Here is a 72,089-nt window from a genome sequence, read left to right on the forward strand (position 1 = left end):
CGAAATTTATATAGGATATACGTATAAGGCTTGTAATACTACTTATAATTCTTCTCTAGTGATGATGTACACGACTTTAATTTTTTATTTAAATTTTATATTATATTTTAAATATTTTGAATTTACTTAAATTCTGTATAACTTTTTATTTGTCTTACACTGAATTACAAAATTAAAAATAGTATAAAAATTTAATTAAAAAATATAAAAATTTAATAATAAATTTAATAAAGTTATAAAAAATAACAAAATAATTAAACCAAATTTAAACTAACATAAAAAGTTACATATAATTTATACATACAAGATTTTTTTGGTCTACAGTATTATTTTCTAGTTCGATATACTAAAAACTAATCTATCGTGAATTTGAGCTATATTAAAAAGTTGATCGCTAGCCAATAACTTGTCTGCATACATAAAATGAAATTCGAATTTTCCAACACTTGTTTAAATGGACGAGTGTGTTGAGGCAGGTAAAAAAATCCAGGGTCATGGCTCATGGGCTGATTAAGAAAGTCCAAGAAATTAGTAAAAATTTATAACTAGTTGTGTATTGTGTGTATAATTCTTAATGAAAAGACTTTAACGGTTTTATCATTTTATATAAGTCTTTCAAGTAGAACGTAACTGTAGCATAGCAATATACTGCTAATTGATAAAAAAAATGCCTTTCAATGAATTATTAAGAATGAGTTTTGATATGCTACAATTAAGTACCACTTGAAAGACTTATATAAAATGGTAAAAGTCTTTTCATTACAAATTATACGCACAATACATAACTAGTTATCAGCTTTAACTAATTTCTTGGACTTTCTTAATCAGCCCATGACCTTAGACTTCTTTACATGTCTCAACAGAATGAGCTAACCACTTGACATACAATGATTCTGTTCATGTAATATCTAAGTTTAATTTGATCTCCACAATGGCATTTTCCGACGATACTACATTGGTGTTTGACATCTCAGGAGAGATATATAAAATATGATAATAAATTGGAAGAAAGTAAAATGATAATAATATGATGACGACGACTTTAAGGAAAGTCGTATAGTATGTTCTTAAAGCCTATCAGTTTGATGTTGAATGTATTGTATCTATGTTACCCTATATTGAAAATGGTGTCCCCTTATCAACCAAAGTCGCAGCACGCACCAATGCTTCAACCAGCAATGGAGTATGTATTTATTTATTTATTTATAAATATTTTACTCATTCAATTGCAATGATAGTCAGCGCATAAAATGTATGTCCACTTTATGAACCCTGCTTCTTTTCAAACATTATTCAATTAATTGAAATGCATGGCTGCTACTTATTTATTTTTAGGCTTTTAGCGTTAGACTTATGTTCATAATCAGCTTTAAATAGAACATACCTAATCAAAATTATTAATTAGTTTCGCCAAAATACTTTACCTTTCTAAAAATTAATTAAGCATTTAAAATGAGGCATATAGATACATTAGTTTCTCAATACATTAAAAAACAGTACAAGTAACAATTATTAGAAGAATTTAATTTTGGTATACAGAATATTCAATGTAAAAATTTTACACGATTATCTTTTGTTAGCGTCACAATACATATATAATTGGGTATCAGAATAAAATTCACCTTTTACACACTAATTGTGTGTATATAAAAATTAAATTTTTATTTTAAATTAAAAACATATACTTTAGAAGTAGTTTTGCTAACTATGTTAATATTCTAAGCAAATTTTTTAATTAATATAAAAATTTAAAAGTATAGTCTTTTGGACGTAATCATATATATTTTTTTACAATTTAAATGAAATTTTTTTTATAGAACTAAGGAGAATGATAAATAAAAGTATTGATATATTTACAGTTGATTTTGTGCCTTTTGGAGCTTGTACTTGCTCTCCAGATTATCGACATTATTCTTATACTGCTATCATGTAGAATATTCCGTTAATTATTTAATTCTGACCTCACATGAAACTATATTGAAGTTAAATAAAACCTTTTTTATTCAAATAAAATATTTCAAACCTTAAAGATCAAAACTGAATTACGTTTAAATATAGAAGACCAATTTAATACTTTATTCTAAATATTTTTAATTGTTAAGACATATACTGTATATGAAATAAACCTAAAAAGAATAATAACCTATTAGTGTAAACATTCTAAATGTAGTGTATATATACATTGAACTATTAGCATAAATAATTAATTAGTTATGGGATGAACCACACTAGCAGGCTATAGCACCATCATGTAAATAGAATATAGATATAGATAGAGAGAGATTAATAATGATGATGAAAGAGATTGGGTTGCAAGTCAATATAGTAGTGCATAAATTAGGTAATAAGGATCTTAGAAGAAGCAAGTATATATATGAGATAATAGTGCTTGGAAAGTAAAAAAGAAATGATGATTGAAATCCCTTGATGGGGTGCAGTGAATTGTAGCAATTATCCATGAAATGATAGGAGAATGATGACCACAAAGTTTATAAGCTTTTTCTCAAAGAGATATTTGATAAGTGGAGAGACCACTATATCTATCACACCGGGTTTTCTGATGATATGCTCTCCTCTGCATGCTGCCATGACCCATAATTAAACGTTTGAGACAATTTGAAACAAATAATAATTTTAAATTTTTTTCAAAATATTAAGGATAAAAATCATACTTTTTTGGGTAAACGTTATCTCACGATAATGTAATACTTTTTGGGGAAAAATATGAATAATGATAAACGTAAGCTACTGACGAAGAAGGACAAGAAAATTTAAATTAAATAATAATAATAATAAACGAGATAAGAGATGAGTATTTATTTTAATAAATATTTTTTTAATTATTTATATTATTTTAATAATTATTATATTTATTTGATTTATAAAAATAAAAAACCGCGCACAATAAAATTATCTTTGATTCTTTAAATTCAAATTGTGAGTTGATATATTTATAATATTTTAGTCAATACTTTATTCAATCTTTTTTTTTTCATACGGAACTATATATTTACATAGATTTGTTATTGTTTATTTATATGTAACAATACTATTCATAGGCATAAGTATATTCATATTTATAGACTTACACCATAATAAAATATATATAGTATCTTTGTAATGATTTTTTTTATTGTTTATTGTAGTTAATTTTTGTTGTAACAATTAAAAAAATATTATCAATTTGAGCGTCACCAACTAACACAACGATAATTTTAAACTGCTGTTGATAGAAAATATTACTAAATTATTTGTGACGATTTTTAAAGTATAAAATCATTATTAATTTATAACACTTAGTGTATTTTATGTTATATTTAGCAACGGTTTGATTATTAAATTCTGTGAACTTTTTTTAATCTTTTTAATCTCAAACGGAAGCAATAAGGGGTTTTGGTCTTTTGAAAGAATGGAAAATAAGAAAAAGAGAGATATATATTCATATAGATGATAAAACTAGCGGTTAAAAAGTTACATTAAAAAGTGTCACAATATTTTTGAATAAATACTCTTAAATTTAAGTGTCATAAAATAAATGTAGTTATTTATTTAATTTGGTGTAATGTTATTTTCAAATCCACATATTACATTATTCGGAGATTGCTATTCGTAATACTTTTACTAAGTTTATACATGGTATAAAGTGAATATAGATAAATTTAAATTATAATTTTGTATTGTTACATATTATGCGCATAATGCAACAAACTAAGTTTGAGAAATTTAATAACAAAGTATTATGCAAAATATGACCAAACTATTTTACTAAAATGAAGTTGATAGTTCGAAAAAAACAAGTATAGAGTTTGTGGCTTTATTATTCATGAATTACACCACAATCTATTTGCACATTAACCCTTTAAGGCTTTAATTAAAATAATTTTCACTGAATATATTAATATTTTTATTATCATATTTATTATGATATACATAATATTTATATTTTGACTATTCCAATGATCCTTAAAAAACCATAGAAATAGAGAATTTTATTTTATAAAAACTAATAACATTTTATATTGCTAAAAAGCTAATCATTTATCTTTATTGTATTATGTTAGCAAACAATAATCACAATTATTGAGTTTATTATCTTTTGAATTATCAAATGTTGTTAATATTTATTTTGTGACTATATTAATATTTTTGTTTTGTTCAAAAATTATAATAACCTATATTCTCTTTTAAAGTATATAATCATATGATATTAAAATAATTTTCATCCATAACACTAATTATTATACTTGTTCAATTCCTTTCTCTTTTTTTTTTGGGCATATCCTTTCTCTTCTATTACTACTACTAAATACTAATTAAATTGTTTTATATATTGGTGGGACAATAATAGTTTATTGTTTGGTTAGATTACAGGGCACTAGGCCCAGGACAATAATAAATTTAATTGGCAAGGTCCATTGATACGGCAACATGGACTATGTCTTTGTTTCTCCGTCATTTCTTAATGCTCCTGCATGCGCATTTTTTGTGAGTCGATTGAAACCAAATTAATATCTTCTTCTTCAACCAACTTGGCTTGGTCATCTATCGAGATGCGAAGGTGCGAATCTCACCTTATATATATAATAATTTATTAGTTAATAGTGAGTTCTTAAATAAAATTTTGATCTATGATAAATTAATTTATAATTTATCGAATTAAAAATATTGTAAAAAAACTAAAACAAATTCTTTTAATCATATCCAGAAGAAATATGTGTCGAATGTAACACCTTACGATACTAAATCTTATGCTTAAGTCATTAGACTGAAATAGTAAAGTATTACGACCTCTAAAAATAGAATTATATATATATATATATATATATATATATATATATATATATATATATATAGGAAAAGAGATACTTAACTAGGTGCCTTGAAAAACGGGCAAAACAAAATCGTAAAATAAAAAGCGCAACGCTCGGAAAATCAAATTACTTGCGTGCTAAGAAACCTAATAGAAAATGAAAAAGATAAACAAGAGAGTAAAGAAAAGCCAAGGAAACATCATAGCTAGCTCCTGACTTAGCCTGCGAAACCAAGGCTGGCCGGAGAATATATATATACATACATATACAGATATCCCAAAATACCCAAAATACTGAAGTAAAGTCCTAACTCTCCTGTAACCTCTATGAGGAACAAAATAACAAGTTTCTTAGAGAGCAAGCTAGTAACTAAGTACATAAATACATAAACTGATAAACCAAAACATCCCAGGGACTACTCCGCTTGAAGATCCAAACGCCTAGCGAGGAGCCTCTCGACCTGCATCTGAAAAATAACAACACAATATGGAATGAGAACCGGAGGTTCTCAGCATGGTAAAAGTGCCACGCGCATAATAAATAAGGTCCTGAGAATGTCATAGGCAATCCTAGAACTCCGTTATGCAATTATCCAACTTAATTACTAAACAGAAGCTATAACAGGAGTAGGTATTCTAAATCTACTTAACTTACTCAATTTCAATCCTAATCTAACACCAAACCATTTCTCATTTTCCTCCATCCCTCTATCATCCACAATGCAACAGAAACAAGCAACCAAACAAGTTCACGCACAAGTAATGAGCAGATAGTACAAATAGCAAGTACAGCAGGTAGTAGGTGATATAAATCAATTAGACAAACCCAGGAAATGCATAGCAATCAAAGCAAACAAATGCATATGATGCATGCCTGTCCTATAGCTGATGGGTCCCATCTGTCGATTATCCAACCAACCCGACAAGTCCAAAAACCTTAGACTGTCCCCTGTCGCGCATCCCCAAGAGTCTATACATAGAGTTCACATACATTCATCATATAATCACTCAATGGGAGTTATCCATACCCGAAAATTTATACGTGCCCGGTCACCCTTACGACGTAGGGTAGTTAACAGAGTATCGAGAATCAACCTGGAACACGTGGTGGCGAGTCACGGTTTTTACTCAGGGAAACTCGTATCTCAGATATCATCATTCATAAGCCATTTCATAATCACATCATTCATAAGCCATTTCATAATCATAATCATTATTTAATCATTCATCAAGCCATGGTAGGTTAACTCCCTTTATCAACAACTTTCCTTTCACATTTTTCATCATCATTCCCTTATAATTCATTACGTTTACCCTTTCTGGGTCCTGACCAAACCATTTACCAACCTCTTATCAACCTTTTTAATATCAATTAATCTTAAAATCAACACAATTTTAACATTAAATCATTTACATAACACGAAGATTAATCTTTGACTTCTCGGACCCATGACTATCACTAAGACATCTTCGACACTCTATTTTCTTTTCTGTTTCTAATATAGCAAATAAACTCGGAATTGCGCAAACTTTATGTCCAGGCGTTCATCTTAAAATAAGCTTTCTAACAAACTAAAGATAATAATTTTATAATTTCTCTAGCTTCAGGAATAAAGGATAAACCGTGACTGCTCTGTAGCGCGTAAAACCAGAAAAACAGTAGCAATATGTGATATTCAAAATTCAATATAAAATCCAAGTTAAATCCAATGACTTTAAAAATTAATGTAGTTCAACTTCACTCATCCAGGTTTCTTTCTCAATTAGTTCTGAGTTAATATCATTTTTAATGAAGAAGTTACATTATCTGGAAGTTAAGTAAAAATGAGTCAAAATCTGTTTTAGAAACCAACAAGCTTAGTACCTTTCAATTTGAATAACTTTTATTACAAAACTCCAATTAAGATAAATTTTGGTTTGAGAACTCCTAAATCGTGCAGAAACAAGTGTGTCTTAGTTGCAACCCAATTGCTATTCAATTCTAAGAGTTACAAGCAATGGAAGTTGATGCATAGCTTGCTGAAATCTGTTTCTTTTCAGCTTTGACTATCAACATTCAAAAATTCACAACTCCAAATCATTAACTCTTAAAATTCTGAAGTTTTAGAGAAATAAAGAAAGTTAATCAAATTTTATAACAAAATTGGTTTCGCTCCAAAACTCAACTCGTAGAATTCGCTCCAAAACTCAACTCGTAGAATTCGCAGCAAGACAAACAAGTTGCTGCCCTATCTAACCTTTTCTGCTGCAAGACAAATTTAACAACCTAACTTTAAAATTTGCTATAAATTGTATATTTAACAAAAAGGTCCCAAATTTTTTAGTTTAGTTCCTTATATTCCCAAGTTTAGCTCAAACTTAGTCTCATGCAATTTCGATCATTACATAATTAGTTACAGCATCTGCAATACCACCACAACACAACTCTACATCCTTATTAACAAACACCAATCCTAATCCATCATAAATAAATATAAGAGCATACCATTAATAACTTCCACATCTCATAATTCTAATATATACCCACCAACAAATCTATTCTAACAACATTACAAGGCTAATCATTAAATACAACAAACAATTCAACTTATCCTATGGTTTCTCTAACCTAAGTTTTCACAACATCGTAAATATTAAACGTGCGAAACTTAGACCATACCTTGGCCGATCACTTAGTTCACCAAAGGCAGCCTCACAACTCAAAATTACAGCCCCTCCAAGTTCAATCAAACAATCCCAAAACAAGCCTTGGTCACCAACAAACCTCCAAGTAATCCCAATTCAATTCCAATGCATAAACACCCACTTAACCTACACCTAATACATATATATATGTTCCAATTCAGTTCTCCATTACCAAAACAAGATTGAGCTAGGGTTAGGGTGTTCTTACCATACCCATATGCTCAATAGCTTGAGCCCACAAGTTTCGGAAGCTAACTTGAACCTAGAACACAAAAATTGGACAAGATTCACCATAGGTTTTCAAGTTTACCAAAGAAAGAGGGGTAGAGTTTCTGAACTTAATAGGAGGCTTACCAGTAAAATTGTTTGGATAGAAAGGTAGCGCTCGACGCGCTGAGCACGTGGCCGCGAACGGTGCGGCAATTGGAGCCTGGACGGAGGAGTTATGGTGGATCAAAAGTTGTGAGGGTTGAGAGCTCCTCCTCCCTTCCCCAATTCTGTTTGTGTTCGCTGCATGCAATGGAGAAGAAGGAGAGCTGCTGTTTTGTTTAAATGTTTGGGTCCGTGGTGCACGAAATTGCAATCACACTTTTGCAATTCTGCATAACTAACCAGCAAGTGCACTGGGTCGTCCAAGTAATACCTTACGTGAGTAAGGGTCGATCCCACGGAGATTGTCGGCTTGAAGCAAGCTATGGTATCTTGTAACTCTTAGTCAGGATATCAATAATTATCAGGTTTAATTGTGAAAAGTAAAAGAACATGAAATAAGTACTTGTTTTGCAGTAATAGAGAACAGGTTGAGGTTTTAGAGATGCTCTATCTTCTGAACCTCTGCTTTCCCACTGTCTTCTTCTTCAAGCACGCTAGTCTCCTTCCATGGCAAGCTGTATGTAGGGTTTCACCATTGTCAATGGCTACCTCCCATCCTCTCAGTGAAAATGTTCAACGCGCTCTGTCACAGCACGACTAATCATCTGTCGGTTCTCAATCAGGTTGGAATAGAATCCAGTGATCCTTTTGCGTCTGTCACTAACGCCCAGCCTTCAGGAGTTTGAAGCTCGTCACAGTCATTTAATCCCTGAATCCTACTCAGAATACCACAGACAAGGTTTAGACCTTCCGGATTCTCTTGAATGCCGCCATCAATTCTAGCTTATACCACGAAGATTCTGATTAAGGAATCCAAGAGATATCTACTCAATCTAAGGTAGAACGGAGGTGGTTGTCAGGCACACGTTCATAGTTGAGAATGATGATGGGTGTCACGGATCATCACATTCATCAGGTTTAGGAACAAGTGATATCTTAGAATAGAAGCAAGCATGATTGAATGAAAAACAGTAGTAATTGCATTAATCCATCAAGACACAGCAGAGCTCCTCACCCCCAACCATGGGGTTTAGAGACTCATGCTGTAGAAGATACAATGAGAAACGTGTAAAGTGTCATGAGGTACAGATACAATGTCAAAAGATCCTATTAATAGTGAACTAGTAACCTAGGGTATACAGAAATGAGTAAATGACTTAAAAATCCACTTCCGGGGTCCACTTGGTGTGTGCTTGGGCTGAGCATCGAAGCTTTGATGTGTAGAGACTTTTTCTGGAGTTAAACGCCAGCTTTCATGCCAGTTTGGGCGTTTAACTCCAATTCTTATGCCAGTTCCGGCGTTAAACGCCGGGAATTCTGAAGTTGATTTGCAACGCCGGTTTAGGACATCAAATCTCAGGCAAAGTATGGACTATTATATATTGCTGGAAAGCTCAGGATGTCTACTTTCCAACGCCGTTGAGAGCGCGCCAATTGGGCTTCTGTAGCTCCAGAAAATCCATTTTGAGTGCAGGGAGGTCAGAATCCAACAGCATCTGCAGTCCTTTTCAGTCTCTGAATCAGATTTTTGCTCAGGACCCTCAATTTCAGCCAGAAAATACCTGAAATCACAGAAAAACACACAAACTCATAGTAAAGCCCAGAAAAGTGAATTTTAACTAAAAACTAATAAAAATATAATAAAAACTAACTAAAATATACTAAAAACATACTAAAAACAATGCCAAAAAGCGTATAAATTATCCGCTCATCACAACACCAAACTTAAATTGTTGCTTGTCCCCAAACAACTGAAAATCAAATAGGATAAAAAGAAGAGAACATACTATAGACTCCAAAATATCAATGAAACTTAGCTCCAATTAGATGAGCGGGACTAGTAGCTTTTTGCTTCTGAACAGTTTTGGCATCTCACTTTATCCTTTGAAGTTTAGAATGATTGGCATCCATAGGAACTCAGAACTCGGATAGTGTTATTGATTCTCCTAGTTAAGTATGATGATTCTTGAACATAGCTACTTTATGAGTCTTGGCTGTGGCCCAAAGCACTCTGTCTTCCAGTATTACCACCGGATACATACATGTCACAGACACATACTTGGGTGAACCTTTTCAGATTGTGACTCAGCTTTGCTAGAGTCCCCAATTAGAGGTGTCCAGGGTTCTTAAGCACACTCTTTTTTCCTTGGATCACAACTTTTTTTTTTGGTATTCACTGCTTTTTCTTGCTTCAAGAATCAATTTGATGATTTTTCAGATCCTCAATAACAGTTCTCCTTTTCCATCATTCTTTCAAGAACCAACAATTTTAACATTCTTAAAACAACAAATTCAAAAGACATATGCACTGTTCAAGCATTCATTCAGAAAATAAAAAGTATTGTCACCACATCAAACTAATTCAACTAGTTTCAAAGATGAATTTGAAATCCTGTACTTCTTGTTCTTTTGTGATTAAAGCATTTTTCATTTAAGAGAGGTGATGGATTCATAGGACATTCATAGCTTTACGACATGAACTTTAAATTTTATTAATCATGAATTAAGAACAAGACTCCAAAAATAGATATAAGATAAGACTAATAGTAATAGAAAACAAAAATTCAAATAGGCTCCTAATGATAGAGGTTATCACAGAATTAGGACTCAACAACCTTGATTTTGAGAAGTGGATGCTCCCTCAACTTGAGGGGAGAACTTTTGGCGTTTCAACTCTTGAAGTTCACGCCCCTGCTTCTCTTGTTCCTTCAGCAATTTGCAGAGCATGCAGTTCTGATTCTGCTGTTCTTCCTTAAGTTGTTCCATAGTTTCTTGCAACTTGGTGATAGATGCTTCTAGGCTGACCCAGTAGTCAATTTCAGGAAATTCAGGGAGGAACTCCTGCGCCCTCTTTTTGATAGAGTTGTCTTGCATTTGTCCTTCCATTGACTTCTTGGTGATTAGATGTTCAATGGGTATGAATTCATCTATTCCCATCTTCACCCCAGCCTCTTTAGAGAGCAAGGAGATCAAGCTTGGGTAAGCCAGTTTGGCTTCAGTGGAATTCTTGTTTGCAATTGTGTAGATCTCACAAGCAATCAGATGATGAACCTCCACTTCTCTTCCAAGCATAATGCAATGAATCATCACTACTCTCTTGATAGTGACCTCAGAACGGTTGCTAGTGGGCAATATGGAACGCCCAATAAAGTCTAGCCAGCCTCTTGCAATTGGTTTGAGGTCTCCCCTCTTGAGTTAGTTTGGGACACCTTTTGAATTGGTTATCCACTTAGTTCCAGGGAGGCAAATGTCCTCTAGAACTTAATCCAACCCCTTATCTGCTCTCACCATTCTCCTATTAAAGGATTCAGGATCATCTTGCAGTTGAGGCAATTTGAAGACCTCTCTTATTTTGTCCAGATGGAAGTAAATAACTTTCCCTCTGACCATGGTTCTGTAAGTATGGAAAGCAGTTCCAGTCATTCTCTGCTTATCTGTCAGCCACAGATTTGAGTAGAATTCCTGAACCATATTTCTTCCAACCTTTATCTCAGGATTGGTTAGAACTTCCCATCCTATGTTTCGAATTTGCTCTTGGATCCCCGGATATTCATCTTCTTTTAGATCGAATTTGACTTTCAGGATCACTGACCACAGACCCATTATTTTGTGATAATGGTCTTCATGTTCTTTGGTTAAGAACTTCTCTTGATTCCAAAGACTCTTTAGATTATTCTCTTTCTTGCCTCTTAAATTGGTTTCTTTTCCCTTAGGAGCCATGATCTTGATAACTCTTGGCTTAGTGATCACGGAAAAGCACATCAAACTTAGAGGTTTGCTTGCCCTCAAGCAAAAGAAAGGAAAAAGGGGAGAGAGGAGGAGAGCAAATTCGAATGGTGGGGAGAAAGGGGTGGCCGAACATGTATTTATAAGGGAGGGGGAGAGATTTCGAAAATTGTGAAGGAGATTTGAGAAGATATGGAAAGAATTTGAGAAATATTTGAGTTTTTGAAGAAGATTTGGGAAGGATTTGAGAGAGATTTGAAGAATGATTTTAATTTTTGAAAATTTGAAGGTGAATGATGAAAGTTTGAAATGTGTTTATGTAGAATAGTATGGATCAAAAAAGGAAAGTTTGAAAAAATTTTAATCAGAAAGCAAAATCTCTGTCTCCCACCTTTCTGGCGGTTGATAAACCCCATTTTTAGGGTTTATCTTGTATTGAATTTAGAGTATTTTGATAACCTTTTCTCGCATTTAGCCTATGAATTGGCATGGTTTTGTAATCCCTCCCGTATTTGTGCTTAAGTGTAAAAACATGCTTTTAAGCCTTTAATTTGATAATTTTAATTCATCCTTGATTCCATAAGATGCCTTGATGTGTTTGCTAGTAATCTCAGGGTGAATTAGGCTAGGCATGGATCAAAGGAAGCAAGGAAGGAAGCATGCAAGTGGAGAGAAGCACAAAAAGCCAAAGAATTGATCTCGGCCAAGCACGCGTACGCGCACAAGGCGCTCGCGCGCACATCGCAGAATTAGCCAGGGACGCGCAATCGTATCGTGCGCGCACGCATCGTAGTCCGCACGTGATTCTGTTATTGCAACACGTGCCTGGCGATTTTGGAAGGTTTCAGCAACCAACTTTGGCGCCAAAATGCATATAAGAGCCAAGGATTGAGGGGGATTGACACACATTCACATCCATAGACTCATTTTACAAGTTTTTTTAGATATTTTTAGTTAGTTACATTTGTAGAGAGAGAAACTCCAACCTCTCTCTAGGATTCATCTTCATTTTCTCAATTCTCAACCATTCCTTGGTGAGATCTATTGCAACTCTCATTTTACTTTGTTCATGTTGTAGATCATCTTCTCTAATCTCAATTAGTGTTTGTAATTGTTCAATTCTCATAGATCTTAGATTTAGCTTTGTTGTTTTAGATTCTATTAATTCATTGAAGGTCTCAATTTCATTGTTGTTCATTGTTGATTCTTGTTAATCTCTTGTGTTGAATCACTTTGATTCTAAACTTCTTCTCAATTTTACTATGTCTTTCATTCTTGCTCTCCAAATGTTTGAGAAAATGCCAACTTTAGATATGGAGTAGCATCCTCTCACTTGGCCTAGTGGTTGAGTCATTGGAGACACTTGAATAATGGATGTCAATTGTTGATTAAGAATTGAGAATTGCTAATTGACTTAGGGTGCACTAAAGCTAGACTTCCCTAGGGTAAGACTAGGACTTGTGACTCAAGTTAGTTACTTTTACTTGACTTTCCTCTATAATTAGGGGTTAACTAAGTGAAGCAACACTCCTTTGTTATCACAATTGAAGGAAGCTATAGTGATGGAACTTCCAATGTTCAACCTTGGCCAAGGCTTTTAATATTGATTGATTGTTGTTTTCTTTTATTAGCACTTTTATGCCACACTCTTCAAGCCACAAAAGACCACTTAACCAATAACATGCATCCTTGTAGCATTCCTAGGGATGAACGACTCGGGACTAATACTCTCGGTTATAGATTGTAGAATTGTTTGATGATGGATTTTGCGTCGGTTTAGACTATACTACGATTGATTACTCGATAATTTCTATACCGGCAAAAATTCATTCATCAGCGTTAAACACCCAGAATGGCATCCATTCTAGCGTTTAACACCCACTTGTTGGCCATTGTGGGCGTTTAACGCCCAGCCAGGTACCCTGGCTGGCGTTAAACGCCAGAATTCCCTTCATCACTGGGCGTTTTGCTAAACGCCCAGGATGCTGCACACCTGGCGTTAAACGCCCAAAATGGTGCCCATTCTGGCGTTAAACCATTCTGGCGTTTAACGCCCAAAATGGCACCTTTACTGGCGTTAAACGCCCAGAATGGTGCCCATTCTGGCGTTTAACGCCCAAAGTATCCTTTACTGGCGTTTTTTCGCCAGCAAGCTCTTTTTCTCTGCTTTTTTGCACTGAATCCTTCTGTAACTCTGTGAATTCCTTCAATTTTGATATTTGCCCTTTGAGAATATATATCAAACTTTGATTAAACAAAACAGATAACCTGCTAATGACTGGGTTGCCTCCCAGCAAGCGCTTCTTTATTGTCTTTAGCTGGACCTTCACTGGGGATCATTCAAGCCTCAGTTTTGAGCATTCCTGCTCAAAATTGCTTTCAAGATAATGCTTGATCCTCTGTCCATTAACAATGAACTTTTTGTCAGAATCAGTATCCTGAAGCTCAACATATCCATATGGTGATACTCCTGTAATCACATACGGACCCCTCCACCGGGATTTAAGTTTTCCTGGGAACAGTTTGAGCCTAGAGTTGAAGAGTAGAACTTTTTGTCCTGGCTCAAAGACTCTGGATGACAACTTCTTGTCATGCCACTTCTTTGCCTTTTCCTTATAAATCTTTGCATTTTCAAAGGCACTGAGTCTAAATTCATTTAGCTCATTTAGCTGGAGCAATCTTTTTTCACCAGCTAACTTAGCATCCAGGTTTAGGAATCTGGTTGTCCAGTAGGCTTTATGTTCCAGTTCCACGGGCAGATGACAGGCCTTGCCATACACAAGTTGGTATGGAGAGGTTCCTATTGGAGTCTTGAATGCTGTTCTGTATGCCCACAGAGCATCATCCAAGCTCTTTGCCCAATCCTTTTTACGGGAAATTACAGTCCGTTCTAGGATTCTTTTTAGCTCTCTGTTAGAGACTTCAGCTTGCCCATTTGTCTGTGGATGATACGGGGTTGCCACTTTGTGACTAATTCCATATCGGACCATAGCAGAGTAGAGCTGCTTATTGCAGAAATGAGTACCCCCATCACTGATTAGGACTCTGGGAACACCAAATCTGTTGAAGATATGTTTCTGGAGGAATTTCAGCACGGTCTTAGTATCATTAGTGGGTGTAGCAATTGCTTCTACCCACTTAGATACATAGTCCACTGCCACCAGAATGTAAGTGTTTGAGTATGATGGTGGGAATGGACCCATGAAGTCAATCCCACATACATCAAACAATTCAATCTCTAAGATCCCTTGTTGAGGTATGGCGTATCCGTGAGGTAAGTTACCAGCTCTTTGGCAGCTGTCACAGTTACGCACAAACTCTCAGGCATCTCTATAGAGAGTAGGCCAGTAGAAGCCACATTGGAGGACCTTAGTGGCTGTTCGCTCACTTCCAAAATGTCCCCCATACTGTGATCCATGGCAGTGCCATAGGATCCTTTGTGCTTCCTCTCTGGGTACACATCTGCGGATCATTCCATCCGTACATCTCTTAAAGAGATATGGCTCATCCCATAGGTAGTACTTGGTATCTGAAATTAATTTTTTTCTTTGCACCCTGCTGTACTCCTGGGGTATGAACCTCACAGCTTTGTAATTTGCAATATCTGCAAACCATGGAACTTCCTGAATGGCAAAGAGTTGCTCATCTGGAAAAGTCTCAGAGATCTCAGTAGAAGGGAGGGACGCCCCAGCTACTGGTTCTATTCGGGACAGATGATCAGCTACTTGGTTCTCTATCCCTTTTCTGTCTCTTATTTCTATATCAAACTCTTGCAGAAGCAACACCCATCTTATGAGCCTGGGTTTTGAATCTTGCTTTGTGAGTAAGTACTTAAAAGCAGCATGGTCAGTGTACACAATCACCTTTGATCCCACTAGATAGGATCTAAACTTGTCAATGGCATAGACCACTGCAAGTAACTCTTTTTCTGTGGTTGTGTAATTCTTCTGTGCATCATTTAGAACACGGCTGGCATAATAAATGACGTGCAGAAGCTTGTTATGCCTCTGTCCCAACACTGCACCAATGGCATGGTCACTGGCATCACATATTATTTCGAATGGCAATGTCCAGTCTGGTGCAGAGATGACTGGTGCTGTGACCAGCTTGGCTTTCAGGGTCTCAAATGCCTGCGGACACTGTGTGTCAAACACAAATGGTGTGTCGGCAGCTAGCAGGTTGCTCAGAGGTTTAGCAATTTTCGAAAAATCCTTTATAAACCTTCTGTAGAATCCTGCATGTCCCAGAAAGCTTCTGATTGCCTTAACATTGGCAGGTGGTGGTAATTTTTCAATTACTTCTACCTTTGCCTTATCCACCTCTATTCCCTTGCTTGAAATTTTGTGCCCAAGGATAATTCCTTCAGTCACCATAAAGTGACATTTCTCCCAGTTTAAAACCAGGTTAGTCTCTTGGCACCTTTTCAAGATAAGTGCTAGGTGGTTAAGACAGGAGCTGAATGAGTCTCTATATACTAAGAAGTCATCCATGAAGACTTCCAGGAATTTCTCCACCATATCAGAGAAGATGGATAGCATGCATCTCTGAAAAGTTGCAGGAGCATTACATAGACCAAAAGGCATCCTCCTGTAGGCAAACACGCTAGAAGGGCAAGTGAATGCTGTTTTCTCTTGGTCTTGAGGATCTACTGCAATTTGGTTGTAACCTGAATAGCCATCCAAAAAGCAGTAATAATCATGACCAGCTAGTCTTTCTAGCATTTGGTCTATGAATGGTAAAGGAAAATGATCCTTTCTGGTGGCTGTATTGAGCCTTCTGTAGTCAATACACATACGCCACCCGTGACTGTTCTTGTAGGAACCAGTTCATTTTTTTTCATTATGAACTACTGTCATGCCTCCCTTCTTGGGGACAACTTGGACAGGGCTCACCCAGGGGCTATCAGAAATAGGATAAATAATCCCAGCCTCTAGTAATTTAGTGACCTCTTTCTGCACCACCTCCTTCATGGCTGGATTCAGCCGCCTTTGTGGTTGGACCACTAGTTTGGCATTATCCTCCAATAGGATCTTGTGCATGCATCTTGCTGGGCTAATGCCCTTAAGATCACTTATGGACCACCCAAGAGCTGTCTTATGTGTCCTTAGCACTTGAATCAGTGCTTCCTCTTCCTGTGGATTTAAAGCAGAGCTTATGATTATAGGAAAGGTATCACCTTCTCCCAGAAATGCATATTTCAGGGATGGTGGTAATGGTTTCAGCTCGGGTTTGGGAGGTTTCTCCTCTTCCTGAGGGATTTTCAGAGGTTCTATTATTCTCTCTGATTCCTCCAAATCAGGCTGAACATCTTTAAAGATGTCCTCTAGCTCTGATTCGAGACTCTCAGCCATATTGATCTCTTCCACCAAAGAGTTAATAATGTCAGCGCCCATGCAGTCATTTGATGTGTCTGGATGCTGCATAGCTTTTACAGCATTCAACTTGAACTCATCCTCATTGACTCTCAGGGTTACTTCCCCTTTTTGTACATCAATGAGAGTTCGTCCAGTTGCTAGGAAAGGTCTTCCTAGAATGAGAGTTGCACTCTTGTTCTCCTCCATTTCCAGCACTACAAAGTCAGTTGGAAAGGCGAATGGCCCAACCTTGACAATTATGTCCTCAATTATGCCTGATGGATATTTAATGGAGCCATCAACAAGTTGGAGGCATATCCGGGTTGGTTTGACTTCTTCAGTCAACCCAAGCTTTCTGATAGTAGATGCAGGTATTAGATTGATGCTTGCTCCAAGGTCACACAGGGCTGTCTTGGTGCAAGCACCTTCTAATGTGCATGGTATCATAAAGCTTCCTGGATCTTGAAGCTTTTCTGGTAAGCTTTTCAGAATGACTGCACTGCACTCTTCAGTGAGAAATACTTTTTCAGTTTCTCTCCAATCCTTCTTATGACTTAAGATCTCTTTCATGAACTTAGCATAAGAAGGTATTTGCTCAAGTGCCTCTGCAAACGGAATCTTTATTTCAAGAGTCCTTAGATAGTCTGCAAAGCGGGCAAATTGCTTATCCTGCTCCGCTTGGCGGAGTTTCTGAGGATAAGGCATCTTGGCTTTATATTCTTCAACCTTAGTTGCTACAGGTTTATTCCTTACAGAAGTGGTTGAAGAAGCCTTTTTAGAGGGGTTACTATCAGCACTCTCAGGTGTTTGATCCTCCATTGGCATTTGAACGCCATGATTGGGTGAAGAATGGGCGTTTAACGCCAACTTTTCCCCCTTTTCTGGCGTTTGAATGCCAGAACTGGGTAGGGAATGGGTGTTTAACGCCAGCTTTCCCCCCTTTTCTGGCGTTTGAACGCCAAGAGTATTCCTCTTTGGGCTCTTACTGTCCTCAGAGGGATTTTGGACAGTGGTTTGGTTATCCTCTGTCAATTATTCCTTTATTGGCTTTTTGCTACTTTGAGCAGTGTTATTCAATGTCATCCCACTCCTCAGTTGAATTGCTTGGCATTCTTCTGTTATCTGTTTAGATAGCTGCTGTTTTGCCTGATTCAACTGTGATTCTATGTTCTTGTTAGCAATTTTAGTTTCTTGGAGCATCTCTTTAAATTCTGCTAACTGTTTTGTCATCAGGTGTAATTGCTGATTTAGCTCAATCATCTGTTCTTGAGGATTAGGATCAGTGGCTACTGCCATAACTTCTTCTTTTGTGGAGAACTCATTGCTAGAGTACAAATGTTGATTTCTAGCAATAGTATCTATAAGCTCTTGAGCCTCCTCAATCGTTTTCCTCATGTGTATAGATCCACCTGCGGAGTGGTCTAGAGACATATGAGCTTTTTCTGTAAGCCCATAGTAGAAGATGTCTAACTGTACCCACTCTGAAAACATTTCAGAGGGGCATTTTCTTAGCATACCTCTATACCTCTCCCAGGCATTATAAAGGGATTCATTATCCTCTTGTTTAAAGCCTTGGATGTCCAGCCTTAGCTGTGTCATCCTTTTTAGAGGGTAAAATTGATTCAGGAATTTGTCTGATAACTGTTTCCATGTCTTTATGCTTGCTGTAGGTTCGTTATTCAACCACCTCTTAGCTTGATCTTTTACAGCAAATGGAAACAGTAATAATCTGTAGACATCCTGATCCACCTCTTTATCACGTACTGTGTCAGCAAGTTGTAGGAATTGTACCAGAAACTCAGTAGGTTCTTCCTGTGGAAGACCGGAATACTGACAATTTTGCTGCACCATGATAATGAGTTGAGGATTTAGCTCAAAGCTGCTTGCTTTAATGGGAGGTATACAGATGCTACTCTCATATGCAGCTGTAATGGGGTTAGCATATGACCCCAGAGTCCTTCTGGACTGTTCAATTCCACTTAAGTCCATGATGGAGAAAGGGAATATGATATGAATTTACATGTAAAGTAAAATATATTTTTTTTAATTAAAGGTGACCGAAAAAATAAAATAAAATAAATGAAAAATAAAATAAAATTTCGAAAATTAAAAGAAAATAAGATCAAAGCAAATTGAAAACTGAATCAATTAGTTAATTAAAAAGATTTTGAAATTAGCAATTGAAGAGATATGATTGAAAATTATTTTGAAAAAGATTTGATTTTTGAAATGAGGAAAGAGAAAAACAACAAAATGACACCAAACTTAAAATTTTTAGAAAATCAAACACAAATTTTCGAAAATTTTAAAGGAAAAACACAAAGAAGACACCAAACTTTGAATTTTTAAAGAACAAGAAAGGACTAAGAACATGCAAATTTGAAAAATTAAAAAAAACAAAAGCATGCAATTGACACCAAACTTAAAATATGAAACTAAACTCAAATAAAAGACTCTAAACCGACAAAAATAAAACAGTCCTAATTTAAGCAACAAGATAGACCGTCAGTTGTCCAAACTCGAACAATCCCTGGCAACGGCACCAAAAACTTGGTGCACGAAATTGCAATCACGCTTTTGCAATTCCGCACAACTAACCAGCAAGTGCACTGGGTCGTCCAAGTAATACCTTACGTGAGTAAGGGTCGATCCCACGGAGATTGTCGGCTTGAAGCAAGCTATGGTTATCTTGTAACTCTTAGTCAGGATATCAATAATTATCAGGTTTAATTGTGAAAAGTAAAAGAACATGAAATAAGTACTTGTTTTGCAGTAATAGAGAACATGTTGAGGTTTTGGGGATGCTCTATCTTCTGAACCTCTGCTTTCCTACTGTCTTCTTCTTCAACCACGCTAGTCTCCTTCCATGGCAAGCTGTATGTAGGGTTTCACCGTTGTCAATGGCTACCTCCCATCCTCTCAGTGAAAATGTTCAACGCGCTCTGTCACAGCACGGCTAATCATCTGTCGGTTCTCAATCAGGTTGGAATAGAATCCAGTGATCCTTTTGCGTCTGTCACTAACGCCCAGTGATCCTTTTGCTACGGAACTCCAATTGACAAACCGTTTGCGGTCATGCATCGCTCTTCTCATCCTCTACAATTCTATATAAGTTTTGTGGTGTGTATTCCATTCATCTTTGCCCAATTTTTGAAATTCCTCACTGTTATACTTTTTGGGGTAGTTAGTGTTAAAATCTTGTAATTTTGGTTGTTTAGGAATACTCTAACATGGATTCTAAGTGATTTATATTCCTATTTCATATGGAATGAGGTAAGAAGTGCTCAAACCCTTGTGATTTATCAATTTCATGAACCCTAGGTTAATGTATATATGTGAAATTGGTTATGTTAGAGTATCGGGTGATTTTGGTGCACAATTGGGAGGTTGGTGTTGCTTGTGGAGCTTTGGTGAGGCTTCGAGTTAAGGGTTGGTGAAGACTTCCAAGAAGAAGCTTAATTATTTTGGCTATAAGAGGTACGATTTAAGTTTCATTTAAGTATCGTGTGGTGTGATGAGAATTCCAAGGCTAGATGCCCCTAAGATTAAGTTTGGATTGTGCAATGGTTGGTACTAATATGCATAGTTGTTACGTAATGTGAATTGATGATTGATATAATTGTGTGAATTTGTATTTTTGGTGTGTTGTGAATTTGATGAATTGAATAATGAACATTGGTTTGTGGAATATGCATTTTAATTGTGAATTTAGGCCGGAGGTCGTGAATTTTGGGCTGGGAGCCAAAAAGAGGTCAGGAAGGTAAGTGATGTGTGTATTGTGTAATAATATAAGAGATTGGATGGAGTTTAGATATTGAATGTATGAATAATTGGTTTAGTTATTGAATAATAAGTTTTGAGGAATTGAGGTGTGGAATTTGATAGTTTTAGGTGAAATTGTGTTGATGAGGTAGGTTTGGTTTTGGTTGAGTGTAATTATATGAATGTGGTTGGGTTGTGGTCACTTGGATGAGTGGAAATAAATTTGGCTTGTGACCGTTGGAAAAATTGGTGATTTTTATGTCTGGGTAAAAAGTAAAAACTAATTTTTTACCAATTTTGGAAGTCCGTAACTCGGTCCAGGGAGTTCAAAATTCTTCAAAAATGAAGTTTTATGAAAGTTTATTCAAAGATCTTTCCAACAGTTCAGAAATGGCTGAGAAAGAAATTTTGTAGAAGAAGTTATGTGTGTTGGAAGTTTGGGATTTGAAAATGTAAATTTGCAGCTTTTTAACTTAGTAAAATTTTTGGCAAAACGTGCTTCCACGCGCACGCGTGGCTGACGCTCACGCGTCACTCTCAAGTTTTGCTACCCCACGTGTGCGCCTGGCCGACGCGTACGCATTGATGCACTGATTCAAATGCCCTACCAAAAATCCCAAGAGTTGCGCGGTACTGTGTTGGTTTTGTGCGAGGAGCACAAAATGCACCCACGCGTATGTGTGGCTGACTCGTACGCGCGACTGACACGCACGTTTCACTCTGCTTTTCTGACTCCCACGTGTGCGCATGGGCGACGTGCACGCGTCATTTTGCTTTTCTGACTTCCACGCGTGCGTGTGGGCGACGCGCACGCGTGACCCCGTTTTCAGCAAAAGTTGATTTTTTTCAGTTTTTAAAGCCGAATTTCAGACTTCGAAGCCTCCACTTTCATCCTTTAAGTCTTGAATCCTTATAGTATGCCTAGTAATGAAAAGAAGTTAGGACATGTGGTAACTTGTGGATGAAGTAAAGTGAGAATCAATAATGAATGATGAGTAATGATGATTGTATGAGTTGCTAAGGATGATGGTGGGAGTGTTGTATATGCCATGAGTCAAGGGCTGTGTTTGTTAGTGAATTATGGCTGGCTATGTATTATATTGTTTCCGGATGGCTCTGATAAATATTGATTTATGGTGGAGTATGTATATGCATACGATTGAATGAGATAGAGGTGCCGGGTAAAAGGCGGTGGAAATGACCAATCGCTCCGGGTGTATGATTAAGAAGTGTAGAGATGTTGAGAATGTATGGAAAATGAATTAATGAATTAATGATTATGAAGGAATTGGAAAAATAATGAAAATGAACTTGAATTTGATTGTGATATGCCTCCGGGTAAGACGCAGTGGTGCCATCCACTTGCTCCGGATAAGAGGCAAGGACACCAGGTAAGATGCGATGACATTGATCCTCTTGCTCCGGGATGTGGTGAGATATACCTGCTTGGGTAGATGCAGTGGTATTGATCTACTTGCTTTGGGATGTGGTGAGATATACCTGCCTGGGTAGATACAGTGGCATTGATTCCACTTGTTGCGCATTTGGTTTGCAACTCCTAGGGTAGATACAGTGGTTAGCCCCCACTTGCTCCCAGTCAAGGTTGATTTGAGATTTGTGAAATTATCTGAGTTTCAGATTTCCTTGGATAGATGCAGTGGATTGGCTCTACTTGCTCCAGGTTGAGATCCAAGATTCTGTTGACCCTATGTCGTAAGTGCGGCCGGACACTGTGAAAGTTCTGGATGAGCTTGTCCCCATGGATAAACACCAGTGTGGGTGTTGTGTGATTATGATTATGATTGTGAATAACTTAAGTTGGGGATGCACGACAGAGGGACAGTCTAATGGTTAGCTACCAGGACTTATCAGGTTGGCTTTATAACCGACAGATGAGACTCATCAGCCATAGGGCAGGCATACATCATTTACATATGTTTTAATTATTTAGGTTTACCTATTTGTTTTGGATTTCTATATCATATATGCTATATTACCTGACTATATGCTATCTGTTCTAGCTGTACCTTAATTGTGTATTACTTGTCTATATTGATTGTGTTTGTACAACTGAAAGGTCACTCATGCTGGTGTTAGTTGACGGTGAGGGTTGTTCTTGTTGAAATGGAATAAGGATATGATTAATTTAAAATGATTATTATTGAATGAGATAATTTAAGTTCCCTGGGTAGACGCATTGAGGTGATTTCACTTGCCCCAAGTAGAGAATGAGATAATTTGAGTTCTCTGGATAGACGCAGTGAAGTGATTTCACTTGCTCCAGGTAGAAAATGGGATAATTTGGGCTCCCTGGGTAGACCCAGTGAAGTGATTTCACTTGCTTCAGGTGAGGATATGAGGTAATGATATCGAATTGCTGAGACAGAATAGTTGGGGATGGTTTTGTTTATAATTCTGATTGTGAATTGTCGGGGAGTTAGAAAGTTGGGGAGCATGAGGAATACGAATTAGATTTAGTATTCTCTTATGTCAGTTACCTATTTATGGATTAGCGAGGACATATGATGAATATTTAGTGAAAGAAATTTAGGATGCTTAGTGAGTTTTTATTGCAATGCATTGTATTTATTTGGCACTTTTACCGTATTAGGAACCCATGGGTCGGGGGTTCTCATTCCGTATATATCTCTTATTTTTCAGATACAGGTCCAGGTGTTCAAAAGTGAGATGTGGTTCATCTGAGAGATGGCGAAGATCCTTACATTCTCTACTTTATATTTTGCTTAGAATCTCTCCACCTTCATTTTGAAAAACTTATATTATGTATTGAACTCTTTTGAAATTGCCTATAGAGGCTCTTATGTTTCTTTGGGAGAGATTAGGAGATATTGCTGCCAACTACTGTTATACTGTACCCTATCCGGCCTAAACTTCGCGGGTCGCGACTAGTGGCTATCTACTTATGTTATATATCTATATATTGTCTTTCTCTTATTCTCCTTTATGCCTTTATCTGTATATCGCTTTCGACTTCACGCTTTATCTTTTAGTTGTCGATGCGTGAGCGATATGACTTTGCGATTTAATTTTTACTCTTTTCAAGCTTCTCGATTAATACTCCTTTTAGTTATACTTATAATTATGTATTAAAAATCCACCTGAGAGTCGTACCACCGTAATATCATTGACTTATGACTCGAGTATAAGGATTTGAATATTAGGGTGTTACATTATGGTATCAGAGTAGTTCGTCCTCGTGAGCCTAAGGGATGGACTTGCTTATGCTTCAATGCATACTCTGAGTCTGTGACTGTGCTAGTTAGGGTATCTGACTGATACGTCTAGCATGAAGTTCATGAGTATACCTTTGGTAATTTGAAGCACTTAACTTGAGATATTGAGTCTGATCACCTCGATATCACTTAGCTAGTGTGGACAAAACCCGAAGGGTGTCTCATGGACATGAATGAAGTAATCGGAAAGAGGAATTCCCAAGAACGAACCGGTGAGGGAACGTTGTGATAGGAATCTTGGCAGTGGTGTATATGAGAATGGTGTATTGATTTTGGATTGATGAGTGGAACACTTAGAGGTGGATAGTTGATTGAGTGATTTGTTTAATTATGTTTGAATTTATAGGATCTTGAGGTTTTAGAGTATAGGAGGCTTGTGAATGGGTTTCGCTATAGTTTGGATTTGAATTGGAATGAAAGTTTGTGAAATTGAACACCTATGTAGAAATTGGAGGATGACAAACTATTTGGTAGCGGATGTTATAGGTTTTAAACGATTAGGTAATGTGAGTATAGAGATCAAGGATTTTTAAGAGGATACGATTGAGTCTCACGATGAGCGTAAACATTATTTCTGTCAGATTGAGAAAGCTTAGAAGCGGGCCTAGGTTTTGTGATTCGATAGGGGAATATGACATGGATTTGTGATTAGATTCTTGGTGGTTAATAATCAGAGTGACGCAGTAGAGGCTTGCTGAAGCGTCAGCATAGTATGGTAATAACAAGGAATAGTAGGGTATGATTAGAAATGCTTTATAATTTGAGTACTTAAAAGGTTAGTGAACTAATGCAGATAATAATTCTAGATAATTGGGATAAATTGTGGCCATGAACTTTGACGGTTCTGAAATGGATGAGGAAATGATTGTTAACGAGTAATTGGATTTTGATGATGAGTGAGTGCAAGTTGTCGTGTTTGAGAGATGAGTACTATGATATTTGGTCATGGTGGCCTTGGATTTAGATTGAGATTTATAATGATTAATTTTGAAAGATGAATTTGAAAACCATTAAATTGAAATGCTAATGTTGTACTGAGATTGGTTTGAGGGGACCCGTGATGGGTGGCAAACTCCAGTTTTTAGTAGGTGCTATCGAAATTTTCCCAAGAATTGAAGGAGTGTTGGTTATGGTTTTGAAAATTATTTTTGATTTGAGTAACTTTAACGAAAGAGATGTGTTTCGAATGCTTTTATAGATTATTAAAGAAAATTAGATTCTTATGATTTGTTAACTTGTTATTTCAAACTCATTTGACTTTTAAAAACAAAGAGAGTTGTGATTAATTAGTTAAAGACTTTAAAACAACAATTTATATAGAAATTCGAGGGTTTGGGAATAAGAAAGTAACTCTGGAGGTTATGCTTAGAGTTGAGTTGTGATTAGTGGTAATTGGCTTGACAGAGAGAGGGGATAAGGATGGAGTGTGATTGAGATATGGTGAGCATTTTTGGTTGATTATAGTGATGTGGTATGATGATTATGATTAATGATGATGGTGATATTATTGATGACATGATTTGAGATTTAATAAGATGTGAGTTGATGAGATGATGAAAGTAATGAACCAGGTTGTTGGTTGGCGTTGGACGAATGATTGAGACCCTCAAAGATAAAGGAATCAGAGCATGGCAATGGAAGTGCGCAGAGTAAAAAGACCTTGGGACTACTATGCGTTAGATATAAAGGCAGACTACGCTCACGTACTCGTGGTGGCGGATGGAGTTTTCGATGCGAAAATTTCTGTTAGGGGGTAGAATGTAAAACTCGGTCAAACCGTAATTAATTGAATAATAAATTAAATAGGAGAGAATATGGTCAGAAAATTTAGCAATCGGAATTTGATAATTTAAATATGATATTTGGACTCAATGAAATTTTCTAAGTCGGAAAACATAGTTTCCTACTTAAAAACGTGCACTAGAATTTTGACCGGCAGTGTCGGCTGAGATCTGTCTGGTACTGTAGCTAAGAAAATTAATTATAATTTAATAAGGCTAAGAAATTAGGATTTATAATTAGGGACGGTAGAAACATTTAAAGCGCGATTTAAAACTCTAATATTAAAGCTTTTGGCCCAAAATTGGGCCAATGGGTTAAACCAAGTGAATCGAGCCTAAGTGGGTCGAAGACCCAACATAATAAACATTAGTTATGAGCATTTCAGCTCATTTACCCTAAAGAAAAGGTTTTAGGGCGCAGCTTTGGAGAAGAGAGAAGAGAGGAGAAAACCTAATCCTAGCTCCACCTTCAAATGTCCATAACCTTTACTACGAAACTCCGATTGACGAGTCGTTTGCGGCCACACGTCGCTCTTCTTATCCTCTACAATTGTATATAAGTTTTGTAGTGATTATTTCATTTATCTCTGCCCAATTTTTGAAATTTTCCACTGTTATGCATTTTTGGGGTAGTTAGTGTTAAAATATTGTGATTTTGGTTATTTAGGGATACTCTAACATGGATTTTAAATAGGTTCTATCCCTATTTCATATGGACTGAGGTAAGAAGTGCTCAAACCCTTGTGATTTATCAATTTCATGAACCCTAGGTTAATGTATATATGGGAAATTAGTTATGTTAGAGTATTGGGTGATTTTGGTGTACAATTGGGAGGTTGGTGTTGCTTGTGAAGCTTTAGTGAGGCTTGGAGTTAAGGGTTGGTGGAGACTTCAAAGAAGAAGCTCAATTATTTTGGCTACAAGAGGTACGGTTTAAGTTTCATTTAAGTACCATGTGGTGCGATGAGAATTCCTAGGCTAGATACCCCTAAGATTAAGTTTGGATTGTGCAATGGTTGGTATTAATATGCATAGTTGTTATGTAATGTGAATTGATGATTGAGTTGAGAATTGTGTGAATTTGTATGTTTGGTGTGTTGTGAATTTGATGAATTGAATAATGAATATTGGTTTGTGGAATATGCATTTAAATTGTGAATTTGGGCCGGAGACTGTGAATTTTGGGCCAGAGACCGGAAGAGGTAAGGAAGGTAAGTGATATGTGTATTGTGTGATGATATAAGATATTGGATGGAGTTTAGATATTGAATGTGTGAATAATTGGTTTGGTTATTGAATAATAAGGTTTGAGGAATTGAGGTGTAAAATTTGATAGTTTTTGGTGAAATTGTGTAGATGAGGTAGGTTTGCTTTTGGTTGAGTGTAATTATGTGAATGTGGTAGGGTTGTGGTCACTTGGATGAAAGGAAATGAATTTGGCTTGTGAACATTGAAAAAATTGGTGATTAATATGTTTGGGTAAAAACTGATTTTTGACCAACTTTGGCGGTCCGTAACTCAGTCTACGGAGTTTGGAATTCTTCAAAAATGAATTTTTATGAAAGTTTATTCAAAGATCTTTCCAACGGTTCATGAATGGCTAAGAAATAAATTTTGTAGAAAAAGTTATGCGTGGTTGAAGTTTGGGGTTTGAAATGTAAATCTGCAGCTTTTTAACTTAGTAAATATTTTGGCAAAACGTGCTTCCACGCGCACGCGTGGCTGACACTCACGCGTCACTCTCAAGTTTTGCTACCCCACGTGTGCGCTCGGCCGACGCGTACGCGCCGCTGTACTGATTCGAATGCCCAGCCAAAAATCCCGAGAGTTGCGCCGGTACTGTGCTGGTTTTGTGCGAGGAGCACAAAATGCACCCACGCGTACGCATGGCTGACGCGCACGCGTCACTCTGCTTTTCTGACTCCCACGCGTGCGCATGGGTGACGTGCATGCGTCTCTTTACTTTTCTGACTTCCATGCGTGCATGTGGGTGACGCGCACGCATGACCCCGTTTTCAGCTAAAGTTGATTTTTTTTCAATTTTTAAAGCCGAATTTCAGACTTCTAAGCCTCCACTTTCATCCTCTAAGTCCTGAATCCTTATAGTATGCCTTATAATAAAAAGAATTTAGGACATGTGGTAACTTGTGGATGAAATAAAGTGAGAATCAATGATGAATGATGAGTAATGATGATTATATGAGTTGCTAAGGATGATGATGGGACTGCTGTGTATGCCATGAGTTGAAGGGCTGTGTTTGTTAGTGAATTATGACTGGCTATGTATTGTGTTGTTAGTCGGATGATTCTGATAAATATTGATTTATGGTGGAGTATGTATATGCATACGATTGAATGAGATAGAGGTGCCGGGTAAGAGGCGGTGGAAATGACCACTCGCTCTAGGTGTATGAGTAAGAATTGTAGAGATGTTGAGAATGTATAGGAAATGAATTAATGATTATGAAGGAATTGGAATAATAATGAAATTGAACTTGAATTTGATTGTGATATGCCTCCAGGTAAGACGCAGTGGTGCATCCACTTGCTCCGGGTAAGAGGCAAGGACACCGGGTAAGATGCAGTGGCATTGATCCACTTGCTCCGGGATGTGGTGAGATATACCTGCCTGGGTAGATGCAGTGGCATTGATCCACTTGCTCTGAGATGTGGTGAGATATACCTGCCTGGGTAGATGCAGTGGTATTGATCCACTTGTTCCGGAATGTGGTGAGATATACATGGCTGGGTAGATGCAGTGGCATTGATTCCACTTGCTCCGAGTTTGGTTTGCAACTCATGGGGTAGATGTAGTGGTTAGCCTCCACTTGCTCCTAGTCGAGGTTGATTTGAGATTTGTAAAATTATATGAGTTTCGAATATCCTTGGGTAGATGCAGTGGGTCGACTCCACTTGCTCCAAGTTGAGATCCGAGATTCTGTTGACCCTATGTTGTAAGTGTGGCCGGACACTATGAAAGTTTCGGATAAGTTCGCCCCCATGGATAAAAACCAGTGTGGGTGTTGAGTGATTATGATTATGATTGTGAATAACTATAATTGGGGATGCACGACAGAGGAACAGTCCAATGGTTAGCTAACAGGACTTGTCGGGTTGGCTTTATAACCGACAGATGAGACTCATCAGCCATAGGACAGGCATACATCATTTGCATATGTTTGAATTGTTTGGGTTTGCCTATTTATTTTAGATTGCTATATCATATATGCTATGTTACCTGACTATATGCTATCTGTTCTACGTGTACCTTAATTGTGTATTACTTGTCTGTATTGATTATGTTTGTACAACTGAGAGGTCCCTCATGCTGGTATCGATTGATATTGAGGGTTGTTCTTGTTGAAATGGAATAATGATATGATTAATTTAAAATGATGATTATTGAATGAGATAATTTGAGTTCCCTGGGTAGACGCAGTGAGGTGATTTCACTTGCCCCGGGTAGAGAATGAGATAATTTGAGTTTCTTGGGTAGACACAGTGAAGTGAGTTCATTTGCTTCAGGTAGAAAATGAGATAATTTGAGCTCCCTGTGTAGACACAGTGAAGTGATTTCACTTGCTTCAGGTGAGGATATGAGGTAATGATATCGAATTGCTGAGACAGAATAGTTAGGGATGGTTTTGTTTATAATTCTGATTGTGAATTGTCGGGGAGTTAGAAAGTTAGGGAGCATGAGGAATACAAATTAGATTTAGCATTTCCTAATGTCAGTTGCCTATTTATGGATTAGCGAGGACATAGGATGAATATTTGGTGAAAGGAAGTTTAGGATGCTTAGTGAGTTTTTTATTGCAATGCATTGTATTTATTTGGCACTTTTACCGTACTGAGAACCCATGGGTCAGGGGTTCTCATTCCGTATATATCTCTTGTTTTTCAGATACAGGTCCAGGTGCTCAGAAGTGAGCTGTGGTTCATCTGAGAGATGGCGAAGATCCTTACATTTTCTACTTTATATTTTGCTTAGAATCTCTCCACTTTTATTTTGAAAAACTTATATTATGTATTGAACTCTTTTGAACTTGCCTATAGAGGCTCTTATGTTTCTTTGGGAGAGATTAGGAGATACTGTTGCCAACTACTGTTATACTGTACCCTAATCAGCCTAAACTTCACGGGTCGCAATTAGTGGCTATCTACTTATGTTATATATCTATATACTGTCTTTTTCTTATTTCCTTTATTTATGCCTTTATCTATATATCACTTTCGACTTCACGCTTTATCTTTTAGTTGTCGATGCGTGAGTGATACGACTTCGCAATTTTATTTTTACTCTTTTTAAGCTTCTCGATTAATACTCTTTTCAGTTATACTTATAATTATGTATTAAAAATCTATTTGAGAGTCATACCACCGTAATATCATTGACTTATAACTCAAACATAAAAATTTAAATATTAGGGTGTTACAATCCATTCCCAATATGCATCTACGTGAACTGATTCTTACATGAATTCCTAAATCCTCTTATCAAACTACCAATCCTTGTTTTAGCTATAAACTATCACTTCTTTTATTTTTAAATAATTGTTGTTTTTATTTTTTTATGAAAAATGTATCTATTTTCAATAAATTCAAAAAATGAAATTAGTAATTATTTTAAAACCGAGAAAATAGTTATATTTGAAAAGAAATGAATAATTTTATGATACTATATATATTTAAATCATACTGATGTGTTTTTTTAATAGTTTGAATGTTTGAAATGAATAATTTTATGATGCTGTATTAAAGTTTTTATGACAAATTTTTTTTTATATAGTTTCATCTTTCTCAAGTGTTGCACACTCTGTTTTTAATTTCTTGTGTTAATTTTCTGAAGAAGGTCACATCCGTCATCTCTCAAATTGAATTTTATTTGAATCATAATTACTTAAATCATTGTTCATCTAATAACTTGATAGGGACATCATCCGTTAAATCATGCAGTATAATCCGTTGCTTCGGACCATCCATTATCACATGTATCTTCATTCAAAATGCAAAGAAGGCAAGTTTACTAATACAAGAAACGTTTATTATGATTCTCATGACGTACCTAACGTCCTAACCAAGTATTAATTGAAGTGCTGAAATTTTATACACACACATATTTTATATTTATATTCTTTTCTAATTATTAAGTGTCAATTGTTAAACTGTCAAAGAAGAAAAATTTATTTGTACCTTAGACTAAATAAAACAACAATTACTGAGAACCATATCTTTTCCTATGGAGTTTATTTTTTAACCATTTTGAATTATGTTAAAGGGTTAGACAAAATAATCCTTCAATACTAAAATAGATAATACTTTGGCATAGAGTAAAATTTTAATTTGTTAAAGAATAAAGATTATTTGTTTTAGTAAAGAAACGGCCAAATAAAAAAATATATTATTTGCAATTTCACATGTTTTTATAACAAAACTTTCACTCTTTATTTAAATATACTCTTTTTTAAAGATTTTTTTACTAAACTATCCATAAAAAATTATATATAGTATTAATAATTAATTATATTTTTAAATGGATATATATTTTTATTTTTGAGTTAACTTCAATTTAAAATTGAATTAGAGAACACAATTAAAATATGTGTATTAAATAGTTATTTTGGTGTCTGATAATTGCAAATTTTGATCAAATGAATCCCAAAACTAATAACAACAAAATGATCCTTCCAAAAATAATTTTTATTTGACAAAATTAACTCAAATATTGAGTCAACCGTTAATTTATTCAATTATTAAATATTAATTTTTATAAAATGATTAATTTAACTTTACCATCTCCATTATTTGTACCGCTATCACTACCACCTGCCTCCATAACTTCATGGTCTCACTCTTCATGGCCGTGGTGGTTGGTGTTGGCCGTAATGGTGATGGTGACCATTGTTAATTGATGATGATGTTGTTGTGGTTGTTAGTTAGGGTTGGTGGGAAAGTGGTAATAGTGATGATGCCTAATAATAACTTAATATTTCATTGAATGACGATATGATGAGCAAATTTTTTCAGACATTATATTTTTATAGTTCATTCTATTGTCTTAATATATTTGAAAGTTATTTTGTTGTAATCTGTATCTTTTTACAAGTTAATAATTAATATTTTTTCCGCCACATGGAATAAATTAAAATGAATTAATAATTACGTAAAGGGTATATTAAAAATCAATTATTAAATTAATCATCTATATAGAATATAAATTAAAATATAAAATATAAATTAAAATTGAGTTTAAATTATATATATTTATATAATGATTGATTTTTTATTTGGACGTATAATATTACGGAGAGATTTTTTGTTGTTATATCTTATATATGGGCTAAGACCGTCTGGTAAACCAACCAGTCAAAATTAAATAAACTATACATGGAATTTCTCTAAAAGCACTGCTATATGGTTGGCTTTGATATATATCTAGGCTTAATTAAAAGAGATTATTATTCTCTTAATTAAATTGTTTAAAAAATATCTTTGAGATTTGTCTATTTCACTATTTCTTTTTAAATATTGAATACTTCTTCATATATATTGAATATGTCTTATTATTATTATTATTATTATTATTATTATTATTATTATTATTATTATTATTATTATTATTATTATTATTATTATTATTTAGTCGAATCCGTTTCAGTTTGCATAATAATATGATGTATAGTTTACTAATTCCTATTCTTCCTTTTGGATAATAATTAATTATTAGTAAATAAAGTATTATTAAAAGATTATTTAGTGTAAACTTAACAAAATTGCCATATGTACGTAAAATTAAACAATTTTAATTTGTACGCCGTGTTCCAACTATATCTATATGAATGTGCTACTCTACTTACATCAAGTATAAGAATCATGTGTTTAAAAATAAAAAATAAAAACAAAAAAAATTAAAAATAATTTCTTACATCTAATAATTAACATCATTAGAATGATCACAATTTCATCTTTTATATAAAAAAACAGACTTCTACGTTTGTATTCTTAATTAACAAACAAATTAAATATGCAGTAATGTTAGAAAAATAAAAAATTAGTTTAAACTTTTTTTATTTAATAAATAATAAATAAAATAAATTTTAAAAATTTTTATCTAATTTTTTTTACATATATTTCAATTATGAAAAAATATAAGAGAATAATATTTTTTTTAACAACATAAATAATTAATTAAATATAAAATAAAATTGAATGGTTAATAAATTTAAAATATAATCCGTTATTTATATTATTCGCATATCTTATTGCTCACTTACCAGAACTTAGATGATGATAACATTTGTAATTTGCAATTAAAAACTCACATGCTAATTGTACTAGCCTCCACATGAATGAAATTATTTCCCTATGTGAAAGTCAAGCTTTCTTAATTTGTCATATTCTGCACGTGCTCGACTTATTTAATTTGAAATTCTCCTTTCCTTTTATATATATATTCGGCTTTTGAGCTGAAAATATAGTCCCTAATAATATCTCCCATTATTATATTATATCATATATTTTAGAAAATAAAACAACATTTCTTCTTCATCTCACTCAATGCCAAGCTGTAGCAGGGTTCAAAGCATGCTGCAGGCTGCGGTTCAATCACTTCACTGGACTTACACCATCTTTTGGCAACTCTCTCCACAACAAAGGTATCTCATTATCTTCTTCCTCAAATTCAGGGATAGATAGATAATCGATGAAACTCTCAAACACTTAGTTAAGAGAGAAATAACATTTTTTGCTAACTCATAACTAGAGTTAGTTATTGTCTGAGATATAATTATCTACGGCTCTCTGATCTTCTTATCAATTTAAGTTTTTAGAATAAAGGACACTGTTTCTATTATCTAACTTTTTTTCCCCTTAAAATTGGGTACAAATAGTATTAGAGATCAGCAATTTTTGTGATTTGTAGTCATCAAATAGTTATTAATAATATTTTTAATGGTGTGAAATTTCATTTAATTGTGTGCGATTACTCACTTTTCTTTTATTGGTTACATGCTGGTCAGAATTTAATAAAGTCGCTGTCTCCAGACTTTTCCAAATGGCTACTACTATTGAATTATAAAGAGATGGTTAAATTTTACTTGTTAATTATTATAATAAGGAAGCTAGAGAAGTACATAAAACAATTATGATAATAAATGTGCAGAGTTCTAAGGTGGAGTGATGGATTCTACAATGGAGAAATTAAGGTTAGGAGGACAGTAGAAGCAATAGAAGCTAACAAGAGTAATAGTAATAATGAGGAGGCGTCTCTCCAGAGAAGCAACCAGCTTAGAGACCTCTATGACTTACTATTGTCTGATCGCCAGGGAGACCTCATCTTTGCTGCTGATCCCCCGGCAACTCCGCGTCCTTGTACCGCCTTGTCGCCGGAGGATCTTAGCGAATCCGAATGGTACTATTTGATGTGTGTCTCCTTCTCCTTTGCTCCTGGTGTAGGGTAAGTCCATGGTCGCCGGGCTAATTATCATTATCATTATCCTAGCTAGAAAATATTCAAAACTAATATTTTTTTGGTTAATATTTTATTTTTTCTTTTAGGAAAAGTACGAGGAGTCAATGAAATATTTGTACAATATGTACAATGGAAGTTTAGGGAGTATTAGAGATATAATCATTAGTGTTACCTTTTTTCATTAGCTGAAGCTTTTGGGATGCGTGGTATCATGACATGATATTAGAGTTTTAGATCTGAAAGGTTAAGAGTTCAATTCTTGGTTAACTCAAAAATCAGTTTAAGCTTTTGAAAAGATATTTACTAAAAAATTATGTCATCAACAGTATTTTTAATGGTGTGAAATTTAAATTTAATAGTAAGAGATCATTCACTTTTTTTTTTAATAGTTAAATGTTTACTATAAAACATAAAAGTTGCTACTCCCTAAATTTTTTCTAAATGATTATATATTTAATATATTTTTTTAAACAAAATTCTTTTTGTATTTACTTAAATTTTTATATATATATATATTTTAGTTCAACACTTTAAAATTTTTAATTGTATAAATTTTAATACAATGCATAAAATTATATTTTTTAAAAATTTAAACTGATAAAAATAAAATATATAAATAATTATATTTCTAACACGTCTCAAACAAATTTTAGGATGTACTAATAGCTGCTAAGCACAACTGATTTACATGCATCTTATGTTATGCTTGATAGATAGAATTTTAAGTAATGATAATATTGTTGTTAATTAAAGGTTGCCGGGGAAGGCATATGCGAGGAGGCAGCATGTTTGGCTCCAAGGTGCAAACGAAGCGGACACCAAGACATTTTCAAGAGCAATTCTTGCCAAGGTACTTTCTTACTTAATTATATTATTTTCCATTCATATAATAATTCATCAGTTACGTACTTACTATAGCTTCTCTTGTCTGAATGATTATATATGCAATTTTTTCCACCGCCAGAGTGCTGATGTGAAGGTAAATTGTCCTTCAACAAACTCTTGTTTATTGTGGGGTGTATGTGTTGATGAGTTCTTAATTAATTAACATGTGATTGCGTTTTGTACCATGCCAACTGTACTGCAGACAGTGGTGTGCATTCCAATGTTGGATGGCGTCGTTGAACTCGGCACAACTGATAAGGTAAATAAGGAGTAATGTTACAAATCTAATTTCACCAAATATTATAATAATTTTAATTTTAATGTATTTATAATATAAAATATTTTATACAATTATATAATTATATCTATCTTTTTTGAGATGATCAATTAAATCATCATAAAAAATATTTAAAAATAACAGTTATTTTTTATGTTGTAATATTATATGTAATTGAATACACATATAAAATTATTTTATATTCATAATAAATTAAAATTAAATTATATTATAATAATAAGTTGTCAAATAAGTTTAGTAAAAAATTCACTAAAAATGATTTTTTGTTAAGTTTAAATTTCAAAAGTCTTTTAGCTAAATTTTGATTTTTTTTTTAATTTCAGATGTTAATATGTTATATAACAAATGATGATGTCATTTTTATATAATGCCACTCATTTATTCTATAAATTGATATAAAATAGAATGCAAAAGAATCATCTCATAAGTGATATTATAAAAATTAAAAATGATATTATTTTATTTTATAATATTCAATGTTACTTTTCAAAATTTTTTCTTATATACATAATTATAATAATTAAAAATCGTTAAATAGTTTAATATAATACGTATTTATATTTTAGTTATTATTTAATTAAATATATCTGTATATAAATAGGCAATTAAATGGGTATGGTTCCTTATTATTAGGTAAAAGAAGATATCAACTTAATCAAACATATAAAGAGCTTCTTCATAGGAGATCACCACCGTCCCCAACCAAAGCATGCCCTATCTGAAAACTCTGCCTCCAATCCCATTACAGAAGAAGCTCAATTATTATTGGATTCAGAAATAGCAACCCTCCCACAAAGCAAGCTTAAGGAGCTGGTCATGGCAGAGGACAGTAGCCGAGCCGGATCGCCGGATGATGGCTCCAATCGGCTGAACTCAGCCGGGTTATTGGAGTTGCTTCCACCAGAATCAGCAGCTTCACTAGGTAAACAGACATATAGTCTTATAGACATAATATACAATTAAGTATATGCATATTATTATATATTTAATCCACATGTGCAACAATTTTTTTTTTCTTTTTCTGAGATTGGCGATGAATATGTAGTTTTATTAAAAGATTATCTTTCACTAAAATCTTTAACAGTGACGAGGTAATATATAATAAAAGCAAGACAAAAATTTAATTAATTCTTAAAATTATAAATATTGGTTCCGCTAAAGAATTAATTAGGAGTGTAGCTAATTAGAGCTAACTAGTTAAAAAATAGAAAATCTGTTATAAAAATATAAAATAATTTTTTACTATTTTAATTTTTTAAATTTTAAAATTAAAAATATAAAATATTAATTTGAGTTGATTTATGTTATAGTTAACTCTTTATATTTTTTTTACATATATATAGAAAAAAATTGACAATACCATTTTTAATTAATGTTAAGTAATATGAACGTGATCAGTATAAAGAATTAGTCTCGTATTAAAAAGTTAAAGTAAATAAATAATCTATAAAACAAAAAAAATGTTTTAATTTAATGTGTTAAAATTTTAAGTTGATATGATATGGTGTTTTTTTGTGTTATATTTTTTATCTTAATAAAGTCTCTTCAATGATAAAGAATTCTCCACGTTGCCCAACAATGAGAGGGAAAAAATCCCAGGTTGTTGAGATAATATGAAATGTAGATTATTCCTTAATAAATTAGTGGACATGTTCAAACGCCACAATTGATTTCTAACCACTACGTATTAGTTTTAATTAATAACTATTTTAACTTCGGGACTGATGACATATCTATGATCGATAGATCCTGTTCCATGCTGTTAGAGAATCATTAGCATCAAATTAGACCAATTAGTATCGTCTATATTTATATAGTATATCTGTATATTAATTATAGGATTCTATGCCTTTATTACTCTGATTCATTTAGCACCTATAAATACCCCTTGTATATTGTACCTTTGAACACAACTCAATAATACACTTTTTCATATTATTCTCTTAGTCTCTTGTTTCTAACATGGTATCAAGAGCTTAGGTTCCTTTTTTTTTTTCAATGCATATTAGTTCATAGCCCCATTGTTTTTCTTTCCGGCAGTGTTCTTTGGCCTCCTTTTTCGTTCCCTTTTCGACGCTTTGGTTCGTCAACCCCGTAACCATCTTGTTCACCTTGTCGCCGTGATTCCAACGCAACCGGAACCGCCGCCATCCTCCGCCAGACGCGCCGCCGAAAGACGCTGCCACGACCAGGTTGTTCTTCCTTCCAGATTCCACCCGTGCCTCTTTGCTCTCGATTTTCGTCTTGTTTCTGACGCTTTGGTTCGTCACCTCCGGTATCATCGTGTTCTCCTCTTTGCCGTCTTTCCAACGCCGCCGAGATCTCCGCCATCAGCTACCGGACGCGCCGTCACGCGCCGCCGGAATCCCGCTGCCCGCCTCCATCGTTTCTCCTTCAGAAGGTTCAGCAGCTGTTGGATCCGAGATCCAATCGGACGACCCTCGCGCTGCCACGTGTCGCCTTGCAGCAACCCTTAGCCGACCCGCGCACGCCTGCCCCGACCCGCACACGCCCGGTCCGACCCGCCTGCGCTTCCACCTGGCTGCCCGCGTGTCTCTCTCCCTCCACTCAGGTGCTGCCACGTGTCCTTGTGTCGCTAACGTGGCGCTGACGTGGCGCTGACGTGGCGGACAAGTGGGACCCTCCCTAAGGTTTTTTGGTGAGCTCTTTCCGATTTTGCCATCCGTTTCCTCATTTTCTGCTCAGAAATTGCAGTTTTTCTCTCCTCTCCTTGTTCTCTATGGCTACTTTTATGGAAAAGTCAGATGTTTTTGCTGCCACAGACAGAAAAGGGGCCTTCTGTCGCAACTGTAATCGTTTCGGACACCCGTTCTCCAGCTGTCCCTCTGTTGAATGTCGCACATGCCACCAGAAAGGTCATATTAGCTACCATTGTACGCAACTATTTTGCCATTATTGCAAGCTCTCGGGACATTTGATTACTACCTGTCCTACTCGCCCACCACGTCCTGCGCCTGCTTCTACTGTTGAATCTACCACCACTGCTTCTCTCAACTCGTCTCCTGTCTCTCTATCTGATATTGCGTCTCTTCTTCAACGTCTTCTCTCCCTTTATAGTAATACCCTTGCTGCTCTTTCGACCCCTCCAGGTGCTTCTAAATGGTATTTTGACTCGGGATGCTTTAATCACATGTCTCCATTGCGTGATCTCTTCTCGTCTCTGTCTACCACTACAAATGGACCTTCTGTCAATACTGCAAACGGTTCCCTCTTGCACCCAACACACAAGGGTTCTATATCCCAGTCGACTCTTAATCTTCCTGATACTTATTATATTCCCAAATTAAACTTTAATCTTATTTCTGTTGGTCAACTTGTTGATCTGGGTTTTGAAGTCACTTTTTCTGTTTCTGGTTGTCGTGTACAGGATCCTCGGACGGGACAGATCATCGGGACTGGACGAAAGGTCGGAAGGTTGTTTGAACTCGAGAAACTTCATATTCCTCATGTACCAAATCTCTGTGCTGCTTCTTCTCCCTCTACCCTTCACTTATGGCATCAACGTCTTGCCCATACCTCCTTAGGAAAACTGCGTCCTCTTGTGTCTCAGGGTGTTTTAGGTCAGGTTCCAAATGAATCTTTTGATTGCATTTCTTGCCAAACTGCCAAACAACCTGCTTTATCTTTTCACAATAATTCATCTCTTGCTTGCTCTCCTTTTGATCTCATTCACTCTGATGTTTGGGGCCCCGCTCCCACTGCCTCTATGGGCGGAGCTCGATACTTTGTCGTTTTCATTAATGATTATTCCCGTTTTAGTTGGGTTTATTTGATGACTAATCGCCATGAGTTACCCCAAATCTATATCAACTTTGCTACTATGATTAAAAGTCAATTTTCAAAGGTCATTAAGGTTTTCAGACGTGATAATGCTATGGAATACCGTGATTCCAAACTCTTAACCTTTCTTACAGAACAGGGCACTTTGTCTGAGTTTTCTTGTCCTGGTACGTCGCAACAAAATGATAGAGCTGAACGTAAACACCGTCACATTCTTGACTCCGTCCGTGCAATGCTCCTTTCTTCTTCGTGTCCTGAGCGTACTTGGGGTGAAACTGTTCTTACTGCTGTTCATGTTATTAATAGACTCCCCTCTTCTGTTCTTGGTAATGTTACTCCCTTTGAGCGTCTTTATCATACCTCCCCAGATTATAGTTCTCTTCGAGTTTTCGGATGTGTATGTTTTGTTCTTCTTCAGCCTCACGAACATAGTAAACTTGAACCTCGGGCTCGTATGTGTTGTTTTCTTGGTTATGGCACTGAACACAAGGGTTATCGTTGTTGGGATCCTCTCTCTAAACGTGTCTGTATATCTCGTCATGTTGTCTTCTGGGAGCATCACATGTTTTCTCGGTTCTCATCCTTTGAGTCAATCCCTACTACTCAGTCACCTCTGTTTACTAACCCAAATGTTGATCTTTTTCCTAGTGATGATTCTACAGATTCTATCTCGAGTGACCCTCCACAGCCTCCTGTTCTTCCGCCTTCTCCATCTCCCAATGATTCCAGACCGGACGATGATCCTGCTCCTACTGTCATGCCTCCTCCTCCCGCTCGTTCTTCAAGGGTAAGGAATCCACCTCCTCATCTTCTTGATTATCATTGTTTTTCTACTATCCTTCATCAACATGAACCTAAGTCATTCAGAGAAGCCTCCACAAATCCAAATTGGCAACAAGCAATGCAGGAAGAAATACAGGCACTTGAAAAGGCACACACTTGGGATTTGGTTGATCCTCCTTCTGCTCAAGAAGTTGTAGGCAGCAGATGGGTATACAAGATCAAGACTCGCTCTGATGGTTTTATTGACCGGTATAAGGCGCGATTGGTTGCTCAGGGTTGTACGCAAGAGTATGGTATTGACTATGAAGAGACTTTTGCTCCTGTTGCTCGTCTCACATCTGTTCGTGCTCTTCTTGCCATTGCTGCAGTCAAAAAATGGTCTCTCAGTCAAATAGATGTGAAGAATGCATTTCTTAATGGAGATTTGAAACAGCAGGTATATATGAAGCCCCCTCCGGGTTATTCTTGTCCCTCTGGCAAAGTTTGTCTCCTTCGCAAAGCACTCTATGGGCTTAAGCAAGCTCCTCGTGAATGGTTTGACAAGTTCAGCACTACCATATGCAGTCTTGGTTTCACTTGCAGTCCTCATGAGCATGCTCTCTTTATTCGTAAAAGTGAACGTGGAGTCGTTCTTCTACTTCTGTATGTTAATGACATGATCATTACTGGGGATGATGTTGATGGTATCTCTACTCTCAAGGCCTCACTTCACCAAACCTTTGAGATGAAAGATCTTGGTTCTCTCAGCTATTTTCTTGGTCTCGAGGTCATCTCCACCGATGATGGCATCTATCTCTCTCAGGCTAAGTATGCTTCAGATCTTCTTGCTCGCGCTGGAATTACAGATAGTCGCACTGAGTCTACTCCTCTTGAGCCTAATGTTCGATTTACCCCTATGGATGGCACTGTTTTGGATAATCCGACTCTCTATCGACAGTTAGTTGGCGGTCTCGTCTACTTGACTGTCACCCGACCAGACATCGCCTATCCAGTTCATGTACTTAGCCAGTTCTTGTCAGCTCCTCGTACTACTCACTATGCGGCAGTTCTTCGCATTCTTCGCTACATCAAAGGCACTCTATTTCATGGCCTTTATTTTTCGGCCCATTCCTCTTTGTCTCTTCAGGCTTACTCCGATGCTGATTGGGCTGGTGATCCCACTAATCGTCGTTCCACTACTGGTTACTGCTTGTTTCTTGGCGACGCTCTCATTTCTTGGCGTGCTAAGAAGCAAACGTTCACTGCTCGCTCAAGCACAGAAGCTGAGTACCGTGCCCTCGCTGACACCACTGCTGAAGTTATCTCGGTTCGTTGGCTTCTCGCGGATCTAGGTGCTCCTCAGTCGTCTCCTACTGATGTTCTTTGTGATAACCGCAGTGCTATTCAGATCGCCCATAATGATGTTTTTCATGAACGCACCAAACACATTGAGATTGATTGTCACTTTGTTCGGCAACGTATCCTTATTGATGCTATTCGTCTCATTGCTGTTGGAACACTAGATCAGACTGCTGATATCTTCACGAAAGCTCATCACCCGACTCATTTCCGGACTTTGTTATCCAAACTCAAGTTGGTCTCCTTAGCTCCCACTTGAGTTTGAGGGGGGATGTTAGAGAATCATTAGCATCAAATTAGACCAATTAGTATCGTCTATATTTATATAGTATATCTGTATATTAATTATAGGATTCTATGCCTTTATTACTCTGATTCATTTAGCACCTATAAATACCCCTTGTATATTGTACCTTTGAACACAACTCAATAATACACTTTTTCATATTATTCTCTTAGTCTCTTGTTTCTAACACATGCAAAGGATTTAACATGTATGTGGTCTCCTTAAAATATGCACACACCGTGGTGAATAATTTGACATTTTCAAACCTTTATTATTATTAAGATTTAGAGGTTAATAGTTAAATTCGTTCTTGAAAAATCACTTATTTTTTAAATTAGTCATTATATAATTTTTTTAGTTATATTATTCTTTAAAAAATAAAACGTAAGTTAAATTGGTTTTTTTTGTTAGTTAGATGATGATGTGTCACATTAAGTGTCATGTAGTATGATAATGTAGTAGATTAATGTCACGTGTCATAAGATAATTAGTTGACGTGTCAAGTCAGTGACACCTAGCATGCCACGTGACTTGATATGTAAAAAAGTTAGTTATAATCAAAATAGTCTCGAAAAGTTTAGACGTAAGTCATTTTCGTTCCTAAAATTTTAAAAATTAATCAAATTAGTTTTTATATAACTTTTTTATTTTTTCTTCATGATATTAAATTTTTAATATTTTTTATAATACTAATTTTAATATTATCTTTTAGACCTTAATAAACAAAATCTCTTTACATAAAAGAATAAAAATAATTAAATTATTATAAAAATATTTTATCATTTGTATTTTAAAATTTTACATTTCAAATTGTAATTTCTTTATAATAAAATTTTTTTATTTAAATGAATTTATCAAATTATTGTTGATTATATATTTAAAAATTTAATATTTTAAATTTTACTAAATAATATAGTAGTTATTTTAAAATTGAAATCTTTTAAATTTTTTAAAATTGTAATTTTTATTATTGTTTAATTTATATAATAAAACTCAATAATTGAAAAACTAATTTGTTGAATCACTTGTTGAATTTTAATATTTTAATATAATTTTTTAAAAATAACTACTATATTTATTTAGGAAGATCTGAAAGATTAAAATATTTAAAATAACTACTATATTTATTTAGTAAAATTTAAAATATTAAAATAACTACTATATTTATTTAATATTTTAAATAATTAATATTTAATTAAAAATATAAAAATTAATAAATTTTAAATAATTTAAAAATTATTATAAAAAATAAAAAATTAAAAGATTAACAATTTTAATTTATATTATTGATCAGTATTTTTTTAATAATTTAATAATTTTATCCAATAATAAATTTATCAATATTATACTTTTATTTAACACTTTAAATATTAATAACTAATTATTGATTAAAAATATAAATTATACTGACTATGTAACATTATCCCAAAAAATAAGTTACTAAAGTACTAGACAAACTTGAGCACCAAATGATAGGCCCCGCTAAAATTAACCATATTTATTACTCAAGTGAGTAAGTCAATACTTGTTATGTATCATTCTTCCTTGTGCATATAATAAATAAGGAAAAGTATGGAGATAATAAAAATATTAAATAATATGAATAATATATATATCAATATTTATTTTATTAGGTGTATAAATAATTATTTTAATATTAAAATTTAAATAATTAATTTAAAAAGTTAATATATTTTTATTTGATTAGTAATTGTTTATATTATTTAAAATAGTCATTATTTATCTAGTACTTTTCAATAAATAAATATATAACGAACTGATAAATTAATCCTTAACACGTTATTAGTAGCTTATTAGATAGACATTATCTTTGTCGGGCACGGATTCGGTAAGCCGCCCTCTTTTGGGTACCGAAATGCTAAAAATTTATTTAGCTTATTGGTGTGTCTTTTTAATAAAAAGTCATTAGATCTTTTATATTTTTTTTAGTTCAACGGTGAAGATTATCCTAAATGTAGTTTAATATAATAAATTATTTAATATTTTTTTGTAGTTTTTGTGTCAGTGAGTTACTTTAAAAATATTATTTTTTATGGTTATTATTGTTATATAAGAAATATATGTGGGTTTATATCAAAAAATTAAGAATACGTAAGATTAAATTAATTAGAGTTAAATATCTCCTATTATGTTAAGTGCCACCTCCAATTTCTTCAACCTTTCAGCAGCCAAGTCAAACCATCCTTTGCTCAATACTTTTCTAACACTCTCCAACATCTCATTCGTTGTAAAAATTATCCTAACAAACCCTTAACAGCTTCATCTTCTTCCTAATTTTCACCACAACTTCGTGTACCTCGACATCAACCATCTAGTCGGAGATGAGCTTGATGACTCCGGCGAGGTTGTCGGAGCTGAAACTGGAAAATAGCACTATTGGCGAGAGAAAAGAGTAACATAAAGTTGTCGCGGTGGGAGAGGATGTAAGATTGGATCTTAGATCAGATCTAAAGGGATGCGATTAGTAGTTGGATGAGTACAACGACGGATGAAGCAGAGAAAGGCAACGACGGAGAAACAATCACAGGAAAAAAACGAGGAACACTGAAAATTGAGAGAAACAACGCTAAAAAACGAATCTGAGAAGCAAATAGAACGGTCCACGGTGAAGACTCTGGTGTGGCCACCGATGTAATGGAGCTTGCCGTGACTCGTTTCCAAGGCTTGCTACTCAGTTAGTTGGAAAACAGAAGAAGTTTAGAAGATTCTTGAAACAGAAAATTGAAAAATAGGAGAAGCAGAGGAAAGGTTTGAATTGTTGTTGGCGGTGGAGATAATAGAAGGGGCAACTTGCCATGGTGGAGGAAGGAGAGGAAGAGAACTAGGAGGATGAGGGAGCAGCAATAATAATAAACTAATGGTCCAACTAATTTTAACAATTAAACTAAATATATTCATTTAAAAAATTATTGAATAACTCCTCTATTTTTTAAATAATTACAAAAAAGACTCTACTAAAATGAATATTTTTATTTTGGCCTTCCCTAACTGACCGGTGCGCTAAACAAATTTTTGGTGTTTCAGTATACTATGATAGGCTGTGTACCGAATCCGTGCCCATCTTTGTCATCACTCATCTTTATACACTATCCTTCAATTTCATAATAATAATAATAAATTGATATATCTATTGACAAATAAAATATATAGTTTTCTTGGTTGCATTGCGTAGTGTTCTTTGTCAAATTATAGTTTTCAATTTTCTAAAGTATATTTGATGTTCTATCGTGTCAGAACTACTACATGGTGATGAGTATGATAATAACTCAGAGGCTGAGACATCTCACCTATGTACGGAGCAAGGTTTCATTTCATTTCACTCTCTCAGTTTAATTATTACCTATTATTTAAATTGAAGCATAATCAATTTTTGAAGAAAAAAAAAGGTTAAATTAATTGATTCTATTATGTATACATTAAAATTAGTTATTAAAATCAGTTATTAATATAAAATATATATTAAAATATAAATTCATATATATATATTTATACACAAATATATTAGTCAATAATATTTGTGTAAATCAATTTAGTTTTAATTTTTTCTTTTTTTTCTTTTTCATCTTATTAATTTGTTTCTTTTTTAATTTTTTCACTTCCATTAGAGGGCCACACACACTACTCTAAAACGGTGTCCACCATCCTAGAAGGCAGCTCTGGCCACCGGCCGGATGCTGTTTGCGGCTTATTGTCCTTCCAATCAGCTTTTGCCACGTGGAGCAGCAGTGTTTATAACTGCAACCAGGTGACAGTGGTTGAAAACCCCCAACGGCTCCTCAAGAACATATTGTTTAGGGTTCCATACTTGCATCGCAAGCAAAACCGCCACAATTCAGCACAAACCCTAGAACAATTGGAAAGAACGATAATGCCTTCTCCACAAGATGACCTAATCAGCAGCCACGTGGCAGCGGAGCGGCGGCGTCGCGAAAAGCTGAACGAGAAGTTCATCACGTTAAGGTCGTTGGTACCATATGTGACGAAAATGGACAAGGCTTCTATATTAGGAGACACAATTGAGTACGTGAAACAGTTGCACGAGAAGGTGAAGAAGCTGGAGGAGGAAGATAAACGGCGGAGAAGTGGAAAGAAGAGGAAGGAGAGGGCGGTGGAGGTTTCGGTGATAGAGGGTGAGATTTTGTTGGAGGTGGAGTGTATGAATAGGGAAGGGTTGTTGCTTGATTTGATGAGAGCGTTGAAGGATGTGGGAATAGAGGTGAGAGGGGTAAAATCGTCATTTAAGGGTGATGATGAAAGGGTGTTTGTGGTGGAGTTAAGAGGCAAGGTGAAAGAAAATGGAAAAAGGAATAATAATAATAAGAAGAAGAAGAAGATTAGCATCATGGAAGTGAAGAAGGTCCTTCGTAACATTATAAACCCTCATCATCCACTATAATGCATACAGCATTGTTCACTACTCTTAGCTTGGTGTTGAACTTAAAGATATTCTTTATTTCTGAAGTAACTATTAAGGCCCTTACTTACTGCTAATAAAGGTTTTTTATATTATCCATTACAATTTAGAAAACATAAAGTTAGATTCTTTTTTTTTTTTGTGACTTAAAGTTAATTTATTTATGCAGACTATAGCTACTAAGAGTGAATATATAGATATAAAAAAGTTATTTGTATATTAATTAAAATCAGCTATTAATATATTTGTATATAAATATATATATATATATTATTTAATTTATTTTTAATATATATTAATATTTTAATATATATTTTATTTTAATAAGTGATTTTAATATACACCTAATATAATTATACAATACTGGACTGGCTAAAATGACAATTGAAAAAGACAATCACCTTCAATTTTCCCTGTTTCCATGCAAAGAAACTTTAGAGGTGGCAAGCGCACCTTGATGATGTGGATTAGAAAAAGAGAGAAATGCATTGATATTTAACTAGTTATATTGTCTTCTAGCATGTATGAAAGCTAAACTGTATATTTTTCTATTTTGGAAATAATACATATTTATTATTTTTTCAATAATATTTGAGAGTTAATAATTTAAAATTATTTATTTAATTTTATATTCATAATTTTATACCGATGTGACATTTATAATTACATACTTATTATATCTAATATTATTTTATTATTCTATAATAATAACTAAAAATTAAAAATTAAAAACAAAATAACATAAATATAAAATAAGATAATTTAAAACTATTTTGATTTTTTTTTTCTTTTAAATATTTTTTATTATTTTATTCTTTTCATTAATAATCACTTTTATATTAAAAATGGAAAATGTACCAAAAAAAGTGATATGAATAACACAATTCTAAAAAGATATAGAAGTTATGGAAAAAGAGAATAATTAAGACGTATGTATTTCGAAAATTTTTAAATTGGATTTATATAATTTTTTAGAAAAAAATTAACAATTATAATTATTATTTTTTTAAATAGGAGTGAAATTCGAACCTAAAATCTCTAGATAAAAATAAAAAGATTATACCATTTGCATTATAATTCGTTAGCAACCATTATAAATTTTTGAGGACATATGTAGAAATTAAAAAAATAAATATATTAGACATAAGTGAAAATTAGAGTGTTTTTTTTATAATAAATTGGTGTCACTCAAGTTATAATAATATGGAAGGAAAAACAATTATTAGTATTCATGAATTTTATAAATATTAACAAAGGTATTTATCAAACAAAAAAATTAAAATTATACTCATAAAAATTAGGTTCTGTACATACAAATACACAAATTTTATTTATTTTTTTAATTGTTTTTTAACAAAATTTCTAAATTAACTCATCCTTCATTTTCAACTTCAATTCGATAGCCTCTCTTTTTCTCCAAACTTCAACACTAATATTTATTCTTTTGAAAATGAGAAGTTTCAATTTAAAAGTAATCAAAAGCACCTAAAATTTAAAAAGTCTTTTTCACCATTTACACCACCATGCTACCAATAACAATAACAGAAAAAAGAGTTAAATTGCTAATCAATTTATAAAATCAAGTCATACTCAAAATTTAAATTGCCAAAAAATTGAATAAACCCTAAATCTCAAAATGTTAATAAAAGAAATAGGCTTAGTACAAAAAAGTGGCAACAAATACGAGATAGTCACGACAGAAAGAAATATTGATGTGATAATAAGGAGGAGGCGGCAAGAGATCGCGATGATGAGAGATGAAGAGGCTGCAGTTGGATACGGTAACGATTTTGTTAGAGGCGACAATAATGAGGATGAAGATCGATTAGGAGGTCGCCGACAATAATGAACGAGCGTGGAGCAAGAGACGACGACAGTAATAGAGTGGTGACCGATTTAAAAAATAATTATTGTATATTTAACTATATTAAATTTTTGATTTAATTATAGTTCTTTTTATATCTGAAAGTATTTTTTTGGTGAATTTTAAGAAGAAGAAAAAGAAATATTAAACCTATTTTTTATAAATATAATATTAATTTTTTTATTTAATAAATATTTTTATCAATGTTTATAAAATTCATAGATAGTACCAATTTAAAATTATAATCATCACGTATATTTAATGACTGGTATAGCTAGTACTTAAAAAAAAAACCCGAAAAAGTGCGCACAGATTATTTGTGCCCCTTTGCTTATTAGACCTTCACATAATCACATTGTACGCTTAATTTAAATGATATTAGCCGTATATGCTTATTCTTAAATTTATTTTTTAAACTATATATCAACTTACGTTATACATAACAGATTTTGGTTGGATGGAAAAGAAAATGCACGAAATACAATAATAAATCTCTTTATAAAACTTCAAAATAAATATAAAAGTGTTTTTAACTAAAAAAATATTATTTTTATATTAAAATCAATCACTAATATTATTAATATATTTGTGTATAAATATATATAATTTAATTTATTTTTAAAATATTAATATTTTAATATATATTTTATATTTATAGTTAATTTTAATGACTAATTTTAATATACAGTATAGTCGTTTTAACCATTGTAATTTTATAATAGAAACACTGACATTTTATTATTTGAATCTTTTATGTCATATAAAAAATTTTGTTTATAAATAGTAATTTTTAAAATCATAACATCTTAACAACATAAGTTTACTACTTTTTATAGTAGGCTTATTTTTACATAATTGCTTCATAAATATCAATGATAAACTATTAAAATAATAAATTTTTTTCATTGTAAAATAATTAAAAGTTTTTCTTATAACTACTATTCTCTTATTATAATCTTTTCGTATCTTTTATTATAAATTTAAATATAATTTGAATAAAGTATTATTATATTATTTATAATAATAAATACCAATATGTGACCATTTTTTATTTTCATATATATCTTTTTATTATATGTAACTAATATTTTATCTTTATATATTATGAATGTTATTTTTACTATAGAAAATTGTTAATAAAATAAATAAAATAAAATGTGAGATCCTCTAAGTTGGAATCATATATAGATCTTTCATATTGCAAAAACGTATTTTTATCTTTATTTTATGTTATTGAAATGATAAGTTTTATAATTAAATAACAAATAATACTGTTTTATGAATTTTATACATATTATCTTTATTTATATTTAAAATATAAAAAAACGTATATGAAAATAGGGCAACATGATTTTTTTCAGAAAAAGATAAAACAAATAACGAAATGATAGTTTATTTATGATTATGAACGCCTTTTGAATCCTTAATTATTGATTTTTACTGTTTCCCCCATTTTTTTCTTCCGCAACTTCGCATCATCAAATGTTGAATCACTCAAGCTCCGGCGGCCGCACCAATGGAGTCCGAGTCGTCGTCGCCGGCGACCGAGGAACCGGAAAATCCAGCCTCATCGCCGCCGTAGCCTCCGAGTCCTTCTCGGAGACCGTGCCGCCGGTGCTCCCTCTCACTGTCTTGCCGGCCGATTTCTACCCCGACAACGTCCCCATCACCGTCGTCGACACGTCTTCAAGGTATTCTCTCTCTCTTTCTCTCATCACTCGCAACTTTAGATGCAAGTTATGGTAATTTCAAAATTCAATAATCGTAAGGAATAGTAGATTCCTTTTATGCTAAAAAAAGATTGTGAATCAATGATTTTAGACTTATGTTTAGCTGAATCAGTTATGATTCAATACAAATTCTACTACCATATATGCGTAGTTGCATTCTCTTAGCTGAACTCTGTTTACATGTGCTGAATAATTGTTGTACGATTGTGTTGTTATTGTTGTTATCATACTTGATGCTGATTGCTGTGGTGTGTTTACTCTTTAAATCAGAGTCATACGGCATTGAATGAATGAATAAATGAATGGAGATCGGTGGTGTTGTATTTTGTGCAGCTTAGAGAAACAGGGGAAGCGCAATGAAGAATTGAAGCAGGCTGATGTGGTGGTTTTAACGTATGCTTGCAATGAGCCTTCGACCTTTTCGCGGTTGAGTTCTTACTGGTTGCCGGAACTGGAGAGGCTGGAGGTGGATGGTTTTCTGTATTTGAGTGGTTTGTTTTGCTTGAGGGAATGTAATGTGTGGATGCTAAACGATTAGTGTTTTTACTGTTTGTATTTTTGGTTCATGATTCAGGTGAAGGTGCCTGTAGTTGTGGTTGGTTGCAAGCTAGATCTGCATGATGAAAGCCAGCAAGTGAGCTTAGAGCGCCTCATGAATCAGCTTCTACAACAGTTCAAGGAAATTGTAACCTGCATTGAATGCTCAGCAGTTACACTATACCAGGTATATTGTATTGCCACACTGTTGTTAGTAGGTCATGCTATGGTGTTATTATTTGGCCTTGTATATAGCTCATAAATAATGTCTTTGAAAACATGATGAAAATATAGCAGTATATTATTGGGCTTGTTTGAAAACATCAGTGGATCCTACCTCAGCTCTATTCAGAGCAGTAGTATCAATATGGCTTGTTGAATGTGAAGATGATACTTAATGATCAAAGATAAGAAGTACAAAGATAAAAAAAAAAAAACAGTTAACTGGATTCCCATTTTCCCCTTAAAATTAAGTCCAGTGAAAGGGTATAAATCCATGTATCTCATTTTTTTTTTCTTTTTACTTTTCGTTTTTTTCTAAATCAAAGAAAAAAAAAGAAGAAGAAATCCGTGTGTCTCTGCAAGCCACCAATTATTTGCTATATATATAACATCTTGATGATATTTTGATTGGGATTTCCCATGTCCTTGAATTTGTAAACTAAGTATCAACTATCTAATATTAACTCTACTCTTTAGGTCCCTGAAGTTTTTTATTTTGCCCAAAAAGCGGTACTACATCCAATAGATCCATTATTTGATCAAGAAAGTCAAGCTTTAACAGATCGATGTGTTAGGGCATTGAGAAGAATATTTGTTCTTTGTGATCGTGACATGGATGATGCCCTCAGTGACACAGAACTAAATGAGTTCCAGGTTTTCTATAAACTTGGATCGTCCTTTTCTTTTTTGAATTTCCTTTTCTTTTCGTATACTTTGAATATTTAGTTCCTTAGTGTATAGCCTGGTTATTCACAAATTGCAAATGTATCAACAGGTTAAATGTTTTGATGCCCCATTGCAGCCATCTGAAATAAATGGGGTCAAAACTGTTGTACAACAGAACGTACCTGAAGGAGTCAACTCAAATGGTCTTACTTTTCCAGGATTTCTTTATGTCCATAGTATGTTCCTTAGGAAAGGGCGCCCAGAGACATTATGGGCTGTTCTAAGAAACTATGGATATGATAATGATTTAAAACTCAGGAATGATTCCCTTCCAGTTCCGTCTAAGAATGCTTCTGATCAGGTCATACTTTATATTTTCATTCTGTTATTTCCACCACTGTCTTTCTGTTTGGTTTAAATGCAAGAGGTTTAGTGGGAGAAGCATTTATTTATTATTAGGATTAGCAATAACAGAAAGATATGTGATTGATAAATTAATAACACTAAACTGCTAACTACAGATACTTTGAAGTTGTAATGTTAGCTATTTACCTTAGGTTGTCTCATGGTTGCTGATTGCCTAAAATAAAGAGTATCTGAGGTTTTGTAAATATCACAGTCAGCTGCTTGGGCTTCTATATTTGGTGATTTGCATAATTCAAGTATATATTTTATGTGTAGAATAACTCTTATGTTAAGCATGGTTATTTCCCCAGATCTTTCCTTATCTGTTGCCTTTCCTTTTGTTGAAATATGACAAATGGATTGCAATTATTTTATCGTCATAGGTGGTATATTCAGCTTCTATTCTTTGCTGTTCATCATTCATCTGAAGGGAGGATACAAATATTTATGTGTTATTGCATTTTTCAATGTACATTTGCTTTGTCAAACAATGTCTTTCAAGGAATACTTTTTTATATAAAGGTTATATACTTTCAATGAAGCATGATAGATGTATGCACTTTTACCAATTAGTACAATTTTCATTGATTTTTGTCATCAAATTATTAAACGTAGTTGAAAAGTTATTTGGTGCTTTCTATTTAACTTACGAATGATACAAAGCGTTTGCTTTAAAGTATTTTCATTGACAGAGTGTGGAGCTAACAAATGAAGCTGTAGAATTTCTGAATGGTATCTTCCGATTATTGGACACAGATAAAGTATGTACCAATGTTTTTAATTATCAATTCCATGATTACAGATATATGCTTTAACATCCTCTCTGCATGATCTCTTTTTAGGCGATAATCCATATCTAATATACTGTTTTTTCTTGATTTGCTTCGTGGAACCTCGATACCCTCTAGGATCGAGCCTTACGGCCTGCTGAAGTTGATAAGCTATTTTGTACTGCTCCATCAAGGTGAGCTTTCAACCTCCCCTCTCCCTAAATAGCCTATATATGGAAAAAGAGAAAGATATTGTCTTTCCTTCTGTCCCTCTGAATTTGCATCATACTTATTGTGTATCATGCTTTATCTTTTTGTCTAGTGATGTCATGCTCTATGTAAACATGCTACATTTTTCGGATAATTTTTGTTTTTATATTTTTAGATGGAGAATTTGTCTCTTTATTTTGACAAATTTATATGTTTGGCAAAAGTCAGGCATTTAAACTTTAAAGTATTTTTTCAATTTTTCTTTTGATTATTTATTTTATGTTGCTTATTATTTATCTATTAGCCAAAAGTGATATGTCATTTGCAAATCTTTCACTTTGTTTACTTCTTTTGCAATTGCGATATATATCTTTAAACACTCTTTCATGTTCTCTTAGTTCTCTTCTTCTTGATGTAGTATGTCTTAGGTTTGGTATTTGATTTTGAATTGCAGTCCTTGGAATGATGCTCCATATAAGGATGCTGCTGAGAAAAATGACATGGGTTACATAACACTCAACGGATTTTTGTCCCAGGTTTGTGTAAGTTATGCTGTCTTTCATTTTTTGAAATGAGGCATTTTTTGATATATCTCTTAAATTTATTCTGCAGTGGGCCCTCATGACATTGCTCGATCCACCATGTAGTGTGGCTAATTTGATTTACATTGGATATAGTGGCAATCCAGCTGCAGCACTACGTGTTACTCGCAGAAGATCAGTCGATCGCAAGAAGCAAGCAACAGAAAGGAATGTATTCCAATGCTATGTTTTTGGTTCTAAGAATTCTGGGAAATCTGCTCTCTTGGATTCATTTTTGGGAAGGTATGCTCCTAATCCAATTACCTAAATCATTGTCTACCATTTTTAGATCTATCAATGAGATTTTATCGACTCAAACTCTTCATGTTAGTTATTTTTCAAAGTAACAATTAACTCCTCCATTTTCACAGGCCATTTTCAAATAATTATACTCCGACAACAGCTGAACAGTTTGCAGCAAATACCATTGAATTAATACGGGTGAGTGTCATGTTGGAGAACAAGATTGATACACAAATGATTGTGAAAACTGATCATCTCCACTCAAGCTCTATACCTCACTTGTAAATATGGGAGTTAATAAATTTATCGAGGAAGTCAACTAGGACTGATATGCATTCTCCACTGTCCATACTCATTATCATGGTGTTTACCTCTATATAGGGAACCAAGAAAGTTCTTGTGCTGCGGGAGATTCCGGAAGGGGAAGTGCCGAAAGTTTTGTTAAATCAGGATTATTTGGCAGCATGTGATGTAGCTATCTTCGTGTATGACAGGTATGGTACAAATCTTTTGTTGTTATGCATTGCTATATTTAAGCTGTGGAAGTAGTGTTTTGCACTAGTGATTTCCTCTGACCCGCTCTTCAATGAGTAGTATGCAAAGGTGTATAAAGTGATGTTCATATTTTTATGTATAATATAAAATAAACTGACATAAGATTGGAACTACTTAATATCCCATAAATGCCTACCTTGCACGTTGTACACTCACATGTTGCTAACTTTAGCTTTGTCATGGTATCTTGTGTACTATTGTTTCCCAACTATCATGTGTTCATAGACATGTAAAGCCAGGAAGCACACTATTGATTCATGCCAAGGCCAAAATCAACAATATAATGCTACATTCAAGGATGCACAAAGAACTCTGCATCATTATATTCTTTGATATAAGCCTATTCTTATACCCTTTGCTGGATTGAGTGCTTACCTAGGTCAAGAGTTCCGTTATTCAGGGCATAAACCCCTATTACTTTAGCTCATTTGGCCATTATCAAGTGTTGTCTGATTTGATTCCGAACTTATCTAGAGCTTGCCAAGGCAGAGGTGCCGAACCATGGGTCATGGCTAACAGACTTGCATTGGTCATAGAATGTGGAATAGTTTTCCTTAGCTGAACTAATCTATCACTGTTAGTTGCATATTTTCATTTCCTTTTGGCATTTGGTTCCTGTTTCATACGTTTTTCTCTTTCCTTTATGCTTTCTAGCTCAAATGAACATTCATGGAAGAAATCTAGAGATATGCTTGAGCAGGTTGCAAGACAAGGAGAACTCACTGGCTATAGAGTTCCATGCCTCCTCATTGCTGCCAAGGATGATTTAACCCCATATCCAAGGGCAGTACAAGATTCAGTTAAGGTATTATTACATTTTTAATTAAGTGACCAGTTCAGTGGTACCATATCATTGAATAAATGAATATATATAATTTATGCATAGTTCCATATCTAACCTGAGTAAGGATGATCACAGGCAACTCAGGAACTAGGAATAGAGGCACCTATTCACTTGAGTATGAAATTAGGTGATTCAAGCAATGTGTTCCATAGGATTGTTAGTGTTGCAGAACACCCTCATTTAAGCATTCCAGAAACAGAGATTGGGAGGAAAAGAAAGCAATATCATCGGCTTCTTCAAAACACACTCATTTTTGCATCAGGTTTGTTTCTACTTCTAGCGACCACTCCCCACAATTTGAGCCTAACCTTGAAATCCACTATCTATTTTCAAGTTGTCAAAGTGTTGATTTCTAAATAGCCCTCTTTGTTGAATTTACAGTTGGAACTGCTATGGCTGTTGTTGGTGTGGCGGCATTGCGTGCATATGCAGTGAAAAAGAAATCTTCCGGTTAGTCGTCAAGTAAATTTATGCTGCTTCTGGTGCCGATTTAAATGTTAAAAGTACCTCCTCAGTATTGTGTATACTAACCATGATGAACTACCTTAAGTTAGAGTATTTGTGTGTATAGTAATAAATAGTTTCATTATTTTTTATTGCTAGTGGATATTTTAAGGGTAAATTACGTTACATTTATGTTCTTAAAATTTGATTTAACTTACATATATCTGTCATTTGTTTATGTAAATTACATTTGCTTCCTTTCGTATGTATTTTCGCCTGTATGGGGGTAGTATGATTTTGTAAAACATACAAGGTAGCTTGGTGAATTCAAAGTATGAGAGTGTTCTTTAAAAATTAGAAAGGGTGCATTAAAGTTTGATGGAAATTAGTACTCTATAATGTGATATTTTTTTAACCATTTGATTCCTATATAAAAATTCTTGTATGAATACAAATGTACTTCATTAGACAAGGTCTCTCTATAATTATCAACAAGTATTTCTTTTCAAAGCAAATTAATCTTACAAGTCAGAAGTAGTTTAGGGTTTGCATGTTATAGAAGTAAAAGACTTAAATGTTAGTACTCATTCTTTCTCATGAATTATGTGCTCCCCTGTCTTTGAAACCTTTAGAATTTGCCATCTCGCACAGATTATGAATGGACACCGGTGAATTTTTGTGTGTAATTTTTGAAAGATTTACCATTTTTTGCAATCATCCTGTATTTTGATGGCATGTTAAAAAAGTTGACCATGCTAGTAAAATATGAGAAAATTAGCTGCACTATTATTAAAACTTCTGATTTTGAAAAAATACATCAAATATATAATCATCAATTGGCATAGAAGCTTTTGAATGGAAATAAGAAATTACCACTAAATCAAAAGTCAAGGCACTACTTTTTCTACACAAGTTTTTCAAGAAACACATAATATATTTCCATATGGGATTCCATTGGAGCTAGCAACCAAAGCAGCACAAATATATTATTATTTCCAAATGATCAATGGGAAGAAATTTTGCGAACAATGAGAACTGGACAAAGCGGGTGATGTGAAAAGACAGCATTTTGAGATCTAATAAGTCAGCAAGAGTTAAACTACAAGATCTCATGGCTCCTGCTGCCTTCAAGAGTCATCTGCTGAGATAAATATGTGTTTTTAAGTCTTCTTTTCAAGGCATTTTTATTTATTTTTCATATTATTTTTTAATTTTTGAATGTCCATAGTGCTTTTGGCTTGTATTTGTATATCATTGACTAGTTTTTTATTATCCCTAAACACATGAGAAAGAAAGAAGAGAAACATAAATAAGACTCTTACAAAATGTATAGAAAATTGTTAATAAAAAATGTTGTGTAAACTAAATTAGTCACCCAATTAAGAGTTAAGCTTTAAAGTGGTTTTTAAAATTGCACTCGAGTTTCAAATTAGTTTTTGAAGTTAATAGTTACCCAGTTTCATCCTCGAACTTGGACTCCGAGACTTATACTAGTCTCGAAGGCATTTTCCGTCCATCAAAACACTGAAATGTGTCGTTTTGTATTTGTAAAAAAAGAAAAAAAAAGGAAAACCAGAGCCTCCCCTTTCCCTTTCCCCTTCCTTTTTGTGGTCGCTTCTTGCCGGCCTCTGTCTCTTACACTCTTGTCTCTTCTCTGTCTCCTTTTGCCTCTGATCCCAAAATTAGTTCCTCTATTATCTCATTTTGTTTTTCTTCGTACACAACCAACCATCAATTTTCACAGACACGAAAATGGATCCTCTCCATTTTTTTAACACTTGAGAGAACAAAGTGTGATCTCTCACTGACGAAAGAAAAATGTCGGTAAAGATTTTCACAAAAATATTACGTTGTAAGTATAGTTCTAAACCGACAATTAAACCTCAATCAATATTTAAATTGTTTGTCAGTTAAGCAAATCCAATAAAATTAGCCGAAGTATTAAACCTCGGGTCGTCTCTCAAAGAATTGTAGGGAAGTGTTTACTATTGGTTATGATAAAGTATATTTTTGGGTTTTGTGATAAGAAACAAGTAATGTAAATAACAAGGAAATAAAATAACAACTAAGAAAAGTCCTAACAAGGATTGAGAATTGAAATTTCTATCCTCATTATCATCATCAATTGTGATGGTAATTGCTTTCTACTTTCACTTAGTTAACCTCTAACAATGAAAGAAAGTCAAGTGAACAAAATCAACTTAAGTTCACAAGTCCTAATCAAAGACTAGATTTAGTGAAGTCTAAGCTAACTAGTAATACTCAATCACCAATCAACAAAAGAATTTTGATAACTCAAGAGTCTCTAATTGATCAATCCAAGTTAAGAACATAAAAATCTAATTTAAAATCCAACCAAGCATTTTATCAAACACTTAGAAGGCATAACATAAAAACATAAAAAACTAACGAGACATAGCAAAATCTAAAACTAATCAAAGCAAAGAAATAACAATAACAAAACAATTGAACAATAAGAAACGTGAAACATAAATTGCATTAATGAAAATTGAGAGTAACACATGAACTCATAAACTAAATTAGCAAAATAAAGAAAACAATGAGAGAAGTAAATAACTAAAGTGCTAGAACAAATAAAAGTAGAAGAAACCTAAATTAAAATAAGGTAGAAATATGAAATTGGGAAGGAACAAGACTAAAAACCCTAAAACCTAGAGAGAGGAGCTCTATAAAAACATACATCTAAACCTAAAATTGTGTGTATGAAGTTGAATGATTCTCCCTTCCAGCTCCACTCTACAGCCTCTAATTAGTATTTTTGGACCTGTAACTGGGTCCAAAGAAGCCCAGAAATTGCCCCCAGCGTTTTCTGTAAATTGCAGCACGTGACGCTTGTTACACGTACGCGTCAGCCACGTGTACGCGTCGCTGAACGAAATCCTGATCATGCGTGCGCGTCATCCACGCGTACGTGTCGCTTGTCTGCTGCACCAATCACGCGTGCGCGTCGTCCACACGTGCGCGTCGGCTCCAGCTTCTCAAATCCTCAATTTCTTGTGTTCCTTCCAATTTTACATGCTTCCTTTCCATCCTCTAAGTCATTCCTTCCCTATAAACCCTGAAATCACTTATTACGGCATTGAATGGTAATAAGAGAAAATTAAAATTAGCAAATTTAAGGCCAAAGAAGCATGTTTTCAATCATAGCACAAAATTAGGAAGAAAAATGTAAAACATGCAAATTATATGCATAAGTGTGAAGAAATGCTAGGTTTGGTTGAAACTAAAAGGCAGATAGTGACAAGGTTTGACGTTGCAAGAATATGGGGACAAGGTAGTACAGGGTGGGAATATGTAGGGTCTGATGGGGTGTCTGGTGGTTTATTGCTAATGTGGGATGAGGAGATGTTCAAACTGAATAACTGTTATAAGGGAGAGAGGTGGTTGTGTGTTGAAGGAGTGATATTAAAAAATAGTTTCAACTGTGCGTTTGTCTTGGTCTATGGTGCACATGATAGAGTTGAGAAGATTCAGATATGGGAGGAGCTGAGCTATATAGCGGGGTTATGTCAGGTTCCGTGCTGTTTTATGGGAGACTTCAATGAAATAGTACACATAGAGGAACGAAAAGGCACTACCGGGTTGACTCGGTCTGCGGAAGATTTTAAGTCTTGGATTCAGGACATGAACTTAGTGGATTTACCGCTCACCGATCGGAAGTTTACATGGTTTCGCGGGCATTCTTGCAGTCGCATAGATAGAGTTCTGGTCAGCTTAGAGTGGCTAGAAGAGTTCCCAGAGGCACATTTGCGAGGGGGACCAAGGGGTTTGTCAGATCACTGCCCGCTAATAGTGGAGGGTAGGAAGCTGAGAGGAGGTCCCAGGCCGTTCCGGAGTCTTGATTCATGGTTCACGCATGAGGGATTTCTCAGGATGGTAAAGGAGGAGTGGAGAGCACTGGGAGAGTTGCAGTTCACAGATAAATTGAAGGGGCTGACAGAACCACTGAGAAGATGGCATAAGGCAAATTTTGGTGACATGGACAAGAAGATTACAAAGTTTGAGGAAGAGATCAAGAGGATTGATGATATGGTCAGCAATGGAGTATATGATGGAACATTGGAGGCTAGAAGAAAGGCGTTGGTTAAGTGTTGTGAGCGATGGTATGTGAGGAAAGAAGTACACTGGAAGCAGATGTCGCGATCTCGGCATGTGAATGATATGGACAGGAATACAAGATACTTCCACAATATAGCTTCAGCAAGAAGGCGGAACAATAGGATTGATACTCTGGTTATTAATGGCAGGCTGGTTCGGAATCAGGCTAGAATAAAGGTTGCTATCAGAGAGTTTTATAAGGATTTATACAATCAGGAAGACTCTCCTACTGTGGGTTTCAGAGATGGTCTGGTGGCACAAATAGGTGAGGAAGATGCTATGGCCTTAGAAGTGATGCCGTCGGGCGAAGAGATCAGAGAGGCTGTGTGGGACTGTGAATCCTCCAAGGCCCCAGGATGTGACGGATACAACATGAACTTCATTAAGAGATGCTGGGATGAGATTGGTTCTGAATTCACGGCTGCAGTGATGGGGTTTTTCCAGACGGCCAGGCTACCGGCGGATGCCAATATCACTTGGGTGGCGTTAGCACCTAAATTCATAGGGGCGAAGGAGATTAAAGACTTGCGACCGATCAGTATGGTGGGGTGTGTGTATAAGGTTATTTCGAAGGTCCTAGTTAGGAGGATGAGATCAGTGATGCCAGCATTAGTAGGAGAGACCCAGAGTGCGTTTGTACAGGGAAGGAAAATTCATGACGGAGCGCTTATTGCGTGTGAAACAGTTAGTTGGCTTAAACTGAGGAAAAAAGAGGCTGCACTAATCAAGCTTGACTTCCAAAAGGCATATGACAGGGTTAAGTGGAGCTTTGTGAATATTGTGCTGCAGAAAATGGGATTTGGGCATAAATGGAGAGCATGGGTGATGAAGTGTGTAGCCACTGCGTCTATGTCGGTGCTGATAAACGGCTCGCCATCTAAGCCTTTCAACATGGAAAGAGGTTTGAGGCAAGGTGACCCACTGTCTCCGTTTTTGTTTGTGCTGGTGGTAGATGTGCTGCATAGAATGATTGGGGAGGCAGTGAGGAATGGTCGTATATCACCGCTGCAGGTTGGTAGAGATAGTGTACCATTGTCACATCTTCAGTTTGCTGATGACACTATCATTTTCTGCCCACCAGAGGAAGAGACTGTAAAGAATTACAAGAGGCTTCTGCGATTCTTCGAGTTGATGTCAGGCCTGAGTATCAATTTTAATAAATCCAGCCTGATTCCAATTAATTGTGACGAGCAATGGGTTGAGCGTATGTGTAACCTACTGGGTTGTAAAGGGGATGCTCTTCCAGTTAAATACCTGGGAATTTCTCTAGGAGCTAATCCGAGGTTGGTGAAGACATGGAAGCCTATCATAGACAAGGTGGAGGAGAAACTCAGCTTGTGGAAGGCCAAGGTGCTGAACAAAGTCGGGAAGTTGGTACTTATCAAATCTGTGTTGAACAGTCTGCCAGTATACTATTTGAGCTTGTTCAAGATGCCAAAAGCTGTTGCTGAGAAATTGATTTCGCTACAGAGAAGATTCCTGTGGAGCTCAGAAGAGGGAAGGACTGGTATGGCATTAGTAAGGTGGGAAGTGGTCCAGGCGCCGAAGAAACTAGGTGGACTGGGAGTAGGGGACGCTATGGTTCGCAACACAGCGCTGTTGTTCAAGTGGTGGTGGCGATTTGCAAAGGAAGAGTGCCCTTTGTGGAAAAAAGTTGTAGTTTCTTGTCATAATCTAAACCCCAATGAGCCTCTGTCGACTCAAGAATTGCCTACTAGAGGAGGACCATGGAAGGATATTTGCCAGTTACACATTATGAACCTACATCTAAGGGATAAGATGGTCGCAGGCCTTTCCATGGAGGTTGGGGATGGGCGTCGGACACGTTTTTGGGAGGATGCATGGGTGATTGGTGGGCCTCTGAAAATCCGGTTCCCGAGGCTTTTCTCTGTTTCAAACCAGTGTGGATCCGTTATAGGGGACTGTGGCTTTTGGGATGGGCTTGAGTGGATTTGGAATTTCCAATGGAGGCGAGAGCTCTTCCAATGGGAGTTGGAATTACTGAGTGCATTACATGAGGTTTTGAGACCTGTGAAATTAATTCATAACAGAGAGGACAGAGTGGTGTGGAAATATGATAGGCAAGGTGTTTTTTCAACTAACTCATTTGTGCAGGTGATGCAGGAGGAACTAATCCCAGCGGAGATAACTAGCTATAGCTTTACCAGGACTATTTGGAAGGGGCTGGTTCCACCTAGAGTGGAGCTCTTTGTCTGGTTCGTTCTGATAGGAAGAGTGAATACAAAGGACAGGTTGAGCCGGTTTGGAATTATCAGCTAGGAAGATGTTACTTGTGTTCTTTGTAACAACGAGGTGGAGGATGTACATCACTTGTTTTTAGGATGTATTTTTGCTTGGCAGGTATGGAGTGCTTGGATTTTAGCCTTTGGCCGACGGTGGTCATACCCGGGATCGATGAAAGAACACTTTCTTAGTTGGACAGAAGAACCGCGAAGGATGGAAGAGCGTAATCACCGGTTGAGGTGCTTCTGCGTGATCGTCTGGAACTTATGGTTGGAAAGAAATAGACGGATTTTTCAGCACACAAGGAAAGGAGTTGAAGAAATCATCAACATATCTTCGAGTAGTACTAACGAGTGGAGTGGTGGGGATCCCTTTAGTTGTTGATGGCAATGCCGGAGATGACATGGGGACGTTTTAGTGTACTTATATTTTGTTACTTCCGATTGTTTTTAGTTATGTAACCTGATTGCTCCACTACTATTGTGTTGAGCTGTTTGTTTTCAAAAAAAAAAACTTGAAAAACCACTTTAAAACTTAACTCTCAAAATCAATCATTATGTATTATATATAAATATATATGTTATTTCACATATTTTTAATGTACATTTTATAATTAACATGTATTTTTATATATAAATGACTAATTTGATATTTTTTTATATTTATATACATAATATAATTGATTATTAATTAATCAAATTATATATCTTACTAGGTAGCTCTTTTTTTCTTTCCTATTCCTTCCCAATGAGTTTCTTCAGTCCGTACATTTATTTCCAGATCTTGCTAGCTAGATTATAGCTATCGGTTTCTGATCATTGCACACTCAGATTGCGATTATTTTTTTGTTAATTATATATACATAAAAAATTAATTACTATATATTTGTATATACATGTGTTATTATATAATTTTTTAATATATATTTTATATTTTAATACGTATTTTATACAAATAATTAATTTAATAGTTAATTTTTTTGTATACGTAATAATGAGTTTGGAAAACTCTAAATTAATATGATGATGATCAACAAAATTCCATCTTTTAGTCGTTAAACGCATCATTAGATACATTAAGGGAACTAGTGATTATGGCTTATAGTATCCAAAATCTTATGATTTTTGTGCAGTGGAATTTTGTGATGCAGATTATGCGGGAGATCAGATGGATAGAAGGAGCACATCCGGCATGTATTGCTTCTTTGGAAGCTCACTCAACATGTGGTCAAGCAAAATATATTTCTGCCTCCGCATGTTGTTCACAATTAATTTGGTTAAAAACTCAATTGGAGGATTACAAATTAAAAATCAATAGTATACCCTTATTTTGTGACAATATGAGTGCTATAAACATCTCAAAAAATCATATTTTTCATTCAAGAACTAAGCACATTGAGATCAAATATCATTTTATTAGAGAATATGTGCAAAAGGGTACTATTGATATTCAATTTGTAAAATCCGAAGAACAACTTGCAGACATTTTTACTAAACCCTTGTGTGAAGACAGATTCTGCTCTCTGAGAAATAGTTTGAAAATGTTAGAATTAAATTCTGTTGATAATTTGTGATTTTTTCAATTCTATTTGGTTTTGTCTCGTAGGAAAGCAGGAGACAAATTTTAGGACGTGATGAACGGGCATTGATACAGGGGGAGACTGAACTGATGTTAATTATCTTGGGCCCCACCAAATCTCTTTGACCTTACTCTGACCCGTTTTTGAGTTTCTCAATATTTTAATCATACTTTTTGGGAAGTTGTCATATCAAATCTTGTAGGAAGGGGTTGTTGTCAAATCAAAAATCTTTATCCTTTTCTCATCCCTTGATTCTAGGAGCTAACCTCTCAATTTTAATTTTAAAATCCTTCCTTGGTTAATAACTGCGCCTCTTAATGGGTAATAACTTCCTCAATTCTCTCTCTCCAATCAGCATTAAATGCTTCCATAATCTCCCTCTTCTCACCACTCTCTTCAACCTCTCTTCATCTTCCCTCTCCCTTCTCCATTTTCTTCATAACATGAAAAAGAAAGTTGCACCAAAGAGAAGTAGTCGAATCCCTCTCCCCAAAAATCCTCCATTATCTTCTACCCCCAAACTCATACTCACATTCATATACACTCCACATCTTCTTCGTCTCCTTCACCCTCCTCCAAACAAACCGAAACCATGAGAAGAAAGGTTATTGCCCAAAAAACTTCATTTAGAAGGAAGATTGGAAAAGACAAAGAGCAAGTTGAAGAGGAAGAAGAGGAGTCTCACACATCTCTACCTCATTCGTCTCCAAAAAAGGCAACTCCTCATGCCTTGGGTCGAAGCTATCAGCGAGGGAAAGGGTACACTTTTCGCAACACCAAGGAACCACCAAATTTGGAATCACTGGATTTCAAGAATAAATACAACAAAGGTCATTCACATTTTGACCCAGGAAGGTTTAACTCTTGTGCGTCCTATGAGTTTTACAATGAAGTCTTGAAGAAACGTCACTTATGTGCTTCCCACATAGTGAACCTGGAATCCCTGACTGCAAAAGGCACCAACTTTTTCACTCTCTTTGACAACATGAAGTGGAATCCTTTGTTTAAAATTTAGAAACCTGTGTATCCTGACTTAGTTCGCGAGTTTTATGCGAACATGAGACTTATTGATGGTGCAATCCATTCCTATGTCAAGCGGGTTCACATGTCTCTGAACAGGGAAACAATAAGCGCTGCCTTGGGATATGTTGATGAGGGAGCCGCCGCTTATATGACAGAAAAATGGGATTCACAAGTTGGGGTCACATATCAGATAGCTCTGCACCAAACCTGTGAGAATCTCTCTGTCCTGGATGGCACGGTTTCAACTCACAAGGCACTTGGTCCTGAAAGAGCACTTCTTCTTCACAAAATCATCTCTCACATTTTGATGCCTCAGAGTGGTTCATACTATAGAGTAACTGTTTCTGATACTCTAGTCCTTTTTTGCTATTATTACTTCATCTCCTATTTTTTTTGCATATCTCATGGTAAGACATATGTGGGAGTGTGTTAGAAGTAACAAAAGGCTAATCTTCCCTATGAAATCTTTCTTATATGCATCTTTGAATATTTTAATATTGATCTAACTAATGAAGATGTAGAAAATAAAGTTTCCACAATTAAGGGAGGAGGAGTTTCGGACTCTATGAAAGGCAAAGAAAAACGCTTTGTACCAACTGCAAGTTCTGATAGTGATCTCGAAAGTCGTCCCGCCGAGCTAGCCAAGATGGCAGAATCCATCAAGGAGGTCCTCATGGAGTTCTCCAATATGTCAAAATTAATGGTACAATCCTACAAGGCTGCTCGAAAACAGGCGTATGAGAATGAAAGAGCATGGACCAAATGCACAGAAAGAGTGAATTTGATGATTCAGAATTTTGAACAAGAAACAGGGGCTGCAAATGAGGATGATGCATCTGGCTCTGAGTACAATCTGTCTGATGATTGATCTTATTGAATTCTGATTATGTTATGTTTTGATATACTATATGCTGTTGGATACTCTGGACCACTGTCATCTTGATAAACTTCTGAATATTCTGATTCTAATTATATTTGTTTGCATACCATTTGATTTTTTGCAGGTTCCCCTTTGATGACAAAAGGGGGAGGAAAGGTTGAAAAAATTGAAAAAACAGGGGCTGAAATCTTTTTTTGATTCATGATCATCCCTGTGCATAAACTCTCTAGGTTCTAATGATTTGTTGAAATGTTTGCTGTATTTGAAACTTAGTTGTGTCTTGTGCTCTGATGTAGGGATAATAGTTGTGTTGTGACATCTTGGATAAATATTTTTTGCTCTGATATGATTATGTTTGATTAAAAATGTTTTCCTTGATAATTTTTGCTCTGATATACTGGCTGAAAATGTTTATTTAATCAAATAATTAGGCAGCAAAATTTTTTTGTTTTTTGTTTTCGGTTGCTATGTACTCTGTACTCAAGCATTTTGTTTGTTACTGAGCAGAAAATTATTTATATGATAACAAATTAGTTTTGTTTATCACTCTACTTCTACTCATAAATCAAGCCATTCAACATTTCAAAAATTACCATATGTTGAATACATAGTAACTTTAGGCTTGATAAGAATGTTACAGGTGAAAGTTTCCCTTGATAAAATGGCATGTATTAAGGGGGAGTTGTGTAACATTTGGAAAGGAGGAGGAATCCTAATCTTTAAAGGGAGTACTATTAATCTCTACTCTTTTATTTCAATTTTTAATAATGTTTGTCATTAAGGGGGAGATTGATGAGTTTGAAAAACTCCAAATTAATATGATGATGATCAAACATTATTAAAACAAATAATTACAAAATTATTGATTTGATCTTCAATTCATATTAGTTAATTAATAATTTTATTGTGCGGATTTTGGTTCTAGGTCAGAAAAATAGCAAGCCCAATGTGTTGAAGAAGTTCAGCCATATGTAAAATTGTTATATTAAGTGGCTGAAGTATTGTTGTATTTGTTGGGCCAGTATTTTGTTGAAACAAGCCTAATGCGATAATAATCAGTCTTGGTGCAAAAAATTATATATGATAAGTGGTTGAAATTATTGCTATGATGGACCAGATTTTAATCATTATATTTAGCCCAAGTCAATTTTGGTTAGAAACTAACTAGTGTCGTCCGAAATTGAAAAAAGAGAGAAAACAAACATTGCATTTCAACAGATCTCACTCTCATTTGAAGGATTTCAAATTTAATTCAACTATCATTAATTGCATTAGAACCATGAGAGAGAAATAGCAATTGATTTGATTGTCATCAATGCTATCACACACTACTAAATAAAGGGAAGTGGGAAACTTAATTCATTTTAATTTTCTTTCTTAGTTTCATTGATTATTGTTCAAATTTCTCTCTCATCTCTCTCAAACTTTCGGTCACTTCACAGAGAAAATATGGAAGCTAAGACAAACTATCAGAGAGAAGAAGAAGCTAGTAGCAAGGTCATGGTGATGATGACATCAAGAAAAAGAAAATCTGAGGTATGGAGTGGCTAAGATATTTACCACAAAAGGTAAGATGTAGTGAAGTAAGCTTAAGCTCTCCATAACCGAAAATGGAAGAAGATCCAACTCGGTCAAAGGAAGAAGATCCTTGAAGGCATAGCTCGTCTCAACTTTTGATCAACCACCACAGGAGGCAGCTACTGTAGCTACGTGGAGGAAGAGGCATAAGTTAGAGCAGATGGAGCTGTCATCATCAAGAACTCATCAAGGGCTAGGAATCCTTCTTGGAGTGCAAGTCAAGATGGAAGGCCCGGATTGATGAAGATTGGTGACAAGGAAAGACACAGAGGTAATTGCATGTTGGGTTTTACATACGATTTCCTCTCCTCTCTCTGGCCGAACCGGTTATTGCATGAAGAAGAAGAAGTTTAGCTCGGTTCAAAAGTTTCAACCTTGGAGGCTTTCCCTTCTATAAATAAGGGAGAACAGCCAGGGCTTGAAGTAAGGAAAAGAGTGAAAGCACAGTGTTCCTATAACTACCCCAGCTAACAAAAATTTTTCTCTTTCAATGTTCTTCATTTTGTATTTTTCTATTTAATTTTGTCTGTCTTGAGTCTCATAGAAAAAGGCAAACAGTGAGGTTTGTAAGAAAAAGTCATATAGCAGAAAAAGGCAGAGTGCACAAAATTAAAAGAAAAAAGCCATAGATGTCCTTAGAGGTCCTTTGTACATCTGTGTTGTGTTTCATGATTTTGTGGGAATTCCCTTGCAAGTTAGGTTAGCACTTAGCAGTTGAAAGTTTCGTAGGTTACCAATGCAAGTCAAGTTCAGGATTGGGGCTAGATTCTGGACTTGTCTCGGATAGGAAGGGTAGTTCCTATGGAGAATTGGTGTATGTAATCATGATTATAGTGAAATTACATCATTGTTGTGATGGAGACTGCATGTAGGCTGCATTGCACTTAGCAGCTGATCCAGAATACATCTTGGTGTAATTTTCTCTTTCTTCTACCCCATTTCTGTTTCTACTGCATAGGAGACAAAACTGAAAAATATCTCTTGGCTGGTTACGAGACAAAAAGAAAAAATCTCTTGACTAGGCATGAGACAAAAACAAAAAATATCTCCTCAAGTTTTCTAAAAGGACAGCAAGTGTTATTAAGCAAAAATAGGTTAAGATTCACCCCTTTTCTCTTAGCCACTGATAAACCACGTAACATTGACTGTAGTTTTTAATAAAATATTTGATATATAACTCTAAAAATAATCATGAAAAAAGGTATATTTGGACATTTTTTTATTTTTTATTAACAGCGGAACATTGAATTCAAAAAACAACACAACAAACGAATAGTTATTATGGGAAAAAAAAAAAAGAACTATCCTTATATTATTGTATATTATGTACCAAAAAAAAAAAGAAAAATATTATTCATAATGATATTGTTTTCAAAGTCTGTATAGCTCCAAGAGTTGAATATTTTATCTTTATTATGAAGTTGTCTATAGCTGATTGTCCGTGGAATAGACAGAAAAATTGGATAGAGGAAATGAAACCTCATATACCATTCAACAAAAATTTGTGCAAGTGCATGTAGTATACAGTAGTGCTTTCAATTATATGTACTCCAAATTAACCAAAACGGATATAACACAATGGCGGCAAAAGACATTGACTTGCCTATTTTATCAAAGTGCCACTACATCTGTGGCAAATATATATAGTCTTGATAGATAAATATTTAAAAAAAGACTCTTATAAAATTTTATAAAATTATTTCTAAAATATTCTAATCGACAAAAGAGTGAATGAAGTGTTTTAAAGTATAATTGTTATCAAGAACAAATAATATCTAAAAAAGAAGGCCTAAATAGAAATGTTTTCTTTCTAAATAACTAAAATACAGGAAATTGAAATCCACACAAGCCAAGCCAATTTTGACACGTATGATGTTTGATTTGAATGGGGATAATTTTGTGTGCACCAATGTCAATTTTTATTTGAATGGGGATAATTACTTGCAAGTTGCAACCCTTTTGTATGGAATTGTTGTGTTACTACAACATAATTAACTACTCTCTTTGTTATTGTTCAATCAATGTCTCATCTAATTATATGAATATGTGTTTACTTTGTTACACTATTCTTGTTATTAGTTAGATAAAGTATTAATTAATTAAACCTGTTGGATTATTTGAACTAGAGCAGCATTTTTATTTTTGTATTTTGAAAAGAATTAAATTAAAGAAGAAAAGAATGCAATAGAAAACCATTTTTATGTTTCAGTTTTTGTATGCAAATTCCATAGTAGACCAAACACTGTGTACAAATGGTGGGAGACACTATGGAGGGGACGGGATTTTCTTGTATATAGTTCTTACTCTTACCCTAAATTGATAACAATTATATGGCAAATAATATTTCCTCAATTACTTACTCGAGTGGAACATATATAATAAGCTAAGGTTCATGAAGCAACACTATATTATATAATAAGCTTTAATTTTTTTTAAGTTAAAAACACTATAAGTATAAAAGAGATAAAGAGTGTTTTCTAATTTCCCGAGATGTATAATTAAAAGACAAAACATTATTGAACACTTTGACACATTTGCATAAAAAATGTTATTATTCAATTTTGTCAAGTATTTGATGATGGTGGGGGGCCTGAAGGATACGCTTTGGGATTCTCTATCTGGATGGCATCCATTGAGAAAAAAAAGATAATAATTTGGTGTAAAGAACGAAGAGCAGTACGTGTTTGATTTAAGCTATTTTCGTCAAATCATGCATAATCTAATGTCAAGAACCCTGAAGAAAACAAAGAAAGAGAGAATATCTCGCATATTTTGTTGAAGGTTAAGATTCAGATGCTGTTGTTTTTATGTGGAGTTATAATAGTTGAGAATTATTAAATAATAATTTAATAAATATATCTTTTCAATTAATATGTCTACTTAAGCTAAGCTTAGGCATGTTCCTTTCATGCATAGCTGCATCTTTTCTAATGGATTGGATATGATTGCATTTAGATTTTGTTATTGACGCAAAATTACAGAAATTAAGAAATAATTAAATACCTACATTTTCTGGCTTAATGTTAAACATAATCCAAATATCAATCCCAAGCAATATATGAGAAATCATAAAAGCAAGTTAGACAACTTATTAAGATACAATTTTTTTTATAACTTTATATATGTATTATGTTAGCATGTCTATATTTACTAATTATGTAAGTGTGGGTAAAATTAAATTTATATTTTTATATTTTAGTAATATTTTTTTAAAAAATATTAAATAATAAAAAAATTACTTTAATTTTAGCAACACTCTTTAAAATAATATAAACTATAGCTATAGTCTCATAAACATACTAAAATACACCATATATATTGATTAAGCAATTCTATTGATAGAGGGTTTAATTTCACTACTTACATTTGGTATCCGTCACCAGCATCTCTAATTCATAGGTTAATGATTAATTGGTTTAAACTTGACGTGTGCTGCTTAAATATTCTTATAACTTTTAATTATAAAAAATATTAAAAGATCAATATTTTTATTAATATTAATTAATACTTTAATTAATATTTTATGCTATACTATTAAAATAATAAATTCAGGATTTAGAATTGAAGAATTTAGAACTTAATTTTTTAAATATTTAGAATAAGTTAAATGTTGGGCCAAAAAAAATAAATTTTATTACTCATATAATATTATTTTATAATTACTTTGTTTACAAAAATGACTGCAAGCTATATTTCATTTCTTATTCGACACTTTGAAATTGTATATGAAAAAAAAAGTTCTGATAAGGAATAATGATTATCTTCTACAACCTAAAGTTTTGAGCATTAAATGAAAAAATAGAATAAATACAATTTCTTTTTCAATGAATTGTTACATACCTAAGAATAAGATAAGATGAGATTGAAATTTTCAATATTTATTTAAATAAATGAATGAGTTAACTATTCGACCAACTTAAATTGATTCAACCTTTTTCTTTATTTATCCTAAAATTATCATAAAATAATTCAAAATTTAAGTTGATATATATATATATATATATATATATAACATTATATTTTACACGTCTCGTCAAATAATTTATTAAACATTATATATTTTACATTATTTTATTTAAAAAAAATAGACTTGTCACAAATTAAAATTTTTAATCTTATATATTCATAGTTATCAAATTCGAACCGGACCGGTCGGTTCGACCAAAAAACCAATGAACCGGATCTTAAATCGATTCGGGTTAACCATCTAATCGGATAAGCATACGAACCGGTCAAACTCAAAAAACCCGATTAAACCCGGTCTAAACCGAGAATTGAATCGGACCGATTGACCCACTGACGTCAACACGCCCCAGGATGATCCCCAGGATGATGTCAGCACGCGCACACTCAAATCTCAAAAATTTGGAGCATATGCCCGCGCTGGGGTTCGAACTTTCAAGTTATAAGAGAAGTTTGCCACCACTTGGACAAAGTTACTTTCTGTCCTTAATTCTATCTTTTAATAAATATATTATTAATTATTAGATATATCCTAATTAGTAACTTATGTATTAATTCTTTTAGTCATGCAAATTTAAGATATTTTACTTATCTTTTTAGTCATATTAATTTAATTTATTTTTGTTTTATATTTAATCTTTCTTAAATTAATTACTTTTTAATTATATTATTATTAAAATAAAAATTAAACTTTGTTAAATATATATAAATTAAAAAAAGATAAGTAAAATTTTTTTATTAATCATGACATATTTTTGTTATTGATAATTATATGATATTTATTAATATTAATATTTTTTAACATATATTTGAATAATGTAATAGATACTAATTAATTAATGAATTAGAAAATAAGTTAATTTGATATAAAAAATAAATTTTATATAATTATTTAATTATGATCGGGTTAATCGGTTGAACCTGTGATCCATCGGTTGAATCAGTAATCCAGTGACCCAGTAACTTAGCCGAGTCGATTGCCGATTCGGTTCTGATAACTATGTATATATTATAAAATTATTTATTCGTATATAAATAATTATATATCTCATATAAATAAATGTGCATACGGGTTACAAATAAGATCAACCACTTACCTGTACCCCAAAATGGTTATGAAAATTGTCATGAAATAAAGGTTTTGTTTTTGGGAATGAAAGGCTCAACCACCAATCATGAACTAGATTTTTGGCCTTAATTAACTATTCATTGCCATGCAACCCTGAATCATGGGCCCTGTCCTTCTTTTTCATGTATGCTTACACCTTGTCTTTTTTTTTCCCCTCATCATACTATTAGATTAATTTATCTTAAAATTATTTATTAAAAAAATTAAAATAAAAAAATATATATGAATAATTATATTTTTACATAAATATCTTCTTAAACATGAGTGTAAGCATATTATGGTCGACATATATCCATTGCTATTGGATAAGAGAAGTGTTTAGTAGTGTTATGATGAGTAAAATGCATATTCCATTTAATGTTGGATTAAATAATTAATTAAAAGTGTGAATGGAGAGAATCATGGAACATTCACACAATATCTATCTACTGAATCTAAATTTATAATTAATTCAAAATAAAAT

At 34.2% G+C, this 72,089-nt stretch overlaps 2 protein-coding genes across 2 annotated transcripts; both read left to right on the forward strand.

The window, feature by feature from the left end:
* The first annotated feature begins 33,239 nt into the window (after positions 1-33,239).
* Positions 33,240-46,139, forward strand: LOC112696201 (basic helix-loop-helix protein A). The gene is made up of 8 exons (XM_025748827.2): positions 33,240-33,399; positions 33,906-34,199; positions 34,968-35,064; positions 35,179-35,193; positions 35,302-35,358; positions 36,031-36,319; positions 44,861-44,929; positions 45,232-46,139. The coding sequence occupies exons 1-8, from the start codon at positions 33,302-33,304 to the stop codon at positions 46,020-46,022; spliced, it is 1,710 nt and encodes a 569-aa protein (XP_025604612.1). The 5' UTR covers positions 33,240-33,301; the 3' UTR covers positions 46,023-46,139.
* Positions 46,140-49,233: 3,094 nt separating this feature from the next.
* LOC112696202 (mitochondrial Rho GTPase 2) lies at positions 49,234-55,496 on the forward strand. Its single transcript, XM_025748831.3, has 14 exons — positions 49,234-49,595; positions 49,968-50,100; positions 50,209-50,358; positions 50,871-51,047; positions 51,169-51,420; positions 52,157-52,225; positions 52,373-52,428; positions 52,899-52,980; positions 53,057-53,268; positions 53,397-53,466; positions 53,650-53,762; positions 54,478-54,628; positions 54,743-54,929; positions 55,049-55,496. The coding sequence occupies exons 1-14, from the start codon at positions 49,387-49,389 to the stop codon at positions 55,120-55,122; spliced, it is 1,935 nt and encodes a 644-aa protein (XP_025604616.1). The 5' UTR covers positions 49,234-49,386; the 3' UTR covers positions 55,123-55,496.
* Positions 55,497-72,089: the final 16,593 nt, after the last annotated feature.

The sequence above is a fragment of the Arachis hypogaea genome, chromosome 6 (assembly GCF_003086295.3).
Source record: "Arachis hypogaea cultivar Tifrunner chromosome 6, arahy.Tifrunner.gnm2.J5K5, whole genome shotgun sequence".
NCBI classification, from domain to species: Eukaryota; Viridiplantae; Streptophyta; class Magnoliopsida; order Fabales; family Fabaceae; genus Arachis; species Arachis hypogaea.

Excerpts from the sequence above, each read along its gene's own strand:
- LOC112696201 (XM_025748827.2), top strand. The coding sequence starts at position 33,302 with ATGCCAAGCTGTAGCAGGGTTCAAAGCATGCTGCAGGCTGCGGTTCAA. Across the intron at positions 33,400-33,905 it reads CAACTCTCTCCACAACAAAG|AGTTCTAAGGTGGAGTGATG; the intron begins GTATCTCATTAT and ends ATAAATGTGCAG. Across the intron at positions 35,359-36,030 it reads AACTCGGCACAACTGATAAG|GTAAAAGAAGATATCAACTT; the intron begins GTAAATAAGGAG and ends CCTTATTATTAG.
- LOC112696202 (XM_025748831.3), top strand. The coding sequence starts at position 49,387 with ATGTTGAATCACTCAAGCTCCGGCGGCCGCACCAATGGAGTCCGAGTC. Across the intron at positions 52,429-52,898 it reads TTTTGTACTGCTCCATCAAG|TCCTTGGAATGATGCTCCAT; the intron begins GTGAGCTTTCAA and ends TTTGAATTGCAG. Across the intron at positions 54,930-55,048 it reads CACACTCATTTTTGCATCAG|TTGGAACTGCTATGGCTGTT; the intron begins GTTTGTTTCTAC and ends TTGAATTTACAG.